We start from the raw sequence: 72089 nt of genomic DNA on the forward strand, positions 1-72089 counted from the left end.
TGTGAATTTAGTCTGCTTTCTGCCCTTTTTAACTTGACCATCTTCTCCTCTTGTGAAGAAAGTATGCTGCACATTTTTTAAACTCAAATGTCTCGCAACGCTTCAGGAGATAGGTAGTCATCTCAGGTTTGTTTAAATCTTCCTTGACACCATTGTTATGTTTTTAACTCCAAAACATAAAACTAATTGAAAGCTGGTTGATGTGTGTCTCAGTTTCAGTTAATTACTTTAGTGAGACGTGCACATATGATTTGGTGGTGTGATGACATATGCCATTCATGTACTTTTACAAATACCCCACAAGGCATTATGCAAACAACAAAGAATGCTTAGTCAAACAATATATTTACAACATTACTCAAATATTACTGAAATATTAAATTCAGTAAGATTATGTGTACTATTTTTGCTTGCTGTATTGAATCATGCATTGGTACACAACATTCAATCTACTAAGTATTCATTATATCCTTTGGTGTCCAGAAGAATAAACACATTGTGCGTCTTGGAAATGGGCTCAGAAATTTAACTAGCCAGCAATACTCTTGGAAGAAAGAAAACAACGGCTGTGTTTAAATGTGTTAAGGTAAACCGTCTGTATTGGCTTTGACCACCTAATTTAAAAAGCATAAACTCTAAATTATTGTGATTGTATGACTAGAAAGTGGTTATGATGTCTCTACAATTCCAACCCAAGATAGACTGTCATTATTCAATAATGACGTCATTAAGAGATTCAGAAAATCTGAATAAGATTTGAACCAACATTCAGTGCAGCATGAGGGATGAAAAGGAGAGCAGAGAGTAAAGATTAGACCTGTTCAGCAGTTGGGAACTAAATGAGGCAGAAAGTAAAAATCCTGATGATGCCTGTGATATGAATATTGGAACAATGAGTTCGAATTTTAAGGCCTGAGGCAAGAAAAAAGTGAATCTGCTGATGATTTACTTGCATAGCTCAGATATATTGCCAATAATTGCAATTTTCAGGGAATGGGTGGAAGCCTATTAGTACGTCTCTTTTGGGACTCAACATACCTGGGACATGAAGAAAGCTTTGACTGGAAAGAAGAGCTCACTTAACAAAGGATATAGGTGCAGCCAGAGCAAAGGAGGCCACAAGTAGGCATACGGAAATGCTGAATACTCAAACAACCAAACCCCAAATCAATCCTGTGAAAGGGAAAAGGAGTTAAATAGTAAGACAACAACAGACTTAAGGGGGCCATGCTGCCTGGCCTGCTGCGTTCACCAGCAACTTTTATGTGTGTTGCTTGAATTTCCAGCATCTGCAGAATTCCTGCTGTTAGCAGATATTTATACCTGCTCTGTTTCACAGAGAGAATAAAACCCTGCTTATGGATCAGACTGTAGATATGCTGCAAGCTCAACTATGAGAGCAGATATTCAGAGTGAACACAAGGTATACAGAGATAATGCAGAAGAAAAAATGTAAAGACCAATATAAAAACATCCCTTAGTATCCATCTCACTTTGAGTGACTGAGCCTCTTCAGCCATCCAGGATAGACGATTCCCCAAGTCCACATCTGAGTGGAGAATTTTTCCTCATTTCAGTTGTAAATGGCCCACTCCTTATTCTGAAAGCGTACCCCAGAAGTGTCCAAACATCCTCCCTGCGTCTACTGGTAGGCTCTTTAACAATTTCATAGGCTTTAATGAAATTTTCTCTCATTTTTTCCAAACTTCAGAGCAATATAGTTTCCTTATACTCAGTCTCTCTTCAAAAGGCAAAGCCAGCATCACTGGAAAGAACGTTGTGAATCTTCGCTGCACTCCGCCTGTGGCATACCTTTTTTGCCACTGCCTGGCACCTACTCACTGCTCCTCACCAAACAATCATGGCATCAAGACCTCGAGGAGGTTGCAAGCTGTACCATTGCATCATATAGCACAGCAGCAAGCCTTTTGGCCCATTATTTTCATGCTGTCAATGACCCATTTATTCTAATCTCATTCATAGCACTCTACGCCTTAGCAATTCAACTGGTCATCCAGATACATTTGTTTAAAATGAGTCTCTATCTCCTTCTCAAGTAGTGCATTCCAGATTACGACCACCTTCTGGTAAAAAAATTAATTCCTCAGATCACTTCTAACTCTTACTCCTCTTGTAAATTTTGTATCCTCTAAGTTTGGAATTCTCTGATATGGTAAAAAAGGATTTTCACTATCCACAGTATCGTGTCACCTCATAATCTTGTGTGCTTCTGTCAAGTTCCCGTTCAGCTTTCCCTGCTCCAAGGAAAACAAGCCCATCTTATTCTGTTGCTCCTCATAGCTGGAACACTCCATTCCAGACATCAGCCTGGTTAATCTCCTCTGTACCCTCTCCACTGCACCCACACCCTTCCTTCAGTGTAGTGACCACAAATGCAAACAGCTGCAGCCTAAACAAAGTTTTATAAAGTTGAACCATAGCCTCCATGCTCTTATATTCTATGCCTCTGCTAATTAAGGTCAGAATCCAGTATCTCTTCTTCACTGCCTTTAGAGACTAGGACACCAAGGTCCCTCGGTTCCTCGGTATTCTCTAAGGTCCTACTTTATGGTGTAAATTCTATCCTGGTTATACCTCCTAAAGTGCATCACCTGTCGTGGCCTGCAAAATGAACGTGTAACCTTGGGGGTCCAATAATAAGTAAACACGAAGAGGCACCAGCCCTTCAACTCTGAAACACAAGTCAATCCAGCTCATGGCCATTTTGCCACCACATATTCTGTTTAAATTGGTGGAGTAAGAAGTGCAGCAAAGGTCTTATCTGCAGGTCAAAGGGAATGCCAAAGACATGGCTCATTTTGGCTTCACAGAACCCTTAATACAGAATACTTAAAAGATTGGGCAATATATGTGCGGAGGAGACATATCAGATCATTGATTTTGTCAGATATGCACCAAGTTAAAAATATAACTGTAACCCTCCGGTTCAGCCGGCTGTGCAAGTCTAGGGAAGACAATCTCTGGCCCAGCAAACGTGTGGGATTGAGGTGCAAAACCTCCTGTTTGGCTGGATGCTGTGTGATGTGTCGCCCTGTTACAAATCAGCACCATGAAATAACAGACAGTCGCCATAGGCAATTAAATGATTTAGCTTCATAATTCTTAATTTGACTAAAGGGTTAGTAAAGTTAAATAAAAAGAAAAGGGCCCACTTTAATGAAACAGTCTAATGTGCACAAGTTGGAGCTCACGGCTTCCCTTCCGGTGATCCTCCATCGATTTCCCTGGGCTTCATTGACTCCCAACCCCACTCCAAGTCCACTCCTTTCTGATGTCTACAACCTCTCCTTTCTAACATCTTCTCTCTTCATCTTCTGCCAAACAAAAGACCCAGATCGCCTTGTACTCAGGCACAGAACAAGAAAAAAAACACTCCCTTCATTGGATGGTGCACATTCCAAAGCCCCCGTTATCTCTAGCCATAACCCAAACATTGCTGCTACAGAACAACCATTATATTAGCAGTGGAACCTTTCCCAGGGCATTACATACATATTTTAAATCAAGTTCGGAAACCGGGAAAGTAGGGAAGGCAAAGATAAAAAAAACATGATGAATTGTTTGTACTGACTGGAAGCTGCAATAGTAAATGATAGCAGAAATGATGGTGCAAGAGGGTGTGGTAATGAGATAAGAAAAGGATCAAAGGGAGCTGTAAGAATCATTATCTGCATCTGCCACCTTTAAGAGAGTGTGCAGTGGCAACAATCTAAAATTGCAGAATTTTGGCTGAGTCCAGAAGGAGAGTGTAACCCTAATCAATTGTGATCTTTGAGCTTTTGAGCCTCATTACTATGGTAAAGGAAACTGAAGACAAAGAGGTTATAATGAAACAGAAATTAAAAATGGCAAATAACAATAAACTCAAGGTCAAACTCGTAGAATAATTAGAGATGAAGACATTGGAATGTGCAGACTTGAATTTTAAGGATATTCATGAGATATTCTTGGAGGACTCCCATCACAGCATTTAAATGAAATTATTTTTCCTTCAGTGTGGCGACTATAAATGTGAACAGCTGTGGCCCAAACAAAGTTTTATAAAATTCAACCATACCTCCATGCTCTTATACTCTATGGCTCTGCTAAAGAAGGCCAGAATCCCGTATCCCTTCACCACCTTTAGGAATCCATGGGGTTGTACGCCAAGGTCCCTCTATTCTGCAGCATTCTCTCAGGTCCTACTTTATGATGTTGTTACGTACCCCGTAACTGGGTTGCCAAACCAGCAGAAATGGATCACTCAGTTGGAGTCTGGAGTACTAGAACTAAGAAAGTTTTATTAAAGAAACAAGCAACACAGTAATCGAAAGGATAATAAATGCAACAATTCAACAATGATAACCACACATGTGCACAGAATTAAGATAACAGCATCAATCAAGCTCTATCGTTGTCTAGGGGTAAATGACCAATTTCAAAATGACTCAAAGTTCAGTCCAGTTAGTAGTCCAGTTCGCAGTAATCGTTGCCATGGCGATGGACAAGGTGGGGGAAGAGAGACAGAGAGAACAGGAACAACTCATCATTCAGCACAGCTTCACTCACAGATCAGCGAGATTGCTCACAAGCAACTTTTGGGCGGGTCCTTGGTGATGTCACCTGAGGTCACCGACTGTGACCCCTCCTCCAGATGCGGTCGATCCTCTGCAATGAACCCGGCACCCAGGCAAGGGCGGACACACACCGGGTTCCCGCTGATCGTACCTTTCCACCCTTGTCGTTGTCTGGCACTTCTCACCCACTCGTGAGAGGCGCACCGCTTCCAGGGTCTCGTTACCTCGGGTGGCGTGTGTGTCTGTCTTAGCGAACCTGTCCCTTTTTATCCCCCTGCTGGGGTATCGCCTGTCCATCACTTCAAACAGTTCAGGGTTCAAAGGGGGGAGCCGCTCCAGACAGCTCTCTCTCCCACATCCCTTCATTACACATCTCCAGACGCTGTTCCATTGTTCCTTATCTCTCCTTCCCCTGAGGGCAGGTGGCAGACCAACTGCTGATGCCACTGATGCTAGCCCAGGCCAGCAAACATCTTAATTTTATGTGTATTCTCGTAACAATGTAAATCTATCATTTCTTCTGCTTACACACATGCCTACTTTCCTTTCTGATTCTCCTTTTCAGCCTCTGTTAAAGCTGCATGCCAACATTTGTGATTTCTTTTAAATTCAGTCTTTCCTTACCTGAACAGCTTTAACACGTGGGATATTATGGTCACCGATGCCCAGAAAATGGATCGTGGTAACAAGGAATAAATCATTAACCCAAATTGGAGACATCATCGGTGTCAGACAAAGGTTCTCCGTTTTGAATGATTGCAATGCACAGCAGACCCCAGATTTGCACTGTCATATACAAAGTGGAGTGGCCTTGTGGTTTTAAATTGCACTGGAATGGCAGGAGAGATGTATAGGCTATTTCTTGAAAGCTGGCTTCCAACATGCCTGTGCAGCTCTTCTGTAGGACTTTAGGGGAAATTCCCTGAGCCAGTCCCAAGACATGCCAGAAACCCAGCCTGACCAGTGGTCATTCTTCCTGTTACACATCCATGTGGTAGCAACTGAACACCACGAATGAGCTTGTGACTCTCCTCTAAACCTCTCACACACTAAAATCATGTCCTCTCATCCTCTCTGCTCACCAATCCTCCAACCCAGTCTCCTTCCTATTTCCAGAATTGGCCTGACATTCTCCAGTAACCGTCAATCAAAACCCCTCACCTCCCAGTTACTGACCCTACCCTCAACTTACAATCGCACAGCTCTGTCTCAAGAACCCCACCCTCTGACTAATGACCTCTAGTCCTCACTGAGGGTCAGCTGACCATCACAGCCTCTCAGCTCACAGCCACAGATGCTACCCGACTGCTGGTATTTTCTACATTTATTTCTCTACCCTGAACAATAATAGCAGCTGCCCCATCACCTCTCTTTGGCCTCCTGACCTGTTTACATTGCTGTTCGTATTTCTTCACAACTTGATTTTCCACCTAGCTTTGTATCCTCAGCAAATATAGATAAACTGTGTAAAGTTCCTACATATAAGTCCTTGGTATACTGTATATTACACAGTCACAGTCCCACCATGGTCCTTACAATAGGTTACATCCCTCTATAAATGGAACTGGCAAATTTGTCAAAGAAATAAAACATAACACATATTGCTGAATGTCTTATATATTCAAAAACTTGCAGAATCATTGAAGTACTGCATTTTATATCTTTAAAAATAAGTTAGAAGCAAAAAGTTTTAAAACGTACAACACAAAAGGAGAACCATCTATGAACACTCAAGCAATTTCAAAATTCTACTTCCTGAATATTTTTGCAGCTGTACCGCTCCAGTTAATCTAATGTTGAAGCACAACTTTAGCCAGCTCCAACACAGAAAATAAACCAACATAAATAATCACAACATCGAAGCTCAGATGCATGCTGAAAATCCCTACACTGATGACACTACAGGGGGAAATAATCACTAGCATCAACATTTCACTACATTTGATTCCATTTTACCTCATCCCCTATTAAAAAAACCTAACATTTCCTATCCATTGACTGACATATAATTTACTGTTTTCTTTCTTCATTAACTTCTTGAATGACCAAATATCTTCTACTATTTGTGAACAACTTAAAATAGTGGGATAAGCCTACCTATTTACTATCTCCATAGAATCATAGAACAGTACAGCACAGAAATAGGCCCTTTGGCTCATCTAGTCTGTGCCAAACTATTAATTTGCCTACTCCCATCAACCTGCACCGAGACCATAGCCCTCCATACCCATCCCATTCATGTACCGATTCAAATTCTTTTAAATATTGAAATCAAACCTTCATCCACCACTTGGGCTGGCAGCTTGTTCCACTTTCTCAACACCTTCTGAGTGAAAAAAGATCCCCCTCATGTTCCCCTTAAATATTTCACCTTTCACTCTTCACCCATGAGCTCTAGTTCTAGTCTCACCCAACTTCAGTGGAAAAAACCTACTTGCATTTACCCTTTCTATACCCCTCAAAATTTTGTATACTTCTATCAAAGCTCCCCTCACACTCCTATGCCCTAGAGAATAAAGTCCTAACCTAATCAATCTTTCCCTATAACGCAGGTCCTCAAGTCCTGGCAACATGCTTGTAAATTTTATCTGCACTCTTTCAATCTTATTGATAACTTTCTTGTAGGCAGGTAACCAGAACCATGTGATACTTCAAATAGGCCTTACCAACGTCTTATACAACTTCAACATAACATCCCAACTCCTGTACTTAATAGGTTTCCTTATGAAAGCTCTCTTTATGCCCTATCTACCTGTGATACCACTTTCAAAGAATCATAGATGTGTATTCTGTAAAAGCTGTCAACTAATTCTGTAGGGTCTGTTGACTAATGTCTGTAAATCATTAGTCTGAGCCATCAGACAACAAAGCCTGGTTCTATACACTTATTCACAAAACTCTGTTCCAGTGCCCTACTGCTCAACACGTAAGCTGTACCTTGGTTTGTCCTCCGAAAATGCAATACCTCACACTTGTCTGACTAAATTCCATCTGTCACTTTTTTAGAGCATTTTTCCAGCTGGGCCAAGTCCTGCTCCAAGCTTTAATACCCTTCCTGGCTGTTCACTACACCCCCAATCTTGGTGTCATTCACAAATTTGCTGATCCATTTTTACCACATTATCATCTAGATTGTTAACATAGATGACAAAGACTCATCTTTAAAATAAAAAAAACAAGCATGAAGAACAAGAGGATGGCAAATTTGTTGGGATTTGTCCTATTTTATTTATTCCCAATGCTATTTGTTTGCAAATACAAATTTCTTTAAGTTTTTTTCCCTCAATAGACCCTCAGCTCCCTATCATATGCAAAATACTTTGGCAATTTTTATTATGAAGTTAGAAAGGATTTGGTATCCCTAATTTGGTTACTTCTATCTTTTTTGACATATCAGTCTTTTTTTGGCATATATTATTATTTATGGCTTTTAGTTATTTGCAGGAAGGGTCAGCATTAAAAGCACACCTTTATTTATCTTTGTCAGTGGTTCGTTCTTTTTAGTGAAGGCAGTCACACAGCACTGTTGAGTGGGGAATTTTGTAGGGTTTTGACTTAACAACAATAAAACAACCACAATACATTTCAGTGTGCGGATGAGGAATTGTCACTTGGAGGGTTTGGAGCGAGAAGAGATTGGGGGTGTTGTTGTTGGTGATGATAGCACTTGAAATTACAACCTTTCAAACATTTCAATAACTAATCTTCTCCTTACACCACTGTTGGAGGTATCATCCAATAATACATGATTTAAGTGGTTCTTATTGCATTGTGCACTGGTAGTAGGATGAGTGGACATTACAGTGGTTTGGGTGCCGACCAAATGGATTGCACCTTAGCTCATCCATACAAGTGGAAATTATTCTGTTACACAGTTGACATGTGCCTGGTAGTCAGCTGAAAGGTTTTGAGAGCCAAGAGGTGAATGCAGGATCCTATTCTTGTAACTAAAGCAGTAACGTAGCACGTCTAGTTAAGTTTCTGGGCCAACACTAACCCAAAGGATACTGATGATGATGAATTATCAGGCATTGCTGCCACAAGTAAGTCATGAAAGTTGAAAAGGAAGTTTTTCAGCAGCTGGGAAAAAGTGGTAGTCTGGAAGAAACAGCTTGCTCTAAGATTTTTCAGGGTCTAGAATCAGCATTGAATGCCCTCAGGATCTCCTTTCTATTGTTCTGCTACCTCCATTGGATCTGTTCGGTATGTGAATGTGACTGTGCTAGAATCCATTGTGGATATCAGCTGAAAGCAATGATTTTGTGTCAAGATGCTCAATGATCAGTTTGATTAACAGCTTTGCCAATTTAGGCAGAATCCCAAGGTGTTCTTAATGAGAACTTCATAGGGTTGGCTTGGCTGGGTTTTCCTTCACTGTTTTCAAATCCAATGTCTTGATTAAGGTTGGTCAACACATCAGGTTTTCCTGGTGTGTTGCCATGGTGATTTGATACAAATATGTGCTTTGCTGGGTCATTTCAAAGCACAATTAAAAATGAGTTACTTTGTTTTGAGTTTGCTGTCACACAAAGCAGGGTAAGAATGGGAGAATTCCTTCTTGAATGGATATGTATACTATGAACTAAATGGGTAGTTATAACATCCCATGACTGAGACACAATTTTAAATTCAGATTTGTTTAATTAAATGAATTTAAATTCTGCAGCTGTCAAAGGTCATGTCTATAAATCATTAGTCCGAGTCATCAGACTGCAAGGCCTGATGCTATACAATTAATCACAATATTATTCTCATATTCTATTTTTACTTTATTTTATTTGTTGGTTATCTTTTCATGAAGATTTTCTTTGCAATTTGACAGATAAGTTTCTCCCTAATTTAATACTACTTAACTTGGTGAGGGACGGTACAGGTGGAGGCATGATCAGGTCCTGAAGACCATCGCTGAAGCCATCAGCGCAGGAGTTGAGTGGGTGAAGTGGTCCCGACCCTCCAAGCAGACCATTGCCTTTGTCAGAGCTGGGGAGCAGCCAATACCTGCCAAAAGAATATCTGCAGGCATCCTGACCTCTGCAAGGGACTGGCAGCTGTTGGTGGACCTCAAACGGCAGCTGAAGCTCCCCAACCATATCGCAGCCACCACCCTGCGACCAGACATTGTCCTAGTGTCTGAGTCTACTTAGCAAGTGGTGCTGCTGGAGCTGACAGTCCCATGGGAAGATCGCTTGGAAGAGGCCTTTGAAAGGAAGCTCTCCAAGTACGCAGGACTGGTCAGCAACTGTCAGCAGGCTGGATGGAGAGCGAGGTGTCTCCCAGTGGAGGTTTGTTGTAGGGGATTCGCAGCCCGTTCCTTAGCTAGAGCCTTCAGCATTTTGGGCATCGAGGGAGAGAGGAAGAAGAGAGCCACCGATGCGGCAGAGAGGGCCTCAAGATGGCTGTGGCTCAAAAGAGTGGGAGCCATGGAGTCATAAGTAGCTAGCCATCTGGACACAAGCTGGGGTCTGATCAGCCCCGGCTCGGTCACCTGGAGGAGGTTGTATGATGTTGAAAGACCCGAAACACCCGATGATTCCAGGAACATCACTGAAGATGTGTCCAGAAGCATCAGTAGATCTATGTACACAGATAAATTCCCTTGGCAGCCACAGTTATCATCTTTACCTTTATGATTTTATTCTTTATGAAAAGTATTTTTCTTGTAAACTATAAATTGCATCTTAACTTTGCTATCTTCTCTGAAAATCATATCTGACTTGCCTTTGTCTCCCAACCTGAAACTTTAACTCTTTTTCATTTTCTATAGCTACTGCCTGACCTGTTTTTATTTCAGATTTCAAACATCTGCATTTTCTTTTGATTTCTGTTTTCTGTTGAATTCACTCTCACTCTCAGAAATGCCAGCCCTGAAGTAGTTCTCCCCTGTTTTCCAGAAGGATTTTCTCTGTATTCACTTTATTTGTCCTGAGTGGTTTCTGGGGTCCTTTCTTTTCTTTGATAAAGTGTTGATCAAAACTTGATTTCGCAGCCACATTGCTTTCTGTAGCAAATCCACTCCAAATTATCCCACTGAAATTCCGTCCTTCAAAATTCCGCCTAGGAACAAAGGTATATTCAAAGCATCTTGAGTTTTTAGAGGCACTGATCTCATCACATCCCAAAACACATGCATTATGACATACATCAACACATGTATGCACTTGACCTCTGTCTGCAACGTGATTGGCTCACTCCATCTCACACATGTTGTAGTACACGGTTTCACTTTATCCTTCGCCCCATTTGGTGCTGCAGCATTGAGATGTCAAAGATTGCTAAATGCAACAGTTCTTGAATTCCATTTCCTCCCTTTCCACTTTTCTCTGACACAGCAAGAGGATTTGACACAGTTTCTCCCCAATTCTTCAGTATTTTCACCACTCCTTCTGACTTTTTTGTTCCTTGACATTAGTTAGTCCTCAGATTCACCTTCTCCCCCCAACCCCGCCCCCCACCACCCAGATCCTCACCTTAATGAATTTTGAGCCTCTTCTTTCATCTACAACCCCAGATTTTGTAACCTTTCTCCAATTTCTCAAATTTTGCGTTCATGTGCATGCCTCCCCTGGGCTCTTGCCCTCCCCAGGTAAAAGCTCTCAATTTCTCCGTAACCTTAAAGCTAACGTTTTTCTCTCTTTTGTAGTTCATACAAAAGAGAGAAAACCCAGAAAACCCTGAAGCCTTAACCCTGTTTCTCTTTCCACTTGTTATTGCCCGTCTAGTTTCAATCTAGTTTCTCACTGCACCTTAGCTGATACACCTCACTCCCTGTGTTTTGTTGTATTTGGATTAAGAGCCTGAATTTCAGACTTAACTAAATTGCTCTCAAACTCAATACAAAAATTTATCATATAATAGACATCTGTCCCCCAAGGATCCTTTGCTAGAAGGTCATTAATTAATCCTGTTTCATTGCACAATGCTAAAGTAGGCTGATATCTGCTTGTTCCCTTGACATAGTAATCAAGAATCTGTCCTGAATGAATTCCATGAACTCATCTCCATACAGTAGAATATCTCCCTAGACACTATAAAGGCAAAAGCTCTCCATGATTAATGTATTTTCCTCATTAGGTGCACCTATAACTTACAGATTTATACTCTGCTGAATGCTCCAGTTGCTTAGTGGGTCTATGAATTATTTCCAACTGTCTCCTTTGTTCTTTGTTATCTCCTATTTTCAGCTCTGAAGAACTAGGAACTAGAATAAAGATTCAGTAACAAGGAAGACAAGAGACCAGTAGAATTCACAGGTTAGATGAGTAAATGGCAGAAGTGGAAATAAGCAGCCACAAAGATTTGCTCATGGGGTGAATAGCAATGAGCAATAAATTAGTTTAGATGTTTGAGGGCAGAAAAAAGGCAGATAAAAAGAAGAAAGGAAGCAGGATGGGACTAGGTTTGGACCTGAATATCTTGAGACGATACAAAGTCAGAAATGAGGAGTTATCTTACATTGTCAGGTTCTTCCGTTGGTTCTTTTATATTAAGTTCAACATACAGATGTTGAATGAGCAGGTGGGGATGCCATCAGCAACCTTGAGAAGGCATGGTGTCTGGACTCAATGGTCAGGACTCTTAGTATCATTTCAAGGTGTAATTTCACTCCGTACCCAGGTTTGTTCACCAGCATTCTGGAAATCCATGCCTCCTACCATCTGGAAACCAGGAACTTATGAATACTGCCATCTGCAGGATCCTCGACATGTCACAGAACTTTCCTGACTTGTAATAACATTGCCATTCCTTTAGTGTTGTGAAGTATTAATTATCAGACTCTTTGAGAGCAGTGTTTAGGAGGAGATGGAGAAAGGTAATCTCACAAGGCATAGAAGGCTGTGGACCACGGGCAGGTAAATAGGATTAGTGTAGAATAAGTACAATGGCCTGTACAGACCTGCTTGGTCAAAAGGGCCTGATTCTGTTTGGTATGATTCTCTGTGTCTATGAGCCTATGAGAGTACTGAAACCAGACCCACCGAGTTCACCTCCCATTATTTGGGGCAATTTTACTTGGATAATAAGTGCTGGTCTTGACAGAAACCAAATTCATGTGGCAATGCCAAATCTGCAGTCAAGTTTTAGCTAAGTTCAAGCTGTAGATCTAGAAGATCTCATTTGCTCACACTCCCAGATCCATTCTCACCTAGAGAGTCGTCAGACTTACTCCCTTTCCTTTTCACACCGTTACCACACTGACGAGTCTTTACCCTTATCCCCCTTCCAGCATTTTCTGTAGTGTCAGATTCCAATCTACATCCAACGAGATTCCAATTTGCCCAAACACTCAAAGAGCAAATAAAAAATGAGATACAGGAAATCTGAAATAAAAACTGAAAGCAGCATCTGTGTAGTAAGAAGTAGAATTAACATTTCAGGTTGATGACTGAACTGGTGAAAGATCATCAGCCCTAAATCTTAATAATCAGAATCAGGTTTATTATCACCGGCATGTAAAGTGAAATTTGTTAGCTTAGTTAGCAGCAGTTCAATGCAATACATAATATAGAAGAGAAGAAAAATAATAAGTAAAATAAAAATAATAATAATAAATAAGTTAATCAATTACAGTATGCGTATATTGAATAGATTTTTTTAAATGTGCAAAAATCACTTGTTACATACCCCTGTCAGGGTGCATTCTCCAGTTACCTTATAAGGTAACCGTAGCCTTCAGCCAGGAGCAGATGTCATCAGGTAGTTCCCAACCTTCACACAGTGTTTCAACCCTTAACCACGACACTCTCCAGTTGGTGGGCTGGCAGTGGTGACCAAATCACTGCCCATCTGCTCCTTCCTTCCAGCTTCCCTCTTCTTGCCTACTCCAAATCCAACAAGAGGCTCGTTCTGTCTCTTCCCCCATCCTACGAGCTGCTTGTTTTTTGCTCCTTTCGTCCAGGCCCGGATCTGACAATAACCACCATGCTGATTTGGCTGGGAAACCTCTGCAGCCGATCTCCACAGGGAACAACCATGCCTGCCATCCCTTGTCTTTACACTCCTGCACTAAGGGCTGGTACTTCAAGGCCTTTCTCTCATGGGCCTCTTCCCATCCTTCCTCCCGCGGCACATTCAGCTCAGCCAGAATTATTTCTTGTCTTCAGTTGACCACAGTACAATGTCCGGGCATAGGGTTGTGTGCACCACATCCAGGAACTGCAACCTCCTTCCCACGTCAACCCTTATCTCCCAGGACCTGGCCGTTAGCAACAGATTGGGCTTTGGTTGTTTGGTTACGATAGGCCTGGCTTCCTCTTTGATGAAGGTGATGACCTTCCTCAAATCTGTGCCAGCCATTTCCTCTTCTTGCATCTCTCCTGCTCTAGTGTGTCAGCAAAAGCCAGAAGCACCTTATCATGGCGCCACCTATACCATCCTTGAGTTAGAGCTGTTTTAGACCCAGACAATATCTGAGCCAGTGACCCCTTTTGACTACAGAGCTTACAGTTTGGGTCCTCTCTCATCAGAAATACTGTATATTAAAAAAGTGAGGTAATGTCCAAAGGTTCAATGTCCATTTAGGAATCGGATGGCAGAGGGGAAGAAGCTGTTCCTGAATCACTGAGTGTGTGCCTTCAGGCTTCTGTGCCTCCTACCTGATGGTAAAAGTGAGAAAAGGGCATGCCCTGGGTGCTGGAGGTCCTTAACAATGGACGCTGCCTTTCTGGGTCACCGCTCCCTGAAAATGTCCTGGGTACTTTGTAGGCTAGCACCCAAGATGGAGCTGACTAGATTTACAACCCTCTGCAGCTTCTTTCAGTCCTGTGCAGCAGCCACCCCCACCGCCCCCCCCCTCCATACCAGACAGTGATGCAACCTGTCAGAATGTTCTCCATGGTACAACTATAGAAGTTTTTGAGTGTTCTCTCTCTGTTTTTCTCTCTCCACAGATGCTGCTTGAATTGCTGAATACTTATAGCATATCTGGCAGGCCGAGTGATCTCCATCAAGTTACCAAGAGCGGTAGTTCTTTGCTTAGAAGTCATGCAAGTACTGAACACACAAAGCTCACTACCATTGTTCTTGACACTCTCCACTGCCTTGAACTTGCCAGATTTTTCTCCATGACCAGGCAGGCGCCACCGGATGCACACTACCAGGCAGGTGCACATGAGGAGGAAGGGCCAAGTAGACCGGTTCTGTGAGATGTGTGCTGACACATTTTGCAGTAGGAGGATTAGTCAGTATGCACAGGAAAGAAGCGACACGAGGGTATCAGGAGGTGCAATGCATTCATGAACCTAAAACATACAACAGTACAACACAGGAAAAACCCTTCGCTCACCACCACAATGCTGACTGTAGAGCTACTGGGACTTGATGTTTCAATCCCTATGGTAAGTCGGTACCCTCGATGTTGGCAGTGGGCTTGGAGTGGTGACAAGGAGGGAGGGTAGGTACGTCATCGGGGTTATCAGCTGGGCACCCTCCTCCTTTGACGTTTCGTTGATAAGCCCACGACGTCTCCAGAGGGCTCAACGGTGCTACCTGGCGTCCCAGATACACCCCCCTCAGTTCCATACCCTCCTGTCTTCATCTTGCAGCCCAGTTGTTGTCTTTCCTTTTAATCCAAATCCAGTTGCTGCTTTCTTCTGCATTTGAAAAGGACTTGATTGCTTGTTGGAGGGAGTGATCCCTCACCCCCATCTTCCTCAATAGACTGGTCGTAGATGTAGCAACGAGTCTCCTGCATCCCACTTCTACAGGGAAAATCTTGGTCTTTCAGCCATTCTGGGCAGCTTCAGTTGCCAGTTCAGAATACTTGGTCTTTTTTCTCTCTTAAGCTTCTTCGACACCATCTTCCCACGGTTCTGTCAATTCCACAACATATGCCAGCTTGGCTGTTGTGGACCACAGGACCATGTCTGGCTGGAGTGTTGTAGCCGCAATGTCTGGGGGAAACACAAGCTTTTTTTCCAAGTCCACGTCCATTTTCCAATCTGGAGCAACCTGCAGAATGCTTACATCTTTTGATGTTATATGGTGCTCTGGAGGTTGGCCTGCTGGTACAAATCATGTGATGTGGATATTTCCTGCCGATGTTTGTGGGAGAGCATTTGTGGTGATTCGCCTCTGTTCCAAGACTGATGCCAGCTGTCTGAGAACTTGGTTATGCCAAGTGTACCGCCCCTGGGTGAGGCTCGTGGTGCATCCTGTTAAAATGTGCCTTAGTGATCCAGGTGCTTGACAAAGAGAGCAAGCGGGGTCTTCTCTCCACCACTGGTTCAGGTTCTGGGGTGTGGGTAGGAGGTCATAAGTGGGTCTGATGACAAAACTTAACCAAGATCCCTCCATCTCCCAGATGTCACGCCAGCTAAGTTTCCTCTTTTCCAGGCTCTCCCAATTAGTCCATTGGCACTGCTTGGCCATTGAGACGACCCTGCTGTGTCGCTTTGCGTCCTCCTGTCTTCTTAACTCCTCCATCATGAGCCATCTCTTCTGCACTGATGTTGCCTTATGCCATTGAGGCTTTGGGACGGGCCCGAGCCTGGCTCTCCCATGTTTGACTTGGCCAACCACATCCCTGAAGCGAAGACAGACTTAGCACTCTGAACAGCTTCAGATGGGGCCCACTTCCTCCCCGTTGCCACACGGGGGGGCCACTGTTCAAATAACAGTATCTTCGTATTCAGTGAGGGTCATGACCAATCTTGCTTTGGTGCATTTGAATTCTTCCACAAGACTTGCAATTGGTAATTCCAATTTGCCGTTCCTGTGCAGTGCAATAGAACTTGAGCATCGTGGAATTCCAAGCCACTGTTTTACATGTGTGCTGATCACTCTTTCGAGCTTTTCAACCTTGTTGATGGGGATTTCATACACTGTTAAAGGCCACATGAGTCTTGGGAGTATGCCAAACTGGAAGCACCACAGCTTGAGTTTTCCTGGCAGCCAGGTCTTGTTAATTTGAGCTATGTACATGATGGTATCCTTTTTGAGTTGTTTAAACTGCTCAGTGTCCTTGAGCTTAGCATCATACCATTGGCCCAAGCTCTTCTCTGGCATTCTGAAACAGTTGGGACAGGTGTTCCGTCAATATGAAATCTTTGATCCGTGACTTGACCTTTGACAATGGAGATGCTTCTGCACTTGGTGGGCTTGATCTTCATCCTCGCCCATGTGATGATTTGATGAAGCTTTTCTAGAAGTCTCTTGGTGCAGGGGACAGTTGTCGTCAGTATCATTATATTGTCCATATAGGCTCACATCAGAGGTAACCATTGACCAAACTGTAGCCCTTTTCCTCCTGCAACCCATTTTGAGACTCTGATAATGAGCTCCATTGCCATAGTAAAGGCCAATGGCGGGATGGTGCACCCCGCCATGATGCCTATTTCCAGTGGTTGCCACGCTGTGGTGAAGTCTGATGTTGTAAGACAAACTTGCAGATTCTGGAAGTCGTGTTTTACCAGATTTGTTATTGTTGCAGGCACCTGAAAGAATTCAAAAGCAGTCCACAGTAGGAAATGAGGAACTGATCCATAGGTGTTGGCCAGGTCGAGGAACAAGACATGCAGATCCTTTCTTGGCCATCTGGGGTTGATGCCATATGACGCTGGTATGTTCAAAGCATCCTGAGAAGCCTGCTATGCCAGCCTTTTGGATTGACGTATCAATAAAATGGTTGTGAATCTAATTTAAGTAAAACCCTTCTGCCTAATCCCTCCAACCCCTGCCAGTACATGTATTTGCCTAAATGTCTCTTAAACATTGTTATCAAATCAGTTTCCACCACCTACCCTTGCAATGCATTCCAAGCACCTACTGCTCTGTGGAAAAAAACATGCCTCACAAATCTCTTAAACTTGCCTCCTCTCAGCTTAAAACTCTGCCCTCTAGTATTTAATGCTTCCATTCTGGGATTAAAAACTCTATCTACCCCACCTATGTCTCTCTAATCGATCTGGGTATTCCCTAACCGGAAACCTTGCATGAATTATGAGATCAAGACCCTTTTGAAAGCTAGAGCTGCGGCTTTTAGGTCCAGGGATACCAGTCGCTACACGGAATCCAGGTGTGAACTCCGGAAAGCCATTAAGGGCACCAAGAGGCAATATCGAGCCAAGTTGGAAACCCAGGCTAACTAGAGGGATGCCAGTAGACTATGGCAGGGTCTAAATGAGATCATTGGGCGCAAAGAAAAGGCTGGGAATATCAATAACTGTGGCACTTCTCTTCCTGGCGAACTTAACATATTCTATGCAAGATTCGAAAAGGAGCATCCGGCTCCCTCCAGATGAACTGGACCTGGTGGCATTGAGATTCATTGTCACCAAGGAGGACGTTAGAAGGGCCTTCCTGAAGATAAATCCAAGGAAGGTGACGGGCCTAGATGGCGTCCCAGGAAGGGTTCTCCGGGCCTGCGGAAGCGAGCTAGCTGGAATGTTTGCTGACATCTTCAACTGCTCCTTGCTTCAGTCTAAGATCCCCTTGTGTTTTAAGAAGGCAACGATAATCCCAGTGCCGAAGAAGAGCAAGGTGGCATGCCTGAATGACTATTGACCTGTGGCTCTGACATCAATTGCTATGAAGTGCTTCGAGAGATTGGTTATGGCACACATCAACCACAGCCTACCGGTCAACCTCGACGCTTTGCAATTCACCTACCGGAGCACAGGTCAACGGCAGATGCCATCTCTCTGGCCCTACATTCCTCCTTAGTACACCTGGAGAATAAAGACACATACGTAAGGCTCCTTTTCATTGACTACAGCTCTGCCTTTAATACCATCATGCCACATAAACTGATTCCTAAGCTCCAGAACCTGGGCCTTAACACTCAGATCTGCAGCTGGATCTTCAACTTCCTCACAGACAGGACCCAGGCTGTCAAAAATAAGGGACAAGCTCTCCTCTACAATCACTCTGAGCACCGGTGCCCCACAAGGCTGTGTACTCAGCCCCCTGCTGTACTCACTGTGCACCCATGATTGTGTAGCCAAGTTTCCATCAAACTCAATATATAAGTTTGCTGATGACACAACAATTCTAGGCCGTATCTCGGGTAATGGTGAGTTTGAGTACAGAGAGGAAATTAAGAACCTGGTGGCATGGTGCGAAGACGATAACCTATCCCTCAACGTCAGCAAGACGAAGGAATGGTTGTTGACTTCAGAAGGAGTAGCAGACTGCAGGACCCAATTTACATTGGTGGTGCGCAAGTGGAACAGGTCAAAAGCTTTAAGTTCCTAGGGGTCAATATCACGAATGACCTGACTTGGACCAACCAAGCAAAGTCCACTGCAAGGAAGGCCCACCAGCGCCTTTACTTCCTGAGAAAACTAAAGAAGTTTGGCCTGTCCCCTAAAATCCTCACTAATTTTTATAGATGCACCGTAGTAAGCATTCTTCTAGGGTGCATCACAACCTGGTATGGAAGTTGTCCTGTCCAAGACCGGAAGAAGCTGCAGAAGATCGTGAACATGGTGCAGCACATCACACAAACCAATCTTCCATCCGTGGGCTCACTTTACACCACACACTGTCGGAGCAGTGCTGCCTGGATAATCAAGGGCACGACCTACCCAGCCAACACACTTTTCATCCCCCTAAGGCTCAGGAGCTCAAAGACTCGTACGGCCAGATTTGGGAACAGCTTCTTTCCAACTGTGATAAGACTGCTGAACGGATCCTGACCCGGATCTGGGCCGTACCCTGCAAATATCCGGACCTGCCTCTTGGTTTTTTTTTGCACTACCTTACTTTCCATTTTCTCCAGTAACTGGTCCACAGCAGGGGTAATTGACAAGTTTGTGGCCTAAGGTAGAAGGAGATGAGTTACTGTATTAACTTCAAACTTTCTGCATAATCACTCAAAGAGTTGAACTGCACGTGCATGTAACGAGAGCTGTACAACTCATCTCCTTCTACCTTAGGCCACAAACTTATCAATCACCCCTGCTTGTGGACCACTTTCTGGAGGTCCAAGACGCCAACTTCTACAAAGAAGGGATCCGTATGCTCCACGACCACTGGACTAAGTGTGTAAATGCAGCAGGGGACTATGTTGAAAAATAAATGTGCTAGGTTTTCTAAAATTGACTCCTTCTACCTTGGACCACGAACTTATCAATCACCCGCCCCTCGTACGCTCACCATTTCCCAAAAAGCTCCCCCACTGAAATTTCAGTCAGCTAGCCAGGATCATTCTCAAATATAAGGTCTTATAATGAAGCCTTCTATGTTTGTTCCTTCCAGGCACAGGGAATTAAAGAATAATGAAAATCTTGCCTAAATTAAAAGAAGACCACAGTCCAATTAGGTCCAGATTCCCATACCCAGCACACATAATACTCATTTTGACTAATATAATAATAGGGATAGTGAGCACTGGTTCCTGCCCAATCCCCTCTCCCCCCCATCCTTTCCCCATTGCCGCATTCCTCAAGTTCCTGTTGCCACCCAAGGCTTGGCCACAGTGGATTAATCCTGCTATGAAATGCAGCCTTCCATTGGGCTAGAAACACTGGGCAAGGCCAAACTTTGTTTTTGATGAGCTTCGTCAGCTTGTGGTTGACAACACATCCAAGTTTATTGTCTGCAGCTCGTTACTAAATCCTAAACGTGTTAAGAAAATTCATTTCAAAATATAAATAAAACAGGCCTCTGGTGTGTAAAAATTGTTTTGCCCCATTGTAGCACTACCTAGACTAAAGATGCAGATGTAAAGGCTCTGTATTCGATAAATATGCAATAGTGATATCTGCCACAAAAACAAAACTTGGTAGATCCAGTCAGAGAGAGTCAAGGAAATGTATTTGCATATCAAACAAATCTACTTGGAAAACTTAAAACTTCCATAAAGCAACCATTCTGGAATGGAATGAATTATCTTACTTATGCATAGAGAAAAGCTACACCAGTAGAAAAGGTAGGACTAGGGCCATTCTCTGAAGTACAATAGGATGAGCTGTAAGCAGATTAAACGAATTCTGTTTTTGCAGAATTCTCCTTAAAGTTTACTCTACTAAATGTACTAAGCATGAATGTAAACGTTTTTTACACTGTTTCTTCCTTTGTATATATATTTTTTCAAATTTAAACAACAATTTTGCACAAATGGGCTGTTCTGGATGCTGCTGGATGGACGTGTTCATAAAAATGTAAGCAGCCCTCCCCAGCCCCATGCAGTTGGCTAAACCATTACTAATCTTCACCACTGAAACCCTCTTCAATTTTTCTACTGATCTTTGGCTTCATGTAAATAATACCTAAGTCCTAATATTAGGTGTTCTTTGGGGTTTGTGTATCCTAGTGCAAAGATGCTTCACTCACCTTATCCTAGCATATCTTATGAGCCTAGCACTAGGCTTATTTAATTTTTAAGATGTCATTGTTGGGGAGCAGTCATCACTGCCATGATTGGCATCCGTTGTCCATCACCAGGTGTCCTTGAGCTGGTGATGATAAGCTCTGGTTCTTTTAGCAAATCTTGGTGGTCAGTGTCATGAGTTTGAGCGATGCAGGCAATAAAGATTTGTCCTTTAGTAAGCTGTCAACATCAGCCCTGGGGCACCAGTAATGAAAAGTGGATGATTGAACTAGCTATGTGGATTGCTGTGAACTTTGATGGTGCCAATTCCAACACATCAAAGCCAATGGAGGGTCACATCATTGACTTCTTACAACTACAAGAACAGAAATTTGTACTGAAAATAAAATGTCCATATGCGTAATATTTCTTATCACACTGTTTGTCCTGGAGCTCTCTGTTGCTTCTTCCAGTAAAACTTGGTTGATCTCCAGCAACTTGTGTTCGTAATGTAATTACCTGGAACTCTAAGTGAAAGCAATGATATAATATGAACAGTGACTAAGCCTGCATTTCAACAGCTATTTTCACAGTCAATGTTTCTTCTGTCAGCTTCCATAATCTAGTATTTCATAACTTCAAAGAAAAATTGTGTGCTAATGGTTTGTAGTTAAATGATCCTTCTTACTATACATTATAATACTGTGTTGTGCTGACATCATCACACAGTTCCGAAGATAAATTTGACAGAGGCACCACCGAACATTCCCACACTGCCTTCTGGAATTTCTACAGGGAGCCAGGGAAACCTCTCGGATAAACTCATTCATGTTAGACATCTCTGTGGAATTTTTACACTGCTCAGCAAGACCTACAAACCCCAAATCTCTGTAACTTGTTTTATTTCTTTTTTTTCCCAGTTCAGATGAAAGGTCATCAACTCGAGCTATTAACTGTTTCTCTGTCCGTAAATAGTTCCTGACTGGCTCAGTATTTTCAGCGTTCCTTGTTTCATTGCAGCTGGCAATGCGTATATCACAAAGTATCTATAATGAAGCTTTGGTGGGGTGGGGGGAGTGATAATTGTCATTGTTCAATCACAAGGAAAAGCAGGGGCACTTGGAAAACTCGTATGGGAATGTAATGTCAGCTGAAAGATGTGCACTATCATATTGACATAATGCACACTACAACTTCCAGCCTCACTTTACAATAGTTGGTGAAATGTTAGTCAATTCACTGGTGCTTCACTCACTAAATTACTGCCTTTTTAAACTGCCACCGAGGAAGTTCATTAAGTTCCTTAAGGAACTTAAGTTTATATTGTTGGAGAACATCTGGAAAATTACAATTCCCAGGCCTTGATTTTCTCCCTCTTAAATTAAATGACAAAGCAAGGAAATCATCAGAACCTTTATCACAGTTTTGGTCACAGCAGGAGTACTGCATCCAGTTCAGGGCAGCAGATTTTGAGAAAGATATTTTGTCCTTGGAGAGATTGCGTAATATTTGTAACTACAGCCCAGCAATATGGCAGTGGGTCTAAAAAGCTGGTGCTAATGTTCCTCTGGGTACTCTTCCCACCTATTTCATCTCCCCCCCCACTTCCTTTATACCCCCTCCTGATCCCTATCTAGCTTAATACATCCATTCCATTTGCCTCAACTATTAGGTGTTATAACAAGTTCAATATTCTAATTAAACACTGAGTAAAAATTGCAGAGATTTACCAGAACGGGCATGAGGGACAAAGGACTTAAATTGGGCGAAAGAATCAAAGATGCTGGATTATTTCTGCTAATCACATTAGTTTGAAGAGAAGTCTGAAATTGTTATGGGGTTTAATAGAGTAAACTAAGACATTGTTTCCACCAACTGATAAATTAGTAATCAAATTCAATAACAAGATATTAAAAGGTTTTTAAGCTTGGAAACAACAGGTAATAATTTTCAACAAAAATGATATATACTTGAGAAAAGAAAACATTCTCAGTGCTACAGGAAAAAAGCAGAGAAGTAAGAATTAATCAACCCTTCAAGGAACTGAAAAAAGCACTATTTGCTTGCTGCCATTTAATATTGCTAGGAATTCCTGGAGTGGAGTTTGAACCTTTGTAATGTAAAAGAAAATATGTATCTGACTAAGCCAAGGAGAAAATATATCAGAACTCTGCCAAGTCTAACAATCTGAAATTCTTTAGCTCACAGTTGCCTTGCTGATCTGGGCACTGATTCCTACATTTCCTGGTGAAATGTTTCCAGTAACTCAGAACAATTCTTTATCGACCATGGATTAACATCTGCTAACCGTGACATAAGAGATCACCAACCCACCTCTTGCCTCTCTCAAGTTAATTCCACAGTAAAATTGCTAAAGTGATGGCAGGAAGTCTGTATACTATTATACCTTCTGCCTGGAAAACTCACATTAGAACATTCATTTTCATCATTTATAACCAATAATCAATTTTACGGGACTTCAGTGAAGTGGGTGTGTTGCTGATTGAATAGAGCAGGCTGTTTGATATTTCATGTCTTGTCTGTATAAAGCAGGATGAATAAGGTGCCCAATTCCACCTCAGTGCCTAATTCCATTCAACACTCCACCTTCACATCCTGGATCATCCCTCATCACTGCCTAACGATTCTATCCCTTGCCTGAACAGTCAAGTGCAAAAACAGGAGAACTGTGGGAGTTTACAAAAGCAGTACTCCTTTGGCTGAAAATCCTGTAATTCTAGTGGTAGGGAATGTGGGGATTGATTTAGTCCCGAGGTAGCAAGGATTGTAGGTAGTTAGAAATAGGCAGAGAGCAGTTGATAAGAAAGATGTAAAGTTTTGATAATAAAGGAGAGTTTCCTAGCATTTTGTAAAGGTTTTTGATCTTGTTGAGCCTATGGTTGGTTACAACCAGATCAGCAGGACTGGGTGCAGATGAGGCCATTCTGAAATGTGGATTGTAGCACCACCTACTGCAGAAACAAGTAATGCCATATTGACACACACAAAATGCTGGAGGAACTCAGCAGGCCAGCAGCATTTATGGAAAAGAGTAAACAGTCGACATTGATCAGAACGTCTCAGCCTGAAATGTCAGCTGTTTACTCTTTTCCATAGCTGCTGCCTGGCCTGTAGAGTTCCTCCAGCACTTAACTTTGATTTCCAGCATCTGCAGATTTTCTCTTGTTTGTAATGCCATATTGAACAATGTCAGACTAAATAAGAGAAAAAAGATCACTGGCCTTTTATCCAGCCTACCCATCAGCATTTACAAGAGTGCCTCACAATTTCTAATTGGAAGCAATTGACAGAATGACTTACAAGTTTTTGAGTTAACCACTTTCCAACCACCCATTTGCTAGAGTGCTGCTCTCTTGCCACATAAGGTGGCATCATATGGAAGGCAGCCCCCATCATTCAACTCAGCCATGATTTTCCAACACTACTGGCAAATGGATTGGTGATATGTATCTAGCTGAGACTCTGTCATTTCCCCAGGGTCTCTGGCTCCTGGGCTGGGGACAGTGAGGTGCTGAATAGCAAATTTGGTTAAAATTGTCCATATTTGCACAAAGTATCTGTTAACAAGACAATTTAGAAATATTTATCTACTTATTCTGAGAAATTAGCACCATTTCTAATTCCTGTGTCAAATTTTATGTCTCTTAGTTCACATTGCATCCTGATATAATGGCTTACTATCGTCAAGGCTCAAGGATTAACTTCATTCCTATATACACTCAGTGGCTAATTTATTACATACCTCCTGCACCTAATAAAGTAGACACTGAGTGCATATTTGTGGTCTTCTGTTGCTGTAACCCCTCCAATTCAAGGTTCAAAGTGTCGTGTTCAGAGATGCTCTTCTGCATACCACTGTCCTAACACGTGGTTACTTGAGTTACTGCCAGCTCTCTGTCAGCGTGAACCAGTCTGCCATTCTCCTCTGACCTCTCTCCTTAGCAAGGCATTTTCACCCACAGAACTACCGCTCACTGATTTTTTTTTTTTTTTTTGCATCATTCTCTGTAAACGCTAGACTCTGTTGTGCGTGAAAATCCCAGGTCTGCCACCAAAGTTCATTCCTTGGTCAAAGTTACTTAGATCACATTTCTTCCCTATTCTGATGTTTGGTCTAAACAACAACTGAACCTCTTGACCATGCCTGCATACTTTTATGCATTGAGTTGCTGTTACATGATCGGCTGATTAGATATTTGCATTAATGAGGTGTGTGTACAGGTGTACTTAATAAAGTAGCCACTGAGTGTATATTTACATGTATTAGGAATATGATGTGTGTTGGCGGAACATTCAACAATTATAAAGAATACAGAATAAAGTTAGAGGTTAAGATATGGAATAAAGCGTGCATAAATGCATAAATACATAAATACCAGCGTGTATGTACAATGTAAACAGCATTATGAAAAGTGGTTTAAAGTGTTTACAGAGCAGTGCAGTGACTGGGGTAATAGATGAGGGTGGTGGGTCACTAACTAGAATGGTTGATCAGATTAACTGCCTGGAAAAAGAAACTTTAAAGATGGCATGAAGCTGTTTTAATATCCATTAAGTGCTTTCCTGAAGGGAGCTTTTGGAAAAGGCAGTTTGCAGGGTGGTTAGTGTCTGGAGCACTGAAACTAAATTTCATAGGAGAAATTATTTTATAGAAGATTTTATTGCTGTGAAGCAGATGGCAGAGGACAGTTACAGTATATTGTAAAGAACAAGGTGAATTTTAAAATTACTTGAATAACAATTGGGAAAAAAATCTAAGACATTGAATTCTGAAGGAAAGATACTGCACGTCGATAAACATGGAAAGGATAGTTAGTAATTAGTGGGTTACATGTAAATTCTGATGGTGTATTTAGTAGCTGACAAGTGGCCCAGGACTTTGTTGCATGTATTACAATTGTAGAGCAACTGTAATTACACAGACTGTGGAGCAGCAGAATAACTATTGATATAATCTTTAACTGTACATATTCTTATTACTGATGCTGCAATTGACTCCATAACTCTGGAGCTAATGCAGCTTATTTTGAAGATAATTATCTGAAATTGAAAGCTAGTTTAAGCAGTAATGTATATGAAAGCTTCAAAATGTTTAATGAAAATGTTTACCAACATTGTTATTGATCTGACTGATTTGATGATAATGCTCTATCACACATTGAACGTTTCTGCACAATGAACCAGACACAGGTCGAGCTGCATTCTTCTTGTGCAAGTGATATCCGTAACCTGATAATTAATTCTACCACGAAGGGTATTACTATATGGCAATCTGGCTTCCCATTTTTATCCCACAGAACTGCATTGGACTAAGGCTATTTGAACTTAATACATGCATTTCTATCTGAGAAGCTTCCATTCTAACTGGTTTGAAAACTACTGGCACCCAGGAGTCAACAGCCAACACTTGACTTCACAAAGTGTAAGATACAATACTTCACTAAACAATCCAATATGTTGTCATCCATTTATGATATCATGAACAAAGACAAAAAGTTTAATAGTAATACTGACACTGCAGACAGCAAGTTAACTTGTAACACCAAATTGTCAGATATGGCATAACAGTGGCTCTAGAAAGTTTATTTTTAAATTGTTCTGAAATCTTTGCATAATTTATAATGCTCTATTTTAAAAATACATTTATTCTAAAATTTACTTTGGTTTCCAAGGCACACATTTATTTTTTAATTAATGCAGCCTTTTTTAATGGATGCAGCACTGAAATGTATATTTTAATTAATGTACATTTCAGTGCTACTCATTTTAGATTATGAAGACACGCAGTCCTCATTTATTGTCATTTAGTAATGCATGCATTAAGAAATGATACAATATTTCCTCCGGTGTGATATCACAAAACACAGGACAGACCAAGACTGAAAAAACTAACAGAACCACATAATTATAACATATAGTTACAACAGTGCAACAATACCATAACTTGATGAAGAACAGTCCATGGCACAGTAAAAAGTTCAAAGTCTCTCAAGTGTCCCACATCTCACAGAGACGGGAGAAGGAAGAAAACTCTCCCTGCCATGCCCGACCACAGTCCGACTCTGAGTCGTCCGAAAACTTTGAGCCTCCGATCAGCCCTCCGACACCGAGTACCAAGCGCCATCTCTATCCGAATGATTCGACCTCAATCTCGATCGCCAGCAGCAGGCAAAGCCGGGGATTTTGAGGCCTTCCCTCTGGAAGATTCTCGATCACGCAGCCAACAACAGCAGCGAACTGGCGTTTCAGAAATTTCTCCAGATGTTCTTCTGTGCTTTCACGTCTGTCTCCATCAAATCAGAATTGTCCACGGCCCCTATTTAATGGATACGATATCATTTTCACTGGAAGGCGGCACACGCACGGCACACTGCTCTCTCTCCTCCCGCCTTTTTGGTATAAAAGGGAAAGTAACTTCAAATAAATACACTCTGAAAGACATTCCTTTCTTGGAAGAACATATGAATGTAATAAATTGGCAGAGGAGGAAGCTATAGGGTCCTTCTAGGCTGCTCCACTATTCAATGATTGATCATCCACCTCAGAAGCATTTACCAACACTATCACCAAAATTGCCAAGTCCCTTATTTGGAATAAACATAATGACCCTGTCAGTGAAAAAGTAACCCAAAGAATCAGAGATCTTTCTTTCTTCTCAATCCTAAATGACCTACTCCTTATTCTGAATTGTGCTCCATAGTCATCTGCAACTCTTTCCTTCCCCTCATTCCTCTTCAGAAACTTTCCTTCAAGATTATTAGTTATTTGCCCCCATCTCTCTGCATAATTTTATTCTCTCAACAGTCATAATTGATCCTTGTAGAGTGGTCCCTCCGTGTGACTTCATCCCCACCTCCACAATCTTAGCCTCCTTCCTCTGCCCATCTGTTTCCTTTCAGACCCTTTATTTCTATCCAAATCCTCCATTTTCCATTCTCCTCGGATTAACAGTAAATAACTGGAAAATTGACTTCATGTAGCTGGTTCTAGGATGGTTGAAGAGATGCCAGAAATACTTATCTTTTGGAAAGGTTGGCAGCACTGATAGCTAAACCTAAGGCTAACTAAAAGAACCTATCTGCATCACTAAAGTGTAAAACACATAAATGCAGCCAAATGGCAGGATTTTGAACGTCTGATAAGCAAAGTCATATCGACATCAGAATCTGTGGACAGAAAAGATGGAATGGGACATACCATTGCAGAAGTTTTACTTTTGTAGGAGGCCGACATTACAAGTAGTGATTAACTTGTACTTTATGAAGAATGATAACCAAGCTTTATTGGCAAATGTAGAAAAATGGCATGATAAATACAGGCATCTGCAAAGTCCTTTCATTCATTCTCAGGAAATTACTAACAAGAATCAGGTCATCCGTACACAGAGTATTGTTCGTTTATTTTTATTTTTATTCTATTTTTTCTTTAATTGGGTTCTTACGGGTTTCTTGCTTTGTGGCTACCTGTGAGCAAGCAAGTTCAAGGTTGTACAATTTACACATTGTGATAAAAAATACACTTGAAGCTTGAATCTATAATTATCCCTGCAGTATTGTTATGTAAGAAGCTCCAGAACATTGAACCGTGATCCAAATCCAAGGGCGAGAGGGGCAAAGGTGATGGTATTCCAGTGCCATTCTTTTCCTTCTGCCTGATGGGGGAATAGCCACAATGAAGAGCAGCAATGCACTTGTTTAGAGTAAGGCTGCCTTACCCTAAAGTCTTTATTGCAATATTGTTCATGAATGTTGTTACAGGATTTACTGGAATAAACTTCCCACTGCAAATTTATTTCTACATTTGGATTTAATCTCAAAACAAGTGATACAGTACATAAATATACAAAAATATAAATTACATACTGCCATTATTCTCTGTTTCAGAAAAATACCATATTTGTAAAGAATCTCCTTAACTCAACATGATTTTGGCCATCAAAGAACATCTTTCGCACTCATCCGACAAATGACTGCATCCAATAAATTTCCAACCTTCTCTTCAGCAGGAGTTATTTTGTATAACTGTGGAGGAGACAAATTGTAATTTGAGAGCAGGTAAGGTTGTTAAAAATTTCAGTCTCTCTTCTATTTTTTGTCTTAAGCAATTTTTAGTTGAGGAAGAAACAATGCTTCAAAGCCATACCCTATGGTGTGTAAGACCTACCATGAACAGATGGTCCGAAGTGAATCAGCCACCTTTTCAGCGAAGAAACAAACTGGCCTCTGCAGAGTTCTCACAGCAGTACAGTGAGATCCTCCAGTCTGTGGAGGATTGCACGTTGAATTAATGTGGCAAAGCAGGCGAACTAAGATTGAACCCACATCACTCACATATGTTGCAACAGTCTAGCATCAATAATTAAGTTTTTTTTAAATAGATGTTTTGATACAACAAGTATATCAAAAATTTATGTCTACAGGTCCAGAACTTACATCCTCTGCAGTCAGTTCTCTTTTGCAGCCACACAACTTCGAGCGACCTGCCAACCTTGTTGCTGCATCTGTAGAGGGCACGTGGGCCAAGTACCGTGATGAGCCACAGGCAGCAAGAATTAAGGTCTCGCCTTAAGTTTACATCGTGCCCTTCTGACAGCTTGTTATTAAAATGGCTTTTCCACTGTTTTTGAATTCCAACAATCACTTGTTTACGAACAATGAAAAATAAATTTTAAATCACTTTCAATTTATGTAAGTTAGTATTGGAGTAGTTCCCAAATGCACTGATACGAGGCAATTAACTGGCACTTCTGATCAGAATTGCTGGTACATCAAACTTTAATATGAGGCAAGCACTGATAAAAGAAAAAAGTTACAGACGCTGCAAACCAAAAAAAAACAGAAAATCCTCGACTGTAGCACCAATTAGTTGTACGACTCAAACAGGTGCAATTTGTATTCCCAAGGCTTCGTAATGCTCAAAATGAACCCTCATGTGGCAGCAAGGACTTCTGCACTGTAAAGTTGTGATGTCGAGTGATCAGAAGCCCCATCAACAACAATAAATTACTACTAGCTAAGCTCCATTCACCGTGTCATGATTAACAATCAAACAACAAAGTTTTTAATACCATCTGCGTTCATTTCAAACCTATTTAAACTCTAAATTATAAAAAAAATGAAAACTAAAATATTTCAAAAAAATGTAAATTACTTATAAGGATACCCTCCAGCCAATTAATGGGAACCCTGTCAACGCACTAACTGCCAGTGACTCTCCGGAGCAGCTCAGCACTCTAGATCATCAGGAATCCAATGTCAGAGAAGACAGCAGAAACTAACAACACAACTTCAAGACTTTACATTCCTGTTGAAACCTCTGGGCTGAAGTCTGTTGCACAATTACAGTAGCACAGATAACTCCTCATGTTTCCTCAGAAATTCACGGCATTGTTTTCAGGAAAATGACCTCTTAAATGAACTGGAATTGGGAGACAAGGGTCGGAAAATCTAGTTCACCACTGACCTATGTGGATGCCCCAGAAATAAATTGCTGTTTGGATTCAGCCAAACCAGCAAAATAAATAGAAATTATTAGGAAAAAAAACACTTCAACACATGCAATTACAAAAACAATAATCTGCTCCTTCCTAAGCTATCACAAAGGAAATGAGGTAAGTTCCAAGCACCTGAACTAACCTATCATAAATAGCTTTAAAGCAGGGATTCCCAACCTTTTTCATGCTATGACCCCCACCATCATCCGGGAGGTCTCTGGACACCAGTTTGGGAACTTGCTAAAGGATTCTCCAGCATTAGTGATGGCAAATTGATCAATTCCACAGAGCTGCACCCAACTAAAAGCCTAGTGGCAGCACACAGTTGTGAAATTGTCTGCAAGCAGATGTCAACATTCACATGCATTAGTGGAAATCCAGAATTTGTTGGCATTTGTGGGGAAATACTTTTGATCTACCCAAATTGCTACAAAACACTATCCCCAAGAGTTTTAACATAGTGAAAAACAATAGGAGAGGAGAGAATTAAAAATTATCTGGATTGTAGCAAATAAGGGATTAAATAACACACGAGATGATGGTACAGGAACAATTATGGTCATGAAAAGACCATGATCACCAATGTCATACAACATGGCACATAATGAATGAACAAATGATGGTGCAAGGAAAGGGAGTCATAGAGACATAAAGTACAGCATAGAAACAGGCCCTTTGGCCCATCTAGTCCATGCCAAAACCATTTAAACTGCGTACTCCCATCAACCTGCAGCGGCGGCAACTTAGCCCTCCATACCCCTACCATCCATGTACCTATCCAAACTTCTCCTAAAAGCTGACATCGAGCACACGTGCACCACTTGTGCTGGCAGCCCATTCCACACACTTGTGACCGTTTGAGTGAAGAAGTTCTCCCTAATGTTCCCCTTAAACCTCACCTTTCACCCTTAATCCATGACCTCTGGTTGTAGTTCCACCTAACCTTAGTGGAAAAAGCCTTTTTGCATTTACCCTATCTACACCCCTCATAATTTTGTATACCTCTATCAAATATCCTCTCTGTCTTCTTTGTTCTAAACAATACAGACCTAATCTATTCAATCGTTCATTATAACTCAGGTCCTCCAGACCCAGCAACATCCTTGTAAATTTACTCTGCACTCTTTCAACCTTATTTACACCTTTACTGTTGGTAAGAGACCAAAACTGCATATAATACTCCAAATAAGGCCTCACCAGTGTCTTATACAATTTCAACATAACATCCAATCCTCTACTCAATACATCGATTTATGAAGGCCAATGTGACAAAAGCTTTCTTTACAAACTATGACAAATTTCAATGAATTATGTACCTGTATGTCCAGATCCCCATGTTCTACTACGCTCCTCAGTGCCCTACCATTCACTGTGTTAGCTAATCTGACCGAAGTGCAAATCCTCACACTTGTCTACATTAATTTCCATCTGTCATTTGTCAGCCCATTTTTCCAGCTGCTGCAGATCACTCTGCAAGCCATGTTAGCCTTCCTCATTGTCCACTGTGCCCCCAATCTGGGTGTCATCTGTAAGTTTGCTGATCCAGTTAACCATGTTATCATCCAGATCATTGATTTAGATGACAAACAAAGGCTCCAGCACCAATCCTTTCAGCACACGACTAGTCACAGGCCTCCAGTCAAAGAGGCAACCCTGTACTACCATTCTCTGGCTTCTCTCACAAAGCCAATGTCCAATCCAATTTATTACCTCATCCCAAATGCCAAGTGACTGAACCTTCTAGACCAGCCTCCCACGTGGAACCTTGCTAAAGTCCATGTAGACAACATCTGCTGCTTTGCCTTCATCCACTTTCCTGGTAACTTCCTCAAAAAACTCTATAACTAGGTTCGATATGACCAACCACGTACAGGAGGGTAGTAATATAACAAAAGACAAATAATCTGTTTGCAGGATGTTCAGACCAGCAGTAGTTACCTTCAAATGTTATGTCTGCAAGACTGCAACTCTATAAAATTTGGATCATCAACTTAACATATTAATGCTTTTTGAGGCAATGATTTCATTTACTTGTGATATGAACACCATGAAATAAATTCCTCTGATATATACAAATTATAACCTTTTAATATAACTGTCATCCAATTTTCAATTCAAGGTAAGTTATGTTTTGTTTGGACACAGTTTCTCTGAAAAAGTAAAAACTTTTTCCATGATGGTATTATATTGGCCCAATATCTTATTCAAACTTCCTCCAACTCTTTTTGTTTTTTTGAACAAACCTTTTTAACTTGGGCCACATCAGTGATCGTTGAGAAATCCTGTACAGGGATCTGACGCCCATCTACTTGGCTTATGATGTCTTCTAACTTAGAGTTTTTTTCTCCATCATACACCAGAACAATGAGGAGAGCAGAGTCACGATCTGAAATCCCAAATTTTCTGAAAGCATCTGAAATCTTGAGAGTATTTATTCATATTAATTATTAATAAACTAATCATGTTTAAGATTTGATCTTTAAAACAAGACAAAATATAAAAGGAACAATGAAATAGAAGTTCTGATAGTCTAGTGAGCAGGCCATCTTCATTATCCATTCCCAATTACCTAACAACCAGATCTACTTTGGTGGGGATTATCCTATCACTAATTCCATGTCTCCAGCATAGCCATTGACAGGGTGGACACTGTGAAAGGTGGCGGAAGTTTAATTAGCTGAACTACAAACAAAACTTAAGGAGAACCGGAATCAGAAATTTCATAGGTTGTGTCCTGTATTCTGGAGCTAAGAACTAAACATTATTTTTTAAAATGTAATTACACTGAGATACAGGTTAGTGGCTTGTGAATTTTACACCCAGAAACCATATTGTGAGGTTTAATGCTATAAGCTGTGAAACTGCACTGTTCAGATCCATCAAGACAAGAAACAGCACAAATACACTGACAAAAACTGCAAAGCATTAGAACGCAAGTAAACTCCATAATTCTACACTCAAATTCAAATCTTACATTATTTGTTGGCGAGAGATTAAATATGATTTCAGAATAAAGGCTACGTGTCTTCATTTTAGCCAGTTTGTGCAAGTGAACTGCTTTGTTAGCTGCCACGAGTATCTGGAATGGGTCAACTACCTGCAAAATAAAGAGAATTATGTCCACATTTGACCTGAGAGCAGGTATCACATTGATGCGTGTATTTATTAATACATGTTTTCCTACTGATAAAACCTAGCACCTATCTTTAGACAAATTTTCTAACAATACAAATCGTAGGTTGCAGATATTTGTTGATGATTCACTCAGCTTACAGTTAGAAAATAAGATCTTTCAAATACTCTACATTAAATACATTCACGCTCAGTTTTGGATTTGACAACATTACGACTCAGTGATTTCATTCTATGGAGTTAATCTTTTAACAGTTGCTATTCGAAAAAAAATGTTCACATGCAAAGTTAAGTGAAAAATACATGAATTAAATGATAGAGAAATCACAGAGCGTGTACCACTAGAAGGTTCCTGAACCACAATATGACGGGGCGACCAAATATAAATGAATAGATAAAACTCATTGTAGGAATTGAATACGGAATAACCAAAATGCTTAGGTCTGTGACTTTTCCCAAAGAAGTAAGTAAAAACTGTTTGCATATTCCAGTACCAGTAACTGATTATAAACTGTATTTTTATACTTACTCTGCAGCACTAAGATTGCTAAGTAAGCATTTATGTCTCCTTAGAGTGCTTACTCTCTTCATAACATCAGTTCTTTTTGTAACTCTCTCTGCCACGGTGACACTGAGAGTGATTAAACTCTTAGAATCATAAAACACTACGGCACAGACACAGGACCCTCAGCCCATCTAGTCCATGCTGAATTATTAATCTGCGCAGTCCCATCTACCTGCACCCATCCTCCCCATACCCATCCAGTCCATGTATCTATCCAAATTTATGTTAAATATAGTCATAGAACACTACAATATAATCATAGAACTCTTCAGCTATAAATTTACAGTACAGATTTTGAGAAATCAGAATTTCTTGCCTTGCCCCGAAAAAGAATGGGATTATTAAAAGCATTTCAGGGCCATATTACGTGGGATACCCAAAGACAGGATGCAACGTTATTCAATTAAAAAGTTCTGTTTCCAGAAAGTTACTGCAATTATGGCAACAGTAGACCATGACACAAGGCTAAATCAGCTGAAGATATTTGGATGATGTAATAACTAAAAATATGAATTTACAGGGACAAATTCTTGCACATTAATATATGAAATAAATTTGTGATTCTAATTGCATCAAAATCTAAACTTCTAGTACCAGCAGAGCTCCTTAATAACTGCTGCTTTCCAGTAGATAATAGCAAAAGAACAAAGATTTCACATAATGTCTTATCTTTGCATAAAATCAGTCAGAATTAGCTATTGTTTCTCACCATTGCGGCATTTATTAAAGCCCCATCGATAGCTCCTTCCACAGCTTTTTGTCGAAGTTCTGCTGCATTTTTAACATCTTTAAACAACAGAAGTGTCACGGTACATCCTGGAAAGAGTTCCAGCTCATGTGTCATAATCATCTTCTTCAAAAGCAACAAGTGGCTGATGATTACTCACAAAATAAAATCATACCTGAAGAAAAAAAATTATATGAACATGTTATTGCAGAAAGACTCAATGTTGCAATGCAAAGTTCTTCAATTACACAGTAAAATAATTCTTCCCCAAGAGATCTATATTAGGACTTCACACTTACCAAGAAATAGTGGGAAAATATTCTTTTCTGCTTGAGATTGATAGTAATGTGGCTGAGCAGAAGTTTATTTTATTTGAATGACTTTTTGAGCTAAATGGTAATGGAGTATAATCACTCTCACACACTAATGAACTTTGAAATTACGCTCAAAGTGGCATCGTTTTACCAGATATCAAAATTTCCTATCGATTACACCCAAGCATGAGTGCTGCGGTGACCCTTGTTTCCATCCAGGGGATCAGTGTGGACGTGGTGGAGGATTACAAATACCTGGGGATACGAATTGATAATAAACTGGACTGGTCAAGGAACACTGAGGCTGTCTACAAGAAGGGTCAGAGCCATCTCTATTTCCTGAGGAGACTGAGGTCCTTTAACACCTGCCAGACGATGCTGAGGATGTTCTACCAGTCTGTGGTGACCAGTGCTATCATGTTTGCTGTTGTGTGCTGGGGCAGCAGGCTGAGGGTGGCAGACACCAACAGAATCAACAAACTCATTCATAAGGCCAGTGATGTTGTGGGGATGGAACTGGACTCTCTCACGGTGGTGTCTGAAAAGAGGATGCTGTCTAAGTTGCATGCCATCTTGGTCAATGTCTCCCATCCACTACATAATGTACTGGTTGGGCAGAGGACTACATCCAGCCAGAGACTCATTCCACCGAGATGCAACACAGAGCGTCATAGGAAGTCATTCCTGCTTGTGGCCATCAAACTTTACAACTCCTCCCTTGGAGGGTCAGACACCTTGAGCCAATAGGCTGGTCCTGGATTTATTTCATAATTTACTGGCATAATTTACATATTACTATTTAACTATTTATGGTTCTATTACTATTTATTATTTATGCAGCAACTGTAATGAAAACCAATTTCCCCCAGGATTAATAAAGTATGACTATGACTATGCATGTAAGGAAGCTCCTTTCAAGCTGGCCAAAATAACATGTCATTAATGTTCAGTTATTTTTTCATAAACGTGTAAATATAGACATCTGTGTATTTCAAATTTTCTTTTTAATTTCTTCATTTGGGAGTTTAAAATTTTTGTAAATTTTGAATCAATTGCAGTGAGGAGGAGGAGGAGATGGCGGCACGACGCAGCGCGCACGGCCTCTCCGGTGAATGATATCTGTAATCTGTCAAGTAGGGTACCGTGCACAATTCTGATTTGATGGAGACAGATGTGAGAGTATGGAGGAACATCTGGAGAAACATCTGAAATGCCCGCTTCGCTGCCGCTGCTACTGTGTGGTCTGGAATCTCCGGAGCAGAAGGCCCCGAATCCTCGGCTTCGCTTGTTTTGGTGGCCGGGGCGAGGTCGAAGGCGCTCGGCAGAGGATGGTGCTCCGGAGGCGGTATCAGAGGGGCTGGTCAGAGGCTGAAAGTTTTCAGATGGACGGACTCAGTGTCGACTGTGGTCAGGTGCTTCCAATGCATCGGCAGTTGTCAGTGCCTGGAGATTTATGGCAGGGAGTTTCTCCCTTTTGCTGCCTGCTGTCGGGGACTCGGAAGTCAATTGGGACTTGAGACTTTTTTTACTGTGCCCATGGTCTGTTCTTTATCAAATTATGGTATTGCTTTGCACTGCTGTAACTATATGTTATAATTATGTGGTTCTGTCAGTGTTAGTCTTTGGTTTGTCCTGTTTTTCTGTGATATCACTCTGGAGGAACATTGTATCATTTCTTAATGCATGTATGCATTTCTAAATGACAATAAACGAGGACTGAGTGTTCTCATAATCTAATCTAATCTAATTAAAATAAATATGCTGCAACAATAACAATTGAAATCAACAAGAGGTAACACAATGGTAGTGACATGACAGTGGTGGGGTTGGTTGTTGCCCGAACAAAGTCACTGGAGAGACTTAGCGGGTGGATATGAAGTAGTGTCTTTACGCAACAGCAGGAATCATATGGAGACCCCTTCAGGGGAAGAGGTCTGCTCAACCCCATGCTTCATAAAATGTCATGTGCTAAAGATCAAAGGACAATTCAATAGTTACAATGCATCCACAATGCTTCCTTTGAATTACACAGCTCCTGCTTTGCCTCCAAGGAAATTCTACATGAATTTTTAATCACCATTGTCGGGTCTTCCCATTAACTGTGATTCATGGCTCTCAGGAACCCATTGTTCAGAGCTGTATTTTAAATTTAATACAGTCTTTATTCAGATTTAATGATAGGTGGCTGAAGTTAGCTGCTGAAGTTATTTGCTACGTGTGCTAACCCCAAAAATGCCCTAACAGGGTTCATCACCAACAGCAAGACAACCTACAGACAGGAGGTGGAACAGCTCGAGGCCTGGTGCCAGGCAAATAATCTCTTCCCCATGTCAACAAGACAAAGCAGATGATTATTAACTTCAGAACTTGCACCTCTCACACTCCTCTTTACACCAGTGGCACAGCAATGGAAGTTTCAACCTCCTGGGAGTGCACGTCTCATACAAGCTCTCATAGTCCCATAACACATTCTACACAGTCAGGAAAGCTCACCAATAACTCTGCTTCCTTAGGAGTCTGCAGATAGCTGGACTATGTACATCAATACTCATGACATTCTACAGATGCACAGTAGAAGAGAATGTCCTAACAAGCTGTATAACTGCATGATATGGAAAATGCACTGCAGTGGACAGAAAAGCCAATGGGTAGTCTAACACAACACTAGCACATATACAGAAAGGTGCTGGAAAGGGGTCAGTAACATCATGAAGGATCCCACCCACCTTGCTCATGGATTGTTTGTCCCATTCCCACCAGGCAGGAGGCTACATAGCATCCACACCAGGACCACCTGTTTTTGTAACTCAAAAACAGCTACTTTCCCAAGCAGTAAGGCTGATCAACACCTCCACCCACTAACCCACCCCTCCACACTCCCAATTACCATTACTTTATTATTTCCTGTCAGTCACACTATGTATAGACACTCCTGTGCCTAGCATCAATTTATGTATATAAGCTATCTTCCAATCTGCGCCTTGTAAGGAATGAAAATGCACGACGCAGGCCTCTCATGGTCTGAGTTGATGTCCCCCGGCCCCGCCTCCCCTATGTATTCATATATAGTTTCTTATTATTATTGAGTTCTTTATCTTTTTTGTGCTGCATCAGAATAGGAGTTACAATTAGTTTGTTCTCTTTTACAGTTGTGTACTGGAAGTTGCATTAAACAATCTTGAATAAAGATGTCAATTTATACAATCCTATTCTTTTCGTGTCTATCATGACAGTAGGTCAATCAATCTGTCCCAATTCCATCTTGGAATCAGCATTAAGCCATTCCCTGCTTAATCATTCCAAAAATCACTGGTAATATTGATTTGTCTGTGCGTTGTAAATTAGATGCAGAAGGTTAATTACTAAGTTACACAATTAGTTCAAGTTTGTTGTCATCTGACTGTACATATACCACTAAACAAAGTTCCTCCAGACCACGATGCACTAACAAAATACACACAACACATAAACCCAAATACTATCATAAATAAGTAAATGTAGTACAACTCAAATGCCTGCAGCGCAGGAAGATCTTGGTGGCGGCAGGGTATTCATTAGTCTTACAGCCTGAGGGAAGAAGCTGTTACCCAGTCTGGCAATTCTTGTCCTGATGCTTCTGTATCTCCTTCCTCATGACAGTGGGTCAAAGTGAGTGTGGGGTGAGGATCCTCAACAATGCTTCGGGTCCTTTACCTGCAACACTCTGGTAACTGTCACAAATATGGGGAAGGGAGACCCTGGTGATCTTCTTAGCGGTTTTTACTATCCTCTGTAGGGTCTTGCTGTACGATGCCTTGCAGACTCCATACCACACTAGGATGCAGCCAGACAGGACACTGCCAATGGTGCTCCTGTAGACAGTTGTTAGAATGGTGGTGGGGAGCCTTGCACACCACTCTCTCCTCCAAAAGTGTAGACACAGCTGTGCTTTCTTGACTAGTGAGAAAGTGTTGTGGGTCCAGGTTAGATTATCCATTATGCGCACACAAAGGAACTTTGCACTCTTCACTCTCTTTGCAGCAGAGCCATTGATGTGTAATGGAGAATAGAAAATCATCCACCTGTGCCTTCCTGAAGTCCGCAACTATCTCTTTTGTCCTGTCTACGTTGAGACTCAGGTTGTTGTTCTCACGCCATTTGACAAGCCTCTCTACCTCCTCTCTGTATGTCGACTCATCGTTGTTGCTGATGAAGCCAACCACTGTCGTGCCATCAGAGAACTTGATGATGCAATCTGAATCGAATCTGGCAGTGCAGTCGTGAGTCAGCAGTGTGAGCAGCAGCAGGCCGAGCACATGGACCGGGGGGCACCAGTGCTCAGCGCGTTGGAACTTGAGATGTTGCTGCCAACTCGGACTGATTATGGTTGTTCTGTTTAGAAGTTCAAGATCCAGTTACAGACAGGGTGTTGAGTCCCAGCAAGGGCAGTTTACCCACCAGCCTCTGAGGGACGATCGTGTTAAACACTGAACTGATGTCGACTAACAGCATTCTGGCATGTGATCCATCGTTTTCTAAGTGGGGTAAGACAATGTAGCTGGAAGGTGGCATTTTATATGATCCATTACCAGCCACTCAAAACACTTCATGATTGTTGAAGTCAGTGCTACCAGGCAGTAATCATTTAGGCCAGTTACCATTGTTCTCTTGGGCACCAGAATGATGGTGGCTGCCTTGAAGCCTGCAGACTGTTTCAAAGAGATGTTAGACATGTCAGTTTCTGTTAGCTTATCCACACAGTCCCTCAGCACCTGACCAGTTATGTTGTCCAGCCCCACAGCTTTGTTCTGGTTTACCCTGGCTAGGATCCTCCTCACCTTGGCTGTGGCCAGAGAGGGTGCCTGTTCCTCAGGGAGAGAGGGGTACTTTCCTCAATGACACATTGCTCCATGCATAATATCACGCTTAGAATGCATTAAGCCCATCAGGAAGGGCTTCATGTCATTGATGCGCATGGTGGACTTGTAAAGCAAGGTAAAGAGTAGATGGAAACTTAGAATTTCATTAATTCATCAAAAGACTGATCTATCAATGTTACTTTAATCCAGTAAGAAAAAGAAACCTGTAAATAAGATTTTAAAGTTATTCTAAGGGTGAAATTGTATAGCTAACATCCCTGATATTTGACAGAGAACTGGCCCTGTCAACAGGATACTGAACCTAGTGTTTCAGAGGCACATTTCAGCCTATGTATACAGAATACAACCTGAAATCCATCCTCTTCACAGACATCCACGGAACAAAGAAACCCCATAGAATAGAAACATCAAAGCCCACCCCTCCCTCCAGTTAGCAAAAAGAGCTAAACAAAAGATTACTCATTTGAATCACAGCAGTTCTGAATCACCATAAACCTCAAGGATTAATTAAGAAAGATGTTTCTCAAAATTAATACACAGGCGAATTATTTTAGTAGGGGCAGGATGGGGGCGAGGAGGGAATTAGCGAGCAGAGCTTCCTTGGATTTGGTTTTGATTATCATGGTTTAATTTTTTTTTGCATTTTAGGTTAGTATATGCATCTTAAAACAACTCCACAGTACAGCATTTTGCGGTAAATTTGTCAAAATAAACGGCTTAGTACTAATTGAGGAAATAATTCATGAAATGGTGCACGTACCAATTGAAAGCTCTCAACCGCGGACAACAGCCAGGGAACAAATTGACTGATGGAAAAACAAACCACTAGGAGTGTTGTACATTTGAATCGAGAACCGAATCGACGTTCACCCAATGGGTGAAGTCCCAGAGGGACAGAGACACACAAACTTGTAACTACGTCTCGACCTATCTACCTTTAAAAGAATCTTTGAATATGTTCCACCACCTTCAACAGCGAGGTTAACCACATTTCAGAGGTCCTCACTCAGGAAAGAAAATAGCCAATTCCACTGCCACAAACCGGAAGCCGCATAATCCAGCGGGAAAACTCGTCCCCCCAGCACATCAGCGATTACCGAAGGTTCCGCTATTGATGCTCAGAGGTTTTTTAAAAAAAATCCATTGGTCGTGCTCGAGCTCAAGCTTCCGTAGTGCGCGCGCGCGCGTGTGTTGTTGCGCAGGGGCGCGCCCGCCGTCCGCTGACCCGGAGCTCTCGCCCCGCGCTTTCGTGTCCCGGAGCTCAGGCGCTGCCCCGGCCGGAGCCGGAGCGCCATCATGGAGAAAGTGGAGAAATTCTTGTTCTCGGCCGTCGTGAGCAGCAACTTCCTCATCGCCTCGGTCTTCTTTGCCATGATTAGTCGGGCCCAGAGGACTCCCTACATGGACGAGATTTTTCACGTGCCGCAAGCGCAGAAATACTGCGAGGGGAGATTCCTGGAGGTACGAATGATTTGTGGTCGTTGCAAAACCGGGAGTTAAGTGCAGCCTCGCTAATCACCTCTGCTTCACACCACAAACCGTGCAAAGTTTAAAGCTGCAGGTTTCTGTATTTACTGATGCAATGTTTAAAGTGTTGATTTCATATTTCATTTAGAGAAAGTTTCACAACTCGTCCTTATGATGCTGGATTTCATGTAATGATTCCCGTGCAGGAGGTATATTTTAAAATAAACTAATCATTTAGCCCCAATCGCAGTTTTTGTCACCATCTTTTCCCCTTTCCATTCTGAATTTGCTACCATGAACCACTCAGGTGGCGCATTCTAGCGAGGAGCAAGTTTGTAAAAACATGCCATCTTCCTCAGTCGGCTTACATCTGTTTGCTGTGGCTGGCACCTCTATTGTCACTGTAAACAGCTTAATCTTGTAGTTTAAACATCTTTAAGATCAATTTTGGGTTGAACTGTGGCTTGCTTCAGTCTTTCGACATAACCGTGACCTCTTCCTCTACCGTTCAGGTAAATCTTTGACATGTCCGTATCACATTGCATTCTTCCTAAAACGGTGATTTCAGTAATTAAATATTCAGCAACTGAGGCCGAGCATTTTAGTCATATTCATACTTTATTGATCCTGGGGGAAATTGGTTTTTGTTACAGTTGCACCATAAATAATTAAATAGTAATAAAACCATAAATAGTTAAATAGTAATATGTAAATTATGCCAGGAAATAAGTCCAGGACCAGCCTATTGGCTCAGGATGTCTGACACTCCAAGGGAGGAGTTGTAAAGTTTGATGGCCACAGGCAGGAATGACTTCTTATGACGCTCTGTGTTGCATCTCGGTGGAATGAGTCTCTGGCTGGATGTACTCCTCTGCCCACCCAGTACATTATGTAGCGGATGGGAGACATTGTCCAAGATGGCATGCAACTTGGACACATCTTCTTTTCAGACACCACCATCAGAGAGTCCAGTTCCATCCCCACAACATCACTGGCCTTACAAATGAGTTTGTTGATTCTGTTGGTGTCTGCTGCCCCAGCACACAACAGCAAACATGATCGCACTGGCCACCACAGACTCGTGGAACATCCTCAGTATCGTCCGGCAGATGTTAAAGGACCTCAGTCTCCTCAGGAAATAGAGACGGCTCTGACCCTTCTTGTAGACAGCCTCAGTGTTCTTTGACCAGTCCAGTTTATTGTCAATTCGTATCCCCAGGTAATTGTAATCCTCCACCATGTCCACACTGACCTCCTGGATGGAAACAGGGGTCACCGGTACCTTAGCTCTCCTCAGGTCTACCACCAGCTCCTTAGTCTTTTTCACATTAAGCTGCAGATAATTCTGCTCACACCATGTGACAAAGGAAATGGCAATATATTGCTTTTGTACCAAAGGATCACGGTTGTTTTATCATTCACTGTTCGAACGTGAGAGGCCATCTAAGATTTATGTGTATTTTCCTTCTACCCTTACCCTTCTTTCAGATTCTGCCATTAAGTAACATTACATTTCTTTATTCTTCCAGCCAAAATACATCACTCTGTAGTTGTCAAATTTAATCTGCCACATGTCCATTTCACCAGATTATGGGCCTCCAGAGCTTTGATGCTAATCTCTGCAAGGTTTTCCTTGAAGGATGAAGAGCTTCCACTCCAGCTCTGGGGTGGCTGGTAGCAGAACTGCAGACTGCCACTGGTGGGGAGAAAGTGTTTGACAGGGCAGGTAGCTACCTATTAAGCAGGGCTTCTGTATATTCCTTATGTATGGACTGGATGTTTTCAATCCCATCCCAAGTACTGCTGCTATCGCCATGATGCAGGGATTCCTATGCGCATGGACTTTTTGAAAGAAACGGACAACGTGTTTGAATCTTCTCTGTCAGCTTGATAAACTCATGCCATGATAGTTCAAGCCCCTCCTTGTTTATATTCTGCACCCTACAGTGTTCTTCCAAGTGAATGATCAATACTGAAAATCAACCCCCCCCCCGCCTGTCCCCAGTATGAAATACAGCTGTCCATCACTACCTTCTGCATTTTGTCTTTTAATCTATTTTGCATCCATTGTGGTCACTGAATTGTTAATCCCCTGAGATTTATTTTTTTCCATAAGCTGATTGTGATAATTTGACAAAGGGCTTGACCCACTTCCTGAATAATAAATTCCAGCATTTTTTTTCTGACTGAATCAAGACTAATTGGCATGCAGTTCCCTAGCTTCTCCCTTTCAGAATAGCATTAATATATTTGTTTACTGTAAGTCTATTTGGACAAGTCCAAAAACCAGACCTTTTCTGGAAGGTTAACGTGCAATGTGCTTTAAAAGTCTCTTAAATACTTCCATTACTTAAATAGATGAGTGACCTGTTTAAATTTTAATAATCTTTTATTGAGAAATGAGATTATAGTCTCTGCTACTTTTTTTCTTTGGTTAGTCTATCCTGAAACATGAGATGAATAGTCCTTGAAAGTGAGCCCATAGGTTGTTGGAACAGTTCACTGATGGGGGGGGGGGGGCAAGTGAAATTAAATTATCCCTGCTGGTTCAAGAGCCTGATGGTTGAGGAGTAATAAATGTTCCTGAACCTGATGGTGTGAGTCAAGGCTCTTGTACCTTCTTCCTGATGGTAGCAGTGACAAAAGAGCATGAACTGGATGGTGGGATGCCTGATGATGGATGCTGCTTTCCTGCAACAGCATTTCATGTAGATGTACTCAAGGTGAGGAATGCTTTACCCCTGACGGACTGGGCCGCTTCCACTACGTTTTGTAGGATTTTCCACTCAAGGATATTGGTGTTCCCATACCAGGCTGTGATGCAACCAGTCAATATACTCTCTACCACACATCTATAGAAGTTTGTCAAAGTATTAAATGTCATGTCGAATCTTTGCAAACTTATAAGGAAGTAGAGGTGCTGCCGTGCTTTTTTCCTAATTGCTTTTACGTGCTGGGCCCAGGACAGATTCTCTGAAATCATAACACCGTGGAATTTAAAGTCCGGTTTCCTCCTCCTGAAGTCAATGAGCAGCTCCTTGTTCTTGCTGACATTGAGTGAGGAGTTGCTGTTGTGGCACCACTCAATTAGATTTTCAATCTCCCTCCTATATGCTGATTCGTCACCACCTTTGATTCAGCCAACAGCAGTGGTGTTGTCAACAAACTTAAATATAGCACTGGAGCTGTGCTTAGTCACAGTCACAAGTGTAAAGCATGCAGGGCAGGGGGCTAAGCACTGAGCCTTGTGGTGCTCCTGTGCTGATGGAGATCATGGAGGAGGTGTTGTTGCCAATCCAAATTGACCAAGTGAGGTTATTAAGGATCCAGTTGCACAAGGAGTTATTGTGGGAAAGGTCTTGAAGCTTATTGATTGGTTTTGAGGGGATAATAGTATTGAATGCTGATCTGTGGACGATAAGGAGAACCTGAAGTATGTATCTTTGCTGTCCAGATGCTCCAGGGTTGAGTGAAGAGCCAATGAAATGGCATCTGCTATGGACCTGTTCTGCCAGTAGGCAAATTGGAGCAGATCCAAGTCGCATCTTGGGCAGGAGTTGATGTGTTTCAAAACACTTCATCACCGTAGATGTAAGTGCTGCTGGACGATCATCATCGAGGCAGGTTACCACATCTTTCTTAGGCACTGGTATGTTCGAGGCCTGTTTGAAGCAGGTGGATGCCTCAGTCTGCTGAAGTGAGAGATTAACAATGTGAGCGTTCCAGCCAGTTAATCAGCACAGGTCTTTAGTACTCAGCCAGGTATCCCATCTGGGCTGGGTGCTTTTCATGGGTTCACCCTTCTGAAGGATGCTCTCAATTCAACCTCAGAGACGGGAATCGCAGGGTCATTGGGAGCTGTGGAAGTTTGTGAAATTTACCCCCAATAGTCAAAGTTTGGGCTATAATTGAGAAGTTTATAAATTATACCAAATTTGATGATACCCTGGTGGTAATGATGGTAACGGGACTAATTAGGTGAATGGAGATATGGGAAATGAAATTCAATCAGCGTAGAAAGGTAGAGGAAAAGGAATGATTAAATGCATATTCATAGATGCATTTCCAAATAAAGACATCCTGGACAAGTTGCATAAAAGCCCTGGTGAGACCTTGCTGGGATATTCTATACTGTTCTTACATACAGAATGTACTTCATGGAGGGAGAGTAACAGAGGTTTACCAAATGGATCCTGGGATTGGTGAGGACAAGGGAAGGTGGTAAGAATTGTCTTATGAAGAGAGATTAAGCAAATTGGGCCAATGTTCTTATTTTATTGCCCTTAAGAGGCGATCTTACTGAAATACGATCACTAGAAGTATAAAAGGGTGATAGCTGTTGGGATGTTGTTTCTCCTAGCTGTGACATCCAGAATCAGGCATTACAGTTTCACAATAAAGGATTGCCCATCCGGAACTAAGAAGAAATATTCTTCAATCACTGAGTAGTGGCTTTTAGAATTCTCTAACCAAGAGCACTGTGGAGACTCAGAACTAAGTTTATTCAAACACAAGGGCTTTAAGGTTACCAGGAGCGTGATACTGAGTTAAAAGATCAACGATTGTCTTTTGGCTGGTGGAGATGGCAAGAGGGGTCAAATAGCTTCCCCTTATTCCTTGTGTTCTGATTCCTGAGGATAATGTGATATGAGGTGGTTATGAAGACTTGGGATACATGACGTTGTCAGTCAAGGTATAGAGTACAAGAGCAGGCTGGCTGTACTAGAACTCCAAAGAACAAACATCAAACCGTAGATGCAATATTATGTAAACTAATATGATAGCATGAAATGGGTATAAGAAAGGTGTTCAAGTGTGATGGCAAAGTTGGAGTTTTATAGATATGAGGTGAATCAGGTCAGGAGTTGGAACAAAAGAGACTAAGGAAAGATTTCATTGAGCTGTACAAAAACATGACAACTCAAGGTGCAGTAAACAGAGAAGAAATCTGGCATAGAAATTACTCAGTTCTTTTCAGGATTTAATTTGTATGAATCGTTTTTCTTGGAACCAGAGTATATTTCATTTTTCTGCATTTGGGTCAGCTAAAGCAAAACCTTCTAAGCTTTGAAACATTATTTCAGTAACAGTTTTATAGCTTAATTATTTCCAGCAGTGAAATACAGACAAGAAAGTGTTCTGAAAACACAAGTTAAATTTCACCAAGCTTAGTCTTTAATAGCTAAATGTTGCATTATATAAGCTACACCAGTGTGTATTACCCCCACATTCCCCTTTAATCCCTTCTAGAAAAAAAATATATAGGAAGTGACGATATTCCAGGCTTTACACTATTTTCTTTAGCAAATAAATCAATAATTATGAATGAAGATTTAAAGATTAAACTGACTTTCAAGAATTTTTCCTGCGTAAATAGCTGAGAAGGTCTGGGAATCATAACCTGCAAGGTGGTTGAGCCCAAAACATTGATCACATTCTAAATGTGCTTGAAGCAGTTCTGAAAGAGCTGTAACCTGCATGGTTGTGAACTGAGGGGACAAGAAATAGCCAAATTATGCATGGATTGTATTTGCCTCCTCTGTCATAAATTTCTCTGATGAATTTAGTTCCAAATTTTATTTCTTTGTTGATTTATTTTTAAAATTTCCATATACTGTACAGTATTGAAATAAATGACCTAGCTTGTTCATTTTATAGGCCATCAGACATTGTTACTATGAACCTCAAAAATCACTGCCATTATTAACTGATTGAGTGGTGTGTAACATTTTAAACATGGGATTAAGAGAATTTGTAAAATGAGAAAAACAATACTGCAATCTATTAAAAATGTGCTTGATCTCAGGGTTACCCCTAAACAAAAGAAGTGATTTCACATTTTGAGGGGAGTCATTTTAAAGGTAGGTTTCCGTTGTTAACATTTTGGAAACAATATGGAAAATAATGATATATGCAGTATTTCTCTGAGGTACCACTAGCACATCAAGGACTACTACCCATTTTGGATTTTAAGATATTGGCTTTCTTTCATGTTTGAAACAGGTAGACTTAATCAAATACAGGTTGATTACCTTTTACTTTTTGTTCATTGTTTTCTTTATATAAAAGTTAAAGTACATTGTAAATATACAGTTGTTGCCAGTTTCAGTATTTTAATTGTTATAAACTGTTCTCTTCCCAATATTATGCAGTGGGATCCGATGATCACTACCCTACCCGGTCTCTACTTGGTGTCCACTGGAATAATCAAGCCAGTGTCATGGCTGCTGAGCTGGACAGGAACTGTTGTGTGCTCCACAGGAATGCTACGATTCATTAATCTGCTGTTCAATACTGGGAACCTCTACTTACTTTATTTGCTGTTGTGCAGGATACATCAGAAGGACAAGGTACCAGCTTGATTAGTTCATTTTACTGCCAAAATAATGAAGTACGGTTAAAATAGGAAGTTCTGTTAAAGCAGCATGACCCTTGTTGACAGAATACGTACATTCATTATACTGCTGTATAATTTTACTAAATGATGGTGTTTTAGCACACTACTGAGAGAAATGGGTCAGCTATGATGAAATAGTTCATCATAATTCTGTTCCTTGGTCTTACGGTCACATCTTTCCCTATAATAAAGTGTCCCCATTTGATGTGCAGGTAAATTTCCAGTGGTGTACACCTGTTTTAGGCTTCACTGACTACGAACATGTGTGGGGACAATGTGTGTGAATTTCCATATCCTTTCGGCTTGCCCAGTCTCAATGCCGCTAATACCCCTGCAGGAAAATTTGTTAGTGCTACATGGGTGGGTTTCAACTAATTTGGCAGGGTCGGACCATGAGCAGGAGCAAATCTTGGGATAATAGTGAGAGCAAGTTTAGTAATCAGGATAGTCAGGGACACAGTAAAGGCAGGGAAAGGGATACCCAGTTAAACTGCATTTATTTCAATGCGCAAGGTGTAAGGGGTAAGACGGATGAATTTGGAGTATGAATTGGCTCTGAGGACTAAGATGTTATAGCCATTACAGAAACATGACTAAGTAGAGCAGAACTGGCAGCTCAGTATTCCAGGATACCAAAGCTACAAGCATGGCAGAGGTAAAGGCCTGCATATTGCCTTTTTGATAGGGAGAACATAACTGCAGTACAAAGAGATGGCATACTTGGGGGATTATTCAGTGAGGTCAGTCTTGTTATTCATTATTTATAGAAATTATTCGGATACAGACACACAAGGTTAGATCAGTAAGTTTGTGGATGACACAAAATGAGGTGGTGTTGACGATTGAGCATGGAGCACAGGAGCTGGGACATTATGTCCGAGTTGTGTAAGTAGTTAGTGAGGCCACACTTGGAATACTGTGTACAGTTTTGGTCAACCTGTTACAGGAAAGATGTGTTTAAGTTTTAATGAATGCAGTTTACAAGCACGTTGCCAGGACTAGAGTGTCTAAGTTACCGGGCGAGCTTGGCCAAACTGGGTCTTTGCTCCTTGGAGTGTAGGGCAATAAAGGGTGGCCTTAAAGTGGTTTATAAAATCATGGGGGCATATAATAAGGTAAATGGTCGCAGTCTTATCCCCAGGGTGGAGGGGGGAGTCCAAAACTAGGGGACATAGATTTAGGGTGAGAGGGGAAAGACTCATAAGGGACCTCAGGGGCAATTTCTTCATACAGAGGGTGCAGAGTATATGGAAAGAACTGTCAGGGGAGGTGGTTGAAGCAATAGCTTCATTTAAGAAGCACTTGTAGAGGTACTTAGTGCAACAGAGCTTAGAGGGATATGGGCCAAACTTGGGAAATTGGGACTAGTTGGGTGGTCAGGATAGCCTCATTGGGTGGAAGATCTTATTGCTCTGCTCTATGACTGTTGCTCTCCAACAGTAAGAAAGTGAAATTGATTTTCATTTCAATAAAATTAATATTAAAATATACTCGCATTAATAAAGGGGCTTATAAGAAATTTGCAGTTTACTTGTGACATCTGATCAGTGTCATACCAGGCTCGAGAGCTTCATGTTGTTATATTTTCATACATTTGTTAGATAGCCTTCTACACCAGCAATGATAAATTTTAGAAATGTATAAAAATAACTGCAGAAAACTGACTTTTGCTCACTTGGTGGTCCAGGTGCAGGTGTTCTCACCGTTATTTCAGGGATTTATTTGTACAAATTCTTCAGTTAAAGAGTGGTTGATGAAGTGATGCAGGGGGCACAGTTTCAGATTTCTGGATCATTGGGAGCTCTTCTAGGGAAGGTATGACCTGTACGAAAAGGATTGGTTACACCTGAACTGAGGGGGACCAATATTCTTGCGGGCACATTTGGGGAGGGCTTAAACTAAGTTGGCAGGGGGATGGGAGCCGGAGTGTTAGGGCTGAGGCTGGGGCAGTTGGTATACAAGTTGATGCACTGTTTAGTGAGACTGTAAGGAAGGACAGGCAGATGATAGGGCAAAATTGCAGACTGTGGAATGAGATGAAGTGTAACATGGGGGCAAAATCGAACAGGGTGATGAAGGTAGGACTGGAAGTGTTCTATTGGAATGCATGCAATGTACGGTGTAAGGAAGATGATCTTGTAGTACAGTTAAGAGATAGGCAGGTATAATGTGGGCATCACTGAGATGTGGCTGAAACATGATCATAGTTGGGAGCTTAATATCCAAGGATACACCCTGTATCAAAAGGGTAGACAGAGGGGCTGGGGTGGCTCTGTGGGTAAGAAATGAAATTAAATCCTTAGAAAGAGGTGACGTAGGAATGAAAGATGTAGAATACTTGTCGGTAGAGTTAAGAAACTGCAAGGATAAAAAGACCTTATTGGAAGTTATACGAAGTTCTCCAAACAGTAGCCAGATTGTGGGATATATATTTTAATGGGAAGTAGAAAAGGCATGTAAAAAGGGCAATGTTACAATATTCATGAGGGATTTCAGTATGCAAGTTGATTGGTGAAATCAGGTTAGTGCTGGATCCCAGTAGAGGGAATTTGTGGAATACCTAAGAGATGCTTTTTAGAGCAGCTTGTGAGTGAGCCCACTAGGGGAAAGGAAATTCAGGATTGGGTATTGTGTAATGAACCAGATTTGATTACAGAGCTTAAGGTAAAAGAACCCTTGGGAGGCAGTGATAATAATATGATAGAATTCACCCTGCAGTTTGAGAGGGAGACGATAAGTCAGAGGTATTGGGAATACAAATGAAGTAAAAGAAGTTATAGAGTCATAAGAGAGGAGCAGGCCAAAGTTCATTGAAAGGGGACTCTAGCAGGGATGACAGGAAAACAGCAATGGCTGGAGTTTCTGGGGACAATTCAGAAGCCACAGGTTAGATACATCCCAAAGTTGAAAAAGTATTCTAAAGGGAGGATGAGGCATCTGTTGGTGACAAGGGAAGTCAAAGACAGCATAAAAGCAAAACAGAGGGCATATAATGAATCAAAAATTATTTGGAAGTTAGAGGATTGGGAAGCTTTTAAAAACCAACAAATGGCATTCAAAAAGACTATAAGGAGAGTCAAGATGAAATATGAAGGTAAGCTAGCCAATAATACCAAAGAGGATACCAAACATTTCTTCAGATATATAAAGAGTAAAAGAGAGGCAAGAGTGGATATTGGACCATTGGAAAATAATGATGGAGAGGTAGTAATACGGGACAAAGAAATGGCAGATGAATTTAATAAGCATTTTGCGTGAGTATTCACCATTGAAGACTCTGCCAGTATACCAGATATTCGCGAGTGTCGGGGGCAGAAGTGAGTGCAGTTGCTTTTAATTATCTAAGGAGAAGGTGCTTGAGGAGCTGAAGGGTCTGAATGTAAGTAAGTCACCTGGACCAGATGATGTACACCCCAAGTTTCTGAAAGAGGTAGCTGAGGAGACTGTGGGGGCATTTGTAATGACCTTTCAAGAATCTCTAGATTTTGGAATGGTTCCAGAGGACTAGAAACTTGCAAATGTCATTTCACTCTTTAAGAAAGGAGGAAGCAAGAAAAATAGAAATTATGGGCCAGTCAGTCTGACTTCAGTGGTTGGGAAGATGTTGGTAGTCCATTATTAAGGATGAGGTTTCAGAGTACCTGAGGTGCATGATAAAGTAGACCAAAGTCAGCACAGTTTCCTGAAGAGAAAATCTTGTCTGGCAAATCTGTTGTAATTATTTGAAGAAGTAACAGGCAGGATAGACAAAGAAGAGCCAGTAGATGTTATTTACTTGGTTTTCAGAAGGCCTTTGACAAGGTGCCGCGCATGAAGCTGCTAAACTTGTTAGTAGCCCATGGTATTACAGTATTCGAACATGGATAGAAGATTGGCTGCCTAGCAGGAGGCAAAGAGTCAGAATAAAGGGAGCCTATTCTGCTTGGCTGCCAGACGTGTGTTGCACAGGGTTGTTATTGGGACTGCTGCTTTTCACATTATAGGTCAACTATTTGAATATTGGAAATCAGCCAGGCCTGTTGAGTTCCTCCATAATTTTGTGTGTGTTTTCATATGAAGAGCATTTGATGTCTCTGGGCCTATACTTGCTGGAGTTTAGAAAAATAAGGGAGGATCTCATTGAAACCTATTGAATATTGAAGGGCTTCAACAGAGTGGATGTGGTGTGGAGGTTTCCAATAGTGGATGAGTCGAGGACTGAGGGCACATCCTCAGGATAGAAGGACAGAACAGAGATGAGAAGTAATTTCTTTAGTTAGAGGATAGTGAATCTGTGGAATTCATTGCCACGGACGGCGATAGAGGCTAAGCCACTGAGTATATTTAAAGCAGAGGTTCTTAGGGTGTCAAAGGTAACAGGGAGAAGGCAGGGGAATAGGCCTGAGAGGGATAATGAATCAGCCATGATGGAATGGTGGAGCAGACTTGATAGGCCAAGTGGCCTAATTCTGCTCCTATGTCTTATGGTCTTAAAGAAACAGGTATGAATACAGGGCACTAATTATGCTAAATCCCCAATATTGCTACTGTTTAACATTAAACACAATATACCTGCATTCTTGGTGTGAATTCAGAACCTAAATATAAACTCTAATGCATTATTCTCTGACTGCAATTTTGTTACTTTTTTGTTACTCCTGCATTTAGAAAAGCAATGAATAGATAAATTAATTATTTAGGTAATTGCAAACTATACTCTGGAGTCTGATCTTGCGTGATCAGACTCCTGTATGCATTGGCATTCTCCATCTTCCTGTACACATGTGAGACATGGACCCTCACAGCAGAGCTGCAGAGGAAGATACAGGCATTCGAAATGAGATGCTATCGCAACATCTTAGGCATTTCATATTTGGACCACATCACAAATGAGCAAGTCTGCAAGACCATCCAGCACCACACTGGCCCCCATGAAGACCTTCTCACAACGGTAAAGGAAAGAAAGCTGAGATGGTGCAGCCACATAACAAGATCCAGTGGCCTTGCAAAGACCTTTCTACAAGGAACAGTGGAGGGGAAAAGAAGGAGAGGTAGACAACAAAGATGGATGGACAACATTAAAGAATGGACAGGGAAAACGTTTGTGGTGACCCAGGCTCTGGCACACAACCGCGACAGATGGAACAGACTGGCGCAAAGCTTGTCATGATGGCGCCCCGACGACTCCACCAGGAGTTAAGGGCGCAAGGAAGGAAGGAAACTATAGTAAGAGCTCAGTATACTGGAGTGAGAAAACCCAACTTGCATCTATATAACTGGAGTTGAAACTTTTTATGTTATGGTATGACATACAAAACATCCATATCATTTTTGAGTATAAAATGAAGAACTTATTGAAAACAAAAAATGGTGGCCATTAAGTTTAGAAGAATAAGAGATAGTCTCTTCAATTCATATTAATTCTTAGTAGGCTTGATAGAGTAGAACTCAAGTTCAGAGTCTGGAAAAGATATCAAGCAGTTTAGATTGAGATGAGATTTTTATATATTCAAGGGTATTGTGAGCGATTGAAATCTTGACTTCATTAGGCAGTGGGTTTGTAATCTGAATTTATTCAGGACATTGATTCAATTTAATTGAGTTGATAATATTGAGTTAATAATAATATGAAATTGCCTATATCCCAGATATTATCAATATTTCTGGGATATTGATAATTGAATAGTGGAAGTTGAGGAAAATTTTTAACTGTGGTCTCATTTGTGGAATAGTCTTGAAATTTAGCATATTCCTCTTCCATTTCCTATTTTCTGTCTTTGAGGCGATGACAAAGTCATGTGTAAGTATACATGAAATAAGTATTTAATAAACATGAAGGTTTTTGACACAACAATGTTTGCGTGTGAATGAAGCACTTTGTACATTTTTGTAAAAATATAAATGCAGTTTTTTTTCATTGTTTTAATTGAACTATCTTGCCAATGAATATTATATTGTAATTATTTTTTTTTTCTTCCCAGGCTACCTCTGCATTCCAAAGAATAGCGTCTGCATTAGCACTTGCCTCATTCCCTTTGCTTTACTTTTTCTCATTCTTGTATTACACAGATGCAGGCTCAACATTCTTTATCCTGTTTACTTACTTAATGTGCCTGTATGGGAGTCACAAAGTTGCTGCCTGCCTTGGTTTCTGCGCTTTTATGTTCCGTCAGACTAATATCATATGGATTATATTCTGTGCGGGAAATATTATTGCACAGAAGTTGACAGAAGCATGGAAGACTGATTTGGCCAAGAAAAAGGATGCAAAGACAGGATGTATTGTGGATCCAACTGATGAAATCAAGAAGGTTGTGCAGTTTCTTTTTGGGTATGTTCTGTCACTGAAGAATCTGAAAGCATTGACCGTTTTGACCTGGCCATACATTACCTTGGTTATTGGTTTTCTTCTATTTTTATTTCTGAATGGAGGCATAGTTGTTGGTGACAGAACCAGTCATGAGATCACTCTGAATTTCCCTCAGTTATATTACTTCTTTTCCTTCACGCTTGTTTTCTCTCTTTTTCATCTGGTTTCCTTTCTAAAGATCGTTTCTTTCTTGGATTCAGTAAAGAAACACACGTTATTTTATATTGGTTTTGGAATTGTCTCCCTGTTGTTGATTTGGAAATTTACCTTTGTCCATAAATTCTTGATTGCGGACAACAGACACTACACATTTTACATTTGGAAAAATATATTTCAGAGACATGAAGTGATCAAATATCTGTTGGTCCCAGGGTACATCTTTGCTGCTTGGACATTTGTTGAAGCATTGAAGTCCAAATCAATATTCTGGATCTTGGCATATCTTTCCTGTTTAGTCATTGCCACAGTTCCACAAAAGTTACTGGAGTTTCGTTATTTCATAGTACCCTACTTGATCTACAGACTCAACATCCCAATGCCCTCAAGCTTCAAAGTTATTGCAGAGCTGGCTCTGTATTCTTTAGTAAATATGTTAACTCTTTATTTGTTTCTTTATAAAACCTTCCAGTGGCCAGATAAGAAAGAAATTCAAAGATTCATGTGGTAAAATTTTGTTTCTTCTTTGTAGAGAGGGAGTGGGCCTTGATCATATTTTAAACCTCTGTAATCTTAATAAATTGGGAATCGCATGCTGTATATAATGTTTTGTGTATCTTTTTGTGGTTCACTTTGGTACTTGTATATTTGCTGTGATCCAATCGTTACTGCTTTTTGCCGAACTATTCGTTTTGGTAGTTTCATTTGCTTGATGTGGTGAATTTGTTTTAGTCATGTGTACACTAATAATTTTAATTGTATTTGCAAAGTAAGCCAAGTTAGCAATTTCTCTGAATTATGGAGATATTTAATGCTACAATATTTCATACTCCTTTTGAAGTACAAAAATAATATTCAAAATCTTAATGTAAAATTATTGATGAAATTAAAATTATGGTGCTTTCTTTCAATAGTTTTTTTAATTCCAGCAGCAGAGTTCCAAAAAATCTGACAGCATATGATTGTCTTAAAATCATACTAAACCAAAAGAATTTGAAGATTTGTTGAAAATCTGACCAATGTGAGAGATTATGTATTATTATTATTTTTATTTCCACAAGTGTATTATTGTTTTTGCTGTGATACAAGTCCTCAGCATTGAACTGCAAAGACTATAATTTCAACCTGTTTTCAATAATTAGCACCCAGTAGATCCTCTGTGGCATCACTCACTGAATTATAGGTTACTGTGTGTGGGATGCTGAGGATAACATTATCACATTGAGAATTTGGAATGTACCAGGAATAGTAAAGTTGATTTTCGTTTTGGTTCTTAGAGGAAGTTTGCTTAATTGATCTGCTGCAGGAACTGAAGTACAAACTGATGAAAATACTTGTGTTTTTATGGTACCAATCCTACTATTTCTTTTCTCCACAGTAATATAATTACCATTTTTTTTTCTGTAGACAGCAAGCTCCCTTGTCCAAACAAAATGCTTCAGTCAGTGAGGTACTGTCTCTTAAACTATCCCAAGCAGCTAGTTATGGCTTGAGAACTGCCTGTGACATGGAATGGTTCCATCGTTGATCAGGTAGTCCGTCAAAGGGCAGGTATTTTAACCTCACCTGAAATTCAGCATCGCCATTAATGCAAGCATACCCTTAAAATAGCGTTGAAGATTGTACATGTAGGATTTGAACCCATAGACTTTCAGTTGCAGGAGGAAATCTATACCAAACAAGGAGTGTTACCACAGTTGTATAAGTAAGTGAATGCATTTGATGCAGGAACAGGGAAAGGGCAGTACAGATTCAGTCACTGTGAATGTTAATTCCTCGTCCTGTTGTGTATGTAGCAAATGAGAAGTCAATTTTCACTGTTGCCTTCCAAGCCCCACATTTGATTTTCTGACTTCTTTGCAAGTACTGTTTGTTTCCTGAGCAGGAAGAGTAATTTTAAAAATAGGTCATGCCATACTTGGTGGAGGATGACCTCTTTCATTTCTGTAAGCAGTAGACATATGAGACATGGTGCACTATTTTGTTACACCTTTTCAGATGATGGTAAAATCCTGTAATTACAATTAAATCAATTTTTGATACAGACGTCAATGCATTTTACTAGTAAAGATAATATAAGTATGCAATTTTATGTCAGCCTTCTCTTTTGTGTTTTTTTCCATAAACATCATTTCTGACATTACTTGGCTAACAAGAGTTCAGGTAGAGGACCAACAAATTTTTGAATTATGCTTGGATCAAACTAACCAATTTCCATTTTTCCCACCGGTAGCCATATTTTTTTGGTGATTTTTCATATGCCTTTCTTTTTATATACTGTATGTCTACTTTTCCTTGTTTATGACAAAGATAGTAAGATAGGAATGGAAAAAGATTGTTTGACCATTCAAGATGGTTCAGCAATTCAATGATTCCTTCTAATGCCACATTCCCACTCTCTCTCCACACATCTTAATGCCTTTTTAATCTGGATGTGTATCTATTTCCTTCTTAAGTATATTCAACCACATGAACTTTGCAGCCCTTTGTGATGGAGAATTGTCCAGGTGCCAGGAATAAAACCATTTCATTTCCACTCCCAAATTATCTCGCCCTCTGTCCTGAGACCTTGATCCTAGTTTCAGATTGCCAGCCAGGTGAAACAACCTTCCTGTCAAACCCTTTCAGAATGTTGTATGTTTCAATTAGATCTCACTTTGTTCTTCTGAATTTTATTATATACCGGTCTAATCCACCTAATCTCCCCTCATAGTGTATCTGCCTTTCCAGGGATTAGCCTGGTGAACCTTAGTTGTGCTCCCTGCATATATTTCCAAGTGTGGAAACCCAATCTGCCACATACCCTCCAGATGCAGTATCACCACAGTGCGGTATACTTGTAGTGATACATCTTGCTCTTGCAACAAAGCCCAATACATATTTGCTTTTTTAACTGCATGTTTGCTTTAAACATACAAGGCTGTCCAGACCTTTTTACATATCAAGATTTATCAGTCTGTCATCACTTAAATATTCTGCTGATGTTTGTCCTACAAAAGTGCATATTGTAACATATAATCAAATTATATTTCACCTGCCACATACGTGCCCATTCAATTGTACAAATTGCCTCCAAGTAGAAGTCACTACATTGCCACGGTAATATGTGTTTTAAGAAGATTTTGCATTATTGAATATGGATAATTACTTTCACATCAAATAATTTTGAAGCTTTCACAAAACTTAGAATAAATTGAATTGTACATATCTCTATAGAGCCTGAATTTTTCACAGGATAATTACAACTGGATGATTTCCAATGGGATGAGGAATTTTTGGGGTACCATACTGGAGAGTTCCGCAGTTTTCAAATTTTTTTAGAAAAATAGTTTTTAAATTACATACAGGGGTAAGACATACTGGAGTCCAAAATATATAAATGTTTAACTTTATTAAGAAACTGATTTCTGCATCTTGCATTGTTGTCTTTGAATATTTTCTGATTGCTATATGCTATCTAGGCAAAATGTTCTGGAGTACAGAGGAGAAGGATGCTGATGCTAGTTTTAAAAAAAATTCATGATGTGACAGTTCTGCATTACAAAATTTACTGAGTGATAGTACCTGTAAAGAAAAATATTCGAAACAAAATCCAAAGCAGTTTAAGATAAGATACTATTTTGAAAGACAATTTTAAATGGAAATGCAAGTACAAGATATCTATCTATGTACTACTAAAACTCTCATGTTCTGTCTGTCTGTTTGTGACCTCTAGTTAGCACAAACGGTGCATTACAGCCGCACTTTTTTTGGCTAAATCGAATTAAAATGCACTAACTTACAGAATGCAGGCAAAGTTCAGGGTTATATATTCGTGTAAAATTGCTCATTTGCCAAAGATCAACAGGCTGGCTTTCACCCGAGACCCGATCGGCCGTCATGGAAATTGGGACACGACAGCCCGATGCATGCGCACGGCCAGCCTCAGCAGCAGCATCTACTGGAGCAAAAGGGCAGGGCAGCTCTGTATCGAGGGGTCACATTCTACTAATCACCATCAGCATGTGCAGGAATGGGACAGATCAAACTGAGACCCATCAATAAGAGATAATTAAATCTTATTGTAACGACGTAACAACACCCAAAAAAACCCTTTGCTGCAGTCAAAGGACAGCGGTGACTATATCACATCCATTTAGGAGAACGCCATCCACATCATCAAGAATAATCAGCTTCCTTTGGTGTTAGTGCTTCGTATCTTCTATCCAGCATTAGGGTTTTAAAAAATGGTCAGCCTAATTATGCCACCTGGAAAGGGAAGGGGGACATTATGGTCGTGATGACGCCAAACATCGTCGGGAAGCAGCAAGGAGAGGGAGAGAACAAGAATCGGATGAGGCCGGGGCCGCACGACTCCAGGATCAAAGAGTCAGGAGAAAATAAAGGTGAGAGAAGAAGAGACAGAGGAGGAGAGGCATGCACATCTCCAGGATCAGAGACAAACAACAAACAGCATAAGAGATGAAGAGACGGGGGATGAAAGGGCTGCACATCTCCAGAATGACAAAAACAGGCACAGAAGGAGGAGTGAGGAAGAGACAAAGGAACTGAGAAATTCACATCTCCAGGATCAAAGACAAAGAACAAACAGCAGAAGAGATGAAGAGACCCAGGATGAAAGGACTGTACGTCTCCAAAATGACAACGAGAGGCACAAGGGTGATAGATAAACCAGAAATGACACCATCAAAAGTGTCCTTCATTAAATGGGGAGGGGCTATATTTGCTTTGCTATGCGTCGTTCTTCTTTAATAAACTGAGGTTTTCTACTTCAGTTTCCAAAGCAAAGTGATACCAATAGCATTCAGGAAAATTTAATGGGTCACTCTGGTCACATCAGACTGCACTACCCTTCTCTCAAAGGGTGCCCCATCGGGTCACCCCGTTGTCTAGTGTAACTTAAAAATAAATGAGGCTTATTTCTCAGAAGTAGCATAGTTGAGACACATCCTGCTCTGACCAGGAGATGGCAGATCGTTACTAGAAAAAGCAAAATGCATTATGTTACTTCACAGTCATTTGGAATACAAGTAATATTTAGGCTCCTAGGACAAATGACTATTTTAATTATATTTTTAGAACTGTTGAGGGTATTATCCTCAAGTTTTATGAACTGATATTTTATATTGAAGTTTTTCTTTACGGTACAACAGAGAACAATAGAGCACAGCACAGGCCCTTCAGTGTAAGATACTGTGCTGACCTCTTAACCTACTCCAAGATCAATTTAACCTTTTCCTCCCACATAGCCCTCCATTTTTCTTTCATCCATGCGCCTCTCTAAGAGTCTCTTCACTGACTCTGATGTATCTGCCTTTACCACCATCACTCCTGACAGTGTGTTCCATTCACCCACCACTTTATGTGTAAGGGGAAAAAAAACTACCTTCAATACCCCCCTATACTTCCCTCCAAACACTTTAAAAGCACAGCACTGTACAGTCTTAGGCACATGTATGTAGCTGCAATGTCTAAAACTTGCACAGTACTGTAGTAATTTTATGTACTGCTGCCACAAAAAAAAGCATTTCAACACATACTGAGTGATGATGAACCTGATTCTGATATGGGTCTCTGTTGTAAACTGAGAGTGCGAAGGGGGCAGGGAAAGAAGAATCATGATTGTGAAGAGGAGGGGGAGCAGGAAGCACCAAAGAGACATCCTGTAGTGATCAATTAACCAATTGTTTGGTATCAGATGAGGCTCCTAGCAGTTCTCTGCCACCTGTCCCACGCCCCTCCCACTGTTCCCACCACCTTTTGTCACAGCCAGATTTACGAACTGGCTCTCCGCTCCACATTGACAAATACAATATTGTGCAAACGCCCTAGGCAACCTAGATATCTCTGTTCATGTAAGGGTTGCGCAGTACTATATGCCCTCTAGTAATAGCAGTTTTTCAGCTTATCCTCTTACACATCTCTGTCAAGTCTCTCATCCTCCTTTGCTCCAAAGAGAAAATCCCTAACTTGTTCAACCTATCCTCTAAGACATGTTCTCTTATCCAGGCAGCATCCCGGTAAGCTTCTGCGCTGTCTCTAAACCTTCCACATCCTTCCTATAATGAGGCATCCAGAACTGAACACATTACTCCAAGTGAGATCTAATAAGAGTTTTATTGAGCTGAGACAATGCTTGAAGGCTTTTGAACTCAATATCCCTACTAATGAAGGCCAACACACTGAACTCCTCCTTAACTAGCCTATCAACTTGTGTGACAACTTTGAAGGATCTGTAGAAATGGACTGCATGATCCCTCTGTTCCTCCAAGCTGTTAAGAATCTTGCATTAACTGGACTCTACTATCAGGTTTGACTTTACAAAATGTATCATTTCATGCTTTTCTGAATTGAACTCTATCTGCCACTTCTCAGGCCCAACTCTGCATCCTGTTAATGTCCCATTATAACCTATGGCAACCATTTACAATATCCACAATACCACCAACCTTCAACTATTATTTTAATATAACAGAGATTCAATTTGTGTTGTTTATTATGTGATAACAATTTAAAACACCACTAACCAGAAAACTGATGAGTTAAAAGTGGTGGAGGCAGCACAGGGAATCGGTACTGCATCCAACAGGAGATTCAACCACTATTTGCAGTGGGAATTTTACTTGCAAACCTCTTCCCAAATGATGTCAACCAAACTGCAACTCTGAAGTGTTAATCGGTTATTGTAAATAAAATAAACATTGGAAACCAAATAAAATCAAAAAGCAAATTCTGATGAAGTCTTCAGTTTGAAATGTTAACTCTGTTTCTCTTTCCACAGATGCTGCCTGACTTTTTTTTTTCAGTATTTTAATTTCAGAAAATTCATTTCCCATGTGACTTTCACATCTCAGATTAAAAGAAAATGCTTTCCTCACGTTAAAATCCATCTTATTTAAAGAACCATCACTCAAACTTTGTTATCCTCATTGAGATTTATGACCACAAATATTCTAACATGCATACTTTCAGTCAGGATTACAGTCATTCTTGCCATGCTAGCATCAGTATCATACTGTGTTTCTGGCATTCTCGGTAACACCTTGCGGTTTGCTCATCACTGCAGTGTAGGGAGGTGACCCCATCACCACACTTTAGGAGGAAAGATTTCATCTTGTTAATTAATGTGAAGTGTTTGAATGAAACAGATACATTATTGTTTGTCTGAAATAAAGTTATTGCTAGAGATAGAAGAAAAGGTCTGTTAAACTGTTTAGATCTTTCACTCTAATGACTTGCACAGTGGACCACAGGGATTCCGGTTAATTAGGCCAGCTGCTTGTTTGAGACAACTCTTAAAGAACAAATATTAATCAAAAAAAAAGGAATTTCTTCAGCGGGTTGAATAGGGCATGACTGCACAAGTGCATGGAGGTCAACCAGTGAGAACAGAGGGAGGAGTTTAAAAAGAAGCAACACACATAAAAGTTGCTGGTGAACGCAGCAGGCCAGGCAGCATCTGTAAGAAGAGGTGCAGTTGACGTTTCAGGCCGAGACCCTTCTTCAGGCACTTCGTGAGTCCTGACGAAGGGTCTCGGCCTGAAACGTCGACTGCACCTCTTCCTACAGATGCTGCCTGGCCTGCTGCGTTCACCAGCAACTTTTATGTGTGTTGCTTGAATTTCCAGCATCTGCAGAATTCCTGTTGTTTGAGTTTAAAAAGAAGACAGCTTGACAGAGCGGGTGCTGGAGTGGAGGAGACAGAGTAGGAAGGCTTTGGCTCAATGTGGCTTGGGCGCTAAGGGGTCGAGGCAAGATGGTTCAGAATACAGACAGAAAGTATGTGTGTGAGGCCGGTTTACTGTGCTCAGTGTCAGGTCTGGGAGGACCTAGAGACTCCCAGCCTCCCAGATGGCCACATCCGCACCAAGTGCGTTGAGCTGCAGCTCCTTAGGGACTGTGTTAGGGAACTGGAGATGCAGCTCGATGATCTTCGTCAGGTCAGGGAGAGTGAGGAGGTGATAGGAAGGAGTTATAGGCAGGTAGTCACTCCGGGGCCTAGGGAGACAGATAAGTGGGTAACAGGAGAGGGAAGGGCAAGAAGCAGATGCAAGAGTGTACCCCAGTGGCTGCCCCCCTTAACAATTAGTACTCCTGTTTGAGTACTGTTGGGGGAGGCGGCCTACCTGGGGGAAGCAACAGTGGTCGCACCTCTGGCACAGAGTCTGGCCCTGTGGCTCAGAAGGGTAGGGAAAGGAAGAGGAGCTCTTGGAAAGCATCAAGTTGGATAAGTCTCCAGGACCGAACAGGATGTACCCCAAGCTACTATGGGAAGCAAAGAAGGAGATTGCTGAGCCTCTGGCAATGATCTTTGCATCATCAATGAGGATGGGAGAGATTCCGGAGGATTGGAAGCTTGCAGGTGTTGTTCCCTTATTCAAGAAAGGGAGTAGGGATAGACCAGTGAGTCTTACTGCAGTGGTTGTTAAGTTAATGGAGAAGATCCTGAGAGGCAGGATTTTAATCTACAAATTGAGAGGGACAGGGGGAAATCGGAAGTGTCAGTATTACAGTTGAACAAAGGGAACTATGGAGCTATGAGGGAGGAGCTGGCCAAAGTTCAATGGAACAATACGCTAGCAGGGATGACAGTGGAACAACAGTGGCAGGTATTTCTGGAAATAATGCAGAAGGTGCAGGATCAGTTCATTCCAAAGAGGAAGAAAGATCCTAAGGGGAGTAAGGGGAGGCCGTGGCTGACAAGAGAAGTAAAGGACAGTATAAAAATGAAAGAGAAGAAGTATAACATAGCAAAGATGAGTGGGAAGCCGGAGGATTGGGAAACTTTTAAAGAGCAACAGGAGATAACTTAGAAGGTAATACGTGGAGAAAAAATGAGGTACTAAGGTAAACTAGCCAAGAATATAAAGGAGGATAGTAAAAGCTTCTTTAGGTATGTGAAAAGGAAAAAAGTAGTTAAGACCAAAATTGGGCCCTTGAAGACAGAAGCGGGTGAATTTATTATGGGGAACAAGGAAATGGCAGATGAGTTGAACAGGTACTTTGGATCTGTCTTCGCTAGGGAAGACGCAAACAATCTCCCAGATATAATAGTGACCAAAGGACCTAGGGTAATGGATGAACAGAAGGAAATTCATATTAGGCAGGAAATGGTGTTGGATAGACTGTTGGGTCTGAAGGTTGATAAGTCCCCGGGACCTGATGGTCTGCATCCCAGGGTACTTAAGGAGGTGGCTTTAGAAATCGTGGACGCATTGGTAATCATCTTCCAATGTTCTATAGATTCAGGATCAGTTCCTGTGGATTGGAGGGTGGCTAATATTGTCCCACTTTTCAAGAAAGGAGGGAGAGAGAAAACAGGGAATTATAGACTGGTTAGCCTGACGTCAGTGGTGGGAAAGATGCTGGAGTCAATTATAAAAGATGAAATTACTACACATTTGGATGGCAGTAACAGGATAGGTCCGAGTCAGCATGGATTTACGAAGGGGAAATCGTGCTTGACTAACCTGGAATTTTTTGAGGATGTAACTATGAAAATGGACAAAGGCGAGCTAGTGGATGTAGTGTACCTGGACTTTCAGAAAGCCTTTGATAAAGTCCCACATAGGAGATTAGTGGGCAAAATTAGGGCACATGGTATTGGGGACAGAATACTGACATGGATTGAAAATTGGCTGGCTGACAGGAAACAGAGTAGCGATTAACAGGTCCCTTTCAGAATGGCAGGCGGTGACTAGTCAGGTACCGCAGGGTTCAGTGCTGGGACCGCAGCTGTTTACAATATACATTAATGATTTAGCTGAAGGGATTAAAAGTAACATTTGCAAATTTGCAGATGACACAAAGCTGGGTGGCAGTGTGAAATGTGAGGAGGATGTTATGAGAATGCAGGGTGACTTGGACAGGCTGGATGAGTGGGAGGATGCATGGCAGATGCAGTTTAATGTGGATAAATGTGAGGTTATCCACTTTGGTGGTAAGAACAGGAAAGCAGATTATTTAAATGGAATAAAGTCAGGAAAAGGGGAAGTACAACGAGATCTAAGTGTTCTCGTACAGCAATCACTGAAAGCAAGCAGGCAGTGAAGAAAGCTAATGGCATGCTGGCCTTCATAACAAGGGGAATTGAGTATAGGAGCAAAGAGGTCCTTCTGCAGCTGTACAGGGCCCTGGTGAGACCACACCTGGAGTATTGTGTGCAGTTTTGGTCTCCAAATTTGAGGAAGGATATTCTTGCTATTGAGGGAGTGCAGCGTAGGTTCACGAGGTGGGATGGCAGGACTGTCATATGTTGAAAGATTGGAGCAACTGTGCCTGTATACACTGGAATTTAGAAGGATGAGAGGGGACCTGATTGAAACATATAAGATTATTAAGGGATTGGACACGCTGGAGGCAGGAAGCATGTTCCCACTGATGAGTGAGTCCAGAACCAGAGGCCACAGTTTAAGAATAAGGGGTAGGCCATTTAGAACGGAGCTGAGGAAAAACTTTTTCATCCAGAGAGTGGTGGATATGTGGAATGCTCTGCCCCAGAAGGCAGTGGAGGCCAAGTCTCTGGATGTTTTCAAGAAAGAGATGGATAGAGCTCTTAAAGATAGCGGATTCAAAGGTTATGGGGATAAGGCAGGAACTGGATATTGATTGTGGATGATCAGCCATGATCACAGTGAATGGTGGTGCTGGCTCGAAGGGCCAAATGGCGTACTCCTGCTCCTATTGTCTATTGTCTATTGATTTATGAACATTTGGAGAGGCATAATATGATCAGGAATAGCATGGCTTTGTTAAAGGCAGGTCGTCCCTTACGAGCCTGATTGAATTTTTTGAGGATGTGACTAAACACATTGATGAAGATAGAGCCTTAGATGTGGTGTTTATGGAATTTAGCAAGGCATTTGATAAGGTACCCCATGCAAGACTTATTGAGAAAGTAAGGAGGCATGGCATCCAAGGGGACATTGCTTTGTGGGTCTAGAACTGGCTTGCCCACAGAAGGCAAAGAGTGATTGTAGACAGGTCATATTCTGCATGGAGGCCAGTGACCAGTGGTGTGCCTCAGGGATCTGTTCTGGGACCCCTACTCTTTGTGATTTTTATAAATGTCCTGGATGTGGAAGTGGAAGGATGGGTTAGTAAATTTGCTGATGACTCAAAGGTTGGGGGTGTTGTGAATAGTGTGGAGGGCTGTCGGAGGTTACAGCGGGACATTGGTAGGATGGAAAACTGGGCTGAGAAGTGGCAGATGGAGTCCAACCCAGATAAGTGTGAGGTAGTTCATTTTGGTAGGTCAAATATGATGGCAGAATATAGCATTAATGACAAGACTCTTGACAGTGTGGAAGATCAGAGGGATCTTGGGGTTCGAGTCCATAAGACACTCAAAGCCGCTACACAGGTAGACTCTGTGGTTGGGAAGGCATACGGTGCATTGATCTTCATCAATCATGGGATTGAGTTTTAAGAGCCAAGAGGTAATTTTGCAGCTATATAGGACCCCGGTCAAATCCCACTTAGAGTACTGTGCTCAATTCTGGTTGCCTCACTACAGGAAGGGCGTGGAAACCATAGAAAGGGTTCAGAGGAGATTTACAAGGATGTTGCCTGGATTGAGTTTGCCTACTGTGAAGCGAATCAAGAAGAGCCGGATCTCGAAACATCCTGACGTCGTCGCAGCAAGAAGTGTGGTCAATGCTTGTCTTGCTGAACTTAGAGGGAGCGAAACAGAAGAGCTAAGAGACATGTTCAAGACAGCAAAGAAGAATCTCTTTGCCACCTACGACCGACTGAAGGAAGAGGAACTAGCTGAGAATCGGAGAGGTTGAGGCTGCTAATGAAGACAAGCAGCATGGAGAAGCATGGCACCTAGTCAGTGAGATCAGCAGACAGAAGAAGTCCCCATTACGTCAAATAAGTAGTAAAACAGCAGAGGACTGTGTCCAGACATGGTTCACCCACTTTAAGAACCTGCTGGGAAGCCCTCCAACGATCATGGAAGAAGAAGAGGACATACCCACGATACTAATGCAAGTTGACATTGACGGCCCATTCACCATTGAGGAACTGAAGAGGGCCAAATATGCACTCACTCAGGGCAGGAGCGCTGGACCAGATGGGATACCACCAGATGTCCCGAAGAACTGCAACCTGGACGCCATCTTGCTGGACATATGTAATATGGCACTGATGAAAGGCGACAAACCAGAACAGTGGTCACTCTCAAACATTATCCCAGTCCCCAAGTCTGGATCCTTCACGAAGACAGTTTACTACCGCGGTATCAGCTTGACCTGCATTTTAGCAAAGCTATACAATCAGATGATCTTGAACAGGATTCGCATCGCCATTGACCCTAAGCTAAGATTCAATCAGAATGGTTTTCAGCAGAAGCGCACAACAGTAATACAAATACTTGCTTCTCTGTAGATTCATCGAGGAAGTCAAGAAGAACAACCTACCAGCTGTGCTTACTTTCATCGATTTTTGCAAAGCTTTTGACTCCATTCACCAAGGTAAAATGCTGAAGATCCTGAAAGCTTACGGAGTGCCAGACCGTCTACTGAGAGCAATAGAGTCCAGTTATACCAAAACCATGGCGAAAGTTGTATTACCAGACAGAGAAACAGCAGTGTTCGAGCTCCTAGCTGGTGTGCTGCAAGGAGACACTCTGGCACCCTACATCTTTATAATCGTCCTTGATTACGCTCTACGTCAAGCTACTAAAGATCATGACAAGTTTGGTTTTACCATAAAACTAGGACAAACCAAAAGGGTCAGACCAGTTACAGTCACAGATCTCGATTTTGCAGATGACATAGTCCTGCTCTCTGACTAGATGGAGGAAGCACAGCAGCTACTGACAAAAGTGGAAATTGAGTGCAATAAAATTGGACTTCACCTAAATCATAGTCATAGTCATAGTCATAGTCATACTTTATTGATCCCGGGGGAAATTGGTTTTCATTACAGTTGCACCATAAATAATTAAATAGTAATATGTAAATTATGCCAGGAAATAAGTCCAGGACCAGCCTATTGGCTCAGGGTGTCTGACCCTCCAAGGGAGGAGTTGTAAAGTTTGATGACCACAGGCAGGAATGACTTCCTATGACGCTCTGTGTTGCATCTCGGTGGAATGAGTCTCTGGCTGAATGTACTCCTGTGCCCAACCAGTACATTATGTAGTGGATGGGAGACATTGTCCAAGATGGCATGCAACTTGGACAGCATCCTCTTTTCAGACACCACTGTCAGAGAGTCCAGTTCCATCCCCACAACATCACTGGCCTTAGGAATGAGTTTGTTGATTCTGTTGGTGTCTGCTACCCTCAGCCTGCTGCCCCAGCACACAACAGCAAACATGATCGCACTAGCCACTACAGACTCGTAGAACATCCTCAGCATCGTCCGGCAGATGTTAAAGGACCTCAGTCTCCTCAAACGCTAAAAAGCCAGAGTATGTGGTGTTTAACTGTGAAGAAGGTACTCTCAAGACCGTAAAGTATGATACCAATAAGAAAGTCTTTGACTTCAAGTATCTCGGGTCAACAATGATGAGTTCGGAGAAGAACATAAAGATACAGAAGGCGCTGGCGTGGAGGGCTATGAACGACATGAAGGAAATCTGGAAGTCGAACCTGACCAGAGGGCTTAAAAAGAGGATCTTAATAGCAGTCACAGAGTGCATTCTCACGTACGGATGCGAGACGTGGACACTCACCAAGACTATGGGAAAGTCTCTAGATGGTTGCTATACATGAATGCTCTGGATGGTTCTTGACATGAGTTGGCAACAGCACTTGACGAACGTCGAGCTCCATGATGACCTAGCGATGCTCACCACAAAAATTCAGGCGAGAAGACTGCAACTAGTGGGGCGCTGTCTACTCCACCCCGAGCTACCTGCCAGCCTAGTCATCATATGGGAGCCCAAGCACGGGAGGATAAACCCTGGCGCCTTCCCAAGGCTATGGTCAACATGTTCCTAGAAGACAGCGGCGTGGCTAATGTAGGTGAACTGAACACACTGATGAGGGAGAGGGAGAAGTGGAGAGTCTGTCATCGTGCCCGACGCTGACCCCCTAGGCCTGAGTCGACGTAGTAGTAGTAGTAGTAGTGCCTGGATTGGGGAGCATGCCTTATGAAAACAGGTTGAGTGAATTCAGCCTTTTCTCCTTGGAGCGCCGGAGGATGAGAGGTGACCTGATAGAGGTGTACAAGATAATGAGAGGCAGTGATCGTGAGGATAGTCAGAGGCTTTTTCCCAGGGCTGAAATGGCTAGCACAAGAGGGCATAGTTTTAAGGTGCTTGGAAATAGGTACAGAGGAGATGTCAGGGGTAAGTATTTTTTACGCAGAGAGCAGTGAGTGCGTGGAATGGGCTGCCAGTGGCGGAGGTGGAAGCGGAAATGATAGGGTCTTTTAAGAGACTCCTGGATGGATACATGGAGCTTAGAAAAATAGAGGGCTATGGGTAAGCCTAGGTAGTTCTAAGGTAGGGACATGTTCGGCACAGCTTTGTGGGACAAAGGGCCTGTATTGTGCTGTAGGTTTTCTATGTTTCTAATTTCCTTCATTTATTTGGGATACTTTGCTGCTTAATTGGAACAGGAAACTTGCCATCCAATTTCTAACAAGCATCAGTCACGTGCACTTGTGTGGTTATTTGAAACTACATGCTTAGAGCGAACCATTTTTAAATAGTGTCAGTTGCGTGTGCTTGCGTTGTCCATCTGGACCAAAAGATGCTGATTCAAAAAGCAGTGATTTTTGATAATTTTGTGCCAGGAAATTTATTGTTGGGCTACGACATTACTTCATGTAAGAAGCCAGTGACTGTAGTCCATTATCTGCACTAGGCGTCTGCACTGATTTTGTTCATTTACAGTCAATCAAAAGAACACTGTCCATGAAAATTCAGCTAAATGGTGAAGCTGCTTACCTGGTCCAAAATGTATTAATCCCGGTGTGTCCCAATTAACTGGAACCCACTGTGTTTCTAAAGAGCTGATTCTTATTTTGTATTTTTACACAAAAATACATTGTCCCTAATTCTGCTCGCTCTTAGTCCTAAACGTTTGAGAATTTTTATTTCACTAATTGAAATAATGCAACAGTGAACATTTTAGCCTGTCTGGAAATTCAATAGGACACATTGAGCTATGACTCACTCTATATATTTGATGCAATTTCAGTACCAGCTGTGCATTGGATAGTGCCAATCCTATACAGTGGACTTTTTGGAGTATGATACTTGCAAAGGTAATACCACGTTTTTTCCTTCTGTACTTCGGGAACACCACACCTTCCCTAAAATCTGAATTTTTGCTGCTGATGTCTCAGCATTTGCACTTTCATTTGGTGGACCTAGGGCTCATTGCAACACCTGAACACTACCTCATACCATTCATCCACCCTTAATTAATTGGTGACTTTGCCCTAAATTAGCTTTCCTCTGTGCCACGGGTCTGATTGTTCTGAAGCACTCCCCAACCCCCCTTCAATCACAGGCCCTGATCAGGCCAATGCAGCCTACCAATTTACCAACAGTATCTCAATCCCCCTCAACCTAGAAACCAATCTCTGTCCCTGGAATTGCATGCTTTGTGCCTGAAATTTTTCCTTAGGGAGTTCATGGGCTGTCACCTGTATCACACTTGAATGTAAGTGTGATGTACAATCTTAAGTAGAAGAGCTTTTGAACAGATTTTTTGAGCATATGTAGTGTTCACATTGGGAAGGTGACAAACCATTAAAGTTGTTCTGCAATTTTATAGTAACCTCTATGCAACAACATCTCGTGTTTTAGACAAATATTTGCTCAGACATTTGATATGAGCACATTATATTCTCTAATTTTTTTTTATAGCTGAGACATTTATTTCCATCACACCTACTGGGACACCATTACCATGTGACTTAGTAATATTAGAAACCATGGTAACGGTATCTGTGCGATTTCTTGTGTTCGAGTCCTATTCCATAGACTGCCACAAGGATGAACTCATTCCAAGTCCAATGCCTGCATTATTCGGTGTTCTCGTGCTATAAATTGCTTGTGCATTAGGATCAGAAACATGGAGCTGAGTTTTGTTAGTACACTGTATCAAGTAATTCTACAACATATCGCTCACATTTGCCCTCAACCCAGCTAGGCTTAATTACAAGTGAATTTGGGATTTTGCCCCTTAAGTGCAGAAGCTCCAGTTTCCTACAGATTCCTCAGGCATCACTGTTAGTCCTGAGATAGAGCATGAATTTGCTCAGCACTTATGCCGGGGGATCTGTTCACAAATCCTGCATGAGGTGAGGATCTGCAAGTTCATTTAAGTTCAAACTTTACTGCTGAATTACATATCAATGTTACTAATTATTTAAATTTTTAGAGTAATTTAGATTTTTTTATTTTAATTGTTCATTTCATTTGTTTAAATGTTACAAAATTTTGGAATGCCAGGATAATTTCAGAAGATGAAGAGCTTTGACATCTGTCAAAGATTCTCTGGATATGCCTTGATCTGACAGTGTCATGTGAATGCCTAACTGTAACTCTTGAGGCTTTGGGTGCTGTGTCAGGATTCACTGCTGTAAGTCCAGTAAATAGCAGCCTAGTATGTTCAAGCCAAGTAATTACAGGACAGTGGTGAAACCACTCATCAATAGCAGATAGTGGACCCAGCTAACCAGAATCTGGGCAAATTTGTTTTTTTCAGAAGATGCTACACTTGCAACATACCTAGCAATATCACTGGACAACAAAGATTTTGCTCCCTGAATACTTTTGAGTGTATCATGGATTTTGGGCTGCTGATCATAAAAATCACCATGAAATTTCTTTCTCGTGCACAGTTGTTATTTTAATTCATAATTCAAGTTAATTAAAATATTGCCAAAAGGTTTTCTATCTTATCCAGACATGCTTAGAGGCGGTGGATGCTGCGTGGCAGGACAGGATTTAGAAAGGCTTTTAATTTCTGTGAAGGATTTCAATATTTGAGACAAATGGTGCCCAGAATAGCTGATGCCAAGATTAAGGAAGGCACTTTTTTTTAGCTTTTTTCATTTAACCTCTTCAGCTCGTCGGATGATTGCATTTCTTACTTTAATGGCTAGAAGATCCATTTGGCTGAATTGGAAAGAGATTAGTCCTCCTACCACATTTCATTGGTTTTCTCAAACTATGCTGTGTTTAAATTTGGAAAAAATTAGAAGTGTTGTTTATGATCCCTCTATTAAATTCGAAAAGACTTGGAGGCCATTCATTCAACATTTTTATATGACGTAATTTGACCTTTTCCAAACTTATTTCTTTGTAATACTGGGTGAGAGGAACGGAGTTGTCGACACTAAGGTTTTCTCCTTTCTCTTTTTGTTTACGATGTTACAGAGCAGCCCATGTCTTTTTTTTAGTTAAGTTGATTAATTCTGTTTAGATTAGGTTTTTTTTGGGGGGGGGGTTATAACTTTTTTCCTTTTTCATGATTTTTTTAGATATTTTTCTTTGTTATATATTGTTCATTTGTATCCTATATGATTGGGAGTTTTATCATTTAAGTGTCAACTGGCTTTATAATCACTTATGCTGATTATAACAATATATTCCCAATCACCCAATCACTTTGTACCATTATCATGTTATGTTTATTTTTATGAAACTAATAAAAAGATTGAAAAAGAATGAAAAAAGCTAAAAAAAAGAAGGTACTTTTGATGGTTCACAAATCAAACAGGTCATCAATTCAAAGAACTTCAAGTGGGACTGGAGAAAATTGCATGGAAGGATTTTGTTGAAAATTTTCTTGGCAACTACAGAGCATCAA

The 72089-nt window shown here is 41.3% G+C and overlaps 2 protein-coding genes across 10 annotated transcripts; one reads left to right on the forward strand and one right to left on the reverse strand.

Annotated features, from left to right (window-relative positions):
- Window positions 1-26028: 26028 nt before the first annotated feature.
- On the reverse strand, window positions 26029-41017 carry tprkb (Tp53rk binding protein). 8 transcript variants are annotated; one of them, XM_063072137.1, is made up of 6 exons: window positions 40698-40985; window positions 34747-34939; window positions 33315-33437; window positions 32584-32760; window positions 28764-28868; window positions 26029-27163 (listed from the first exon to the last, which is right to left on the reverse strand). In XM_063072137.1, exons 2-5 carry the CDS (start codon window positions 34885-34887, stop codon window positions 28782-28784), a joined length of 528 nt encoding a protein of 175 aa, XP_062928207.1. In that variant the 5' UTR covers window positions 34888-34939; window positions 40698-40985; the 3' UTR covers window positions 26029-27163; window positions 28764-28781. The 8 variants fall into 8 exon arrangements, with proteins under 8 accessions (XP_062928207.1, XP_062928206.1, XP_062928203.1 ...); XM_063072136.1 differs by lacking the exon at window positions 26029-27163 and adding an exon at window positions 27218-27236; XM_063072133.1 differs by lacking the exon at window positions 26029-27163 and adding an exon at window positions 29011-29108 and having other exon boundaries at window positions 27355-28868; window positions 40905-41017.
- A 101-nt stretch (window positions 41018-41118) lies between these two features.
- alg10 (ALG10 alpha-1,2-mannosyltransferase) lies at window positions 41119-57461 on the forward strand. 2 transcript variants are annotated; one of them, XM_063072487.1, is made up of 4 exons: window positions 41270-41398; window positions 44859-44995; window positions 47557-47754; window positions 53762-57461. In XM_063072487.1, exons 3-4 carry the CDS (start codon window positions 47566-47568, stop codon window positions 54815-54817), a joined length of 1245 nt encoding a protein of 414 aa, XP_062928557.1. In that variant the 5' UTR covers window positions 41270-41398; window positions 44859-44995; window positions 47557-47565; the 3' UTR covers window positions 54818-57461. The 2 variants fall into 2 exon arrangements, with proteins under 2 accessions (XP_062928556.1, XP_062928557.1); XM_063072486.1 differs by lacking the exon at window positions 44859-44995 and having other exon boundaries at window positions 41119-41398; window positions 53762-57460.
- The last annotated feature ends 14628 nt before the right edge of the window (window positions 57462-72089 follow it).

Source organism: Mobula hypostoma, chromosome 20 (genome assembly GCF_963921235.1).
Source record: "Mobula hypostoma chromosome 20, sMobHyp1.1, whole genome shotgun sequence".
Lineage (NCBI taxonomy): Eukaryota > Metazoa > Chordata > Chondrichthyes > Myliobatiformes > Myliobatidae > Mobula > Mobula hypostoma.

Excerpts from the sequence above, each read along its gene's own strand:
- alg10 (XM_063072486.1), top strand. The coding sequence starts at position 41,234 with ATGGAGAAAGTGGAGAAATTCTTGTTCTCGGCCGTCGTGAGCAGCAAC. Across the intron at positions 41,399-47,556 it reads GCGAGGGGAGATTCCTGGAG|TGGGATCCGATGATCACTAC; the intron begins GTACGAATGATT and ends AATATTATGCAG. Across the intron at positions 47,755-53,761 it reads GGATACATCAGAAGGACAAG|GCTACCTCTGCATTCCAAAG; the intron begins GTACCAGCTTGA and ends TTTTCTTCCCAG.
- tprkb (XM_063072133.1), bottom strand. The coding sequence starts at position 34,887 with ATGATTATGACACATGAGCTGGAACTCTTTCCAGGATGTACCGTGACA. Across the intron at positions 32,761-33,314 it reads ATCTCTCGCCAACAAATAAT|ATTTCAGATGCTTTCAGAAA; the intron begins GTAAGATTTGAA and ends AATACTCTCAAG. Across the intron at positions 29,109-32,583 it reads ATGTGGCCCAAGTTAAAAAG|ACTGGAGGATCTCACTGTAC; the intron begins GTTTGTTCAAAA and ends AATCCTCCACAG.